Source organism: Triticum aestivum, chromosome 1B (assembly GCF_018294505.1).
Source record: "Triticum aestivum cultivar Chinese Spring chromosome 1B, IWGSC CS RefSeq v2.1, whole genome shotgun sequence".
NCBI lineage: Eukaryota > Viridiplantae > Streptophyta > Magnoliopsida > Poales > Poaceae > Triticum > Triticum aestivum.
The window spans coordinates 210780624-210852712 of NC_057795.1; the positions used below are offsets into that span (position 1 = coordinate 210780624).

At 44.2% G+C, this 72089-nt stretch overlaps 1 protein-coding gene across 1 annotated transcript; it reads right to left on the reverse strand.

Annotated features, from left to right (window-relative positions):
- Window positions 1-50399: 50399 nt before the first annotated feature.
- LOC123116462 (probable ubiquitin-conjugating enzyme E2 24) lies at window positions 50400-58691 on the reverse strand. The gene is made up of 7 exons (XM_044537416.1): window positions 58497-58691; window positions 58304-58409; window positions 54645-55055; window positions 54502-54565; window positions 52580-52719; window positions 52185-52496; window positions 50400-51147 (listed from the first exon to the last, which is right to left on the reverse strand). The coding sequence occupies exons 1-7, from the start codon at window positions 58667-58669 to the stop codon at window positions 50794-50796; spliced, it is 1560 nt and encodes a 519-aa protein (XP_044393351.1). The 5' UTR covers window positions 58670-58691; the 3' UTR covers window positions 50400-50793.
- Between the last annotated feature and the right edge of the window lie 13398 nt (window positions 58692-72089).

Genomic DNA, 72089 nt, shown 5'->3' on the forward strand with positions numbered 1-72089 from the left:
ACATATTTTTGCATAAAAGTGATTTATAAACATCACATGACATCTCCAAATTTTGGTTGGAATTTTAAATAAATTTATAAAAGGGTTGCAGTGCAAATGGGACCTTAAACTCATGAAAAACTATTTTAGAGAAATAAAGCTCAGGGAAAAATAATTATGTAAATAATCCCACTGATGAAAGAATTGCTTTATTTGAGAGGGTAAACAAGTCCAATAATGACTGAGAAGTGTTTACTTGGAGTAAAAACTCCATAATAATAAAGAAAAGAATGGTTCTGAAATCAGGAGAAAATCCAGAAAATAAAAGTTCTAGTTTCCTGGAAAAAATTTAATTAATAAAACAAGGTTAAAAAATTTGGGGTGTCACAATGAATATGCTTTGTGAGTAGTTACATTTGTTCCTGAGGACATGGGTGAAGTCTTGCTATTAGTAGTCAAGTGAATTTGGTATTCATTCGATATTTTGATGAGATGTATGTTGTCTCTCCTCTAGTGGTTTTATGTGAACGTCGACTACATGACACTTCACCATTAGTTGGGCCTAGAGGAAGGCATTGGGAAGTAATAAGTAGATGATGGGTTTCTAGAGTGACAGAAGCTTAAACCCTAGTTTATGCGTTGCTTCGTAAGGGGCTGATTAGGATCCACTAGTTTCATGCTATGGTTAGGTTTACCTTAATACTTCTTTTGTAGTTGTGGATGCCTGCAATAGGGGTTAATCATAAGTTGGATGCTTTTCCAAGGAAGGGCAGTACCTAAACACCGGTCCACCCACATATCAAATTATCAAAGTACCAAACGCGAATCATATGAGCGTGATGAAAACTAGCTTGACGATAATTCCCATGTGTTCTTGGGAGCGCTTTTCTCATTATAAGAAATTGTCCAGACTTGTCCTTTGCTACAAAAAGGATTGGGCCACCTTGCTGCACCTTATTTACTTTCATTGCTTGTTACCCGTTACAAATTATCTTATCACAAAACTATCTGTTACCTACAATTTCAGTGCTTGCAGAGAATACCTTACAGAAAACCGCTTGTCATTTCCTTCTGCTCCTCGTTGGGTTCGACACTCTTACTTATCGAAAGGACTATGATAGATCCCCTATACTTGTGGGTCATCATGCTTCACTTATATCTTTTGAGCTAGATAGTTTTTGCTCTAGTGCTTCACTTATATCTTTTAGAGCACGGCGGTGGCTTAATTGTGTAGAAATTGTTAATCTCTCATGCTTCACTTATATCATTTTGAGAGTCTTTTAGAACAGCATGGTATTTGCTATGGTTATAAAGTTGGGACATTTACATCTGTGCCCCTAACTCGAACCCACTACTCAGATTTGCCCCTAATTTTGAAGCATGCTCAAATTTGCCCCTCCGCCGTTAAGTCACTACTCAGAAATGCCCTTCCATACAGTACCGTAGCACTTTCTGTCCAGTACTGTAGCACTTTCCGTCTGCTATAGTACACATGGGTCTCTAACGGTCAAAGGCCTTTGACTGGACGGAAGGGCATTTCTGAGTAGTGACTTAACGGCAGACGGGCAAATTTGAGCATGCTTTGAAACTGGGGCAAATCTGAGTAGGTGGTTCGAGTTAGGGGCAGAAATGCAAATGGCCCTATAAAGTTGGTCCTAGAATGATGGGCATCCTAGTTGGGTATAGTAAGAACTATCATAGGATGTGAATTGGATTCTATGATCAATTTGATACTTGATAATTGTTTTGAGATATGGAGGTAGTGATATTAAAGTCATGCTAGTTGGGTGCTTATGAATTTAAAGAATGGTTGTGTTGAAGTTGGCAAGTCCCGAAGCATGCACGTATGGTAAAAGTTGTGTAACAAATTTGAAACATGAGGTGTTCTTAGATTGTGCATCCTTATGAGTGGCGGTCGGGGACGAGCGATGGTCTTTTCCTACCAATCTATCCCCCTAGGAGCATGCGCGTAGTGCTTGGTTTTTGATGACTTGTAGATTTTTGCAATAAGTATATGAGTTCTTTATGACTAATGTTGAGTCCATGGATTATACGCACTCTCACCCTTCCATCATTGCTAGCCTCTTCGGTACCGTGCATTGCCCTTTCTCACCTTGAGAGTAGGTGCAAACTTCGTCGGTGCATCCAAACCCCGTGATACGATACGCTCTATCACATATAATCCTCCTTATATCTTCCTCAAAACAGCCACCATACCTACCTATTATGGCATTTCCATAGCCATTCCGAGATATGTTACCATGCAACTTTTCCACCGTTCCGTTCATCATCATGACACACAGTATCATTGTCATATTGCCTTGCATGATCATGTAGTTGACATCGTATTTGTGGCAAAGCCACCATGCATAATTTTTCATACATGTCACTCTTGATTCATTGCCCATCCCGGTACACCATCGGAGGCATTCACATAGAGTCATATCTTGTTCTAGTTTTTTAATTCATGAGTTGTAAATAAATAAAAGTGTGATGATCATCATTATTAGAGCATTATCCCCAAATAAAAAAACTAAAGGCCAAAAATAAAAAAAGGAAGGCCAAAGAAAAAAAAGGCCAAAGAAAAAAAAGGCCAAAAGAATAAAAGAAAAAAAGAAAATAAAAGAAGAAAAAGAAAATAAAAATAAAAAAGGGGGCAATGTTACTATCTTTTTCCACAATTGTGCTTCAAAGTAGCACCATGTTCTTCATATAGAAAGTCTTTTATGTTGTCATTTTCATATACTAGTGGGAATTTTTCATTATAGAACTTGGCTTGTATATTCCTATGACGGGCTTCCTCAAAATGCCCTAGGTTTTCGTGAGCAAGCAAGTTGGATGCACACCCACTAGTTTCTTTTGTTGAGCTTTCATACATTTATAGCTCTAGTGCATCCGTTGCATGGCAATCCCTACTCCTCATGTTGACATCAATTGATGGGCATCTCCATAGCATGTTGATTATCCTCGTCAATGTGAGACTTTCTCCTTTTTTTTTGTCTTCTCCACACAACATCCATCATCATATTCTATTCCACCCATAGTGCTATATCCATGGGTCACGCTCATGTATTGCGTGAAAGTTGAAAAAGTTTGAGATTACTTAAGTATGAAACAATTGATTGGCTTGTCATCGGGGGGGTGCAAGATGGGAGCATTTTTTTGTGATGAAAATGAAGCATAGCCTAACTATATGATTTTGTAGGGATAAACTTTCTTTAGCCATGATATTTTGAGAAGACATGATTACTTTGATTAGTATGCTTGAAGTATTACTATTTCTTATGTCAATATGAACTTTTATTTTGAATCATTTGGATCTGAACATTCATGCCACAATAAAGAAAATTACACTGAGAATTATGCTAGGTAGCATTCCACATCAAAAATTCTGTTTTTATCATTTACCTACTCGAGGACGAGCAGGAATTAAGCTTAGGGATGCTTGATACGTCTCCAACAATTTTTGATTGTTCCATGCTATTATATTACCCGTTTTGGATGTTTATGGGCTTTACTTTACACTTTTATATCATTTTTGGGACTAACCTACTAACCGGAGGCCCAACCCGAATTGCTGTTTTTTTTTTGCCTATTTCAGTGTTTCGAAGAAAAGGAATATCAAACGGAGTCCAAACGGAATGAAACCTTTGGGGGCGTGATTTTTGGAACACATGTGATCCACAGGACTTGGAGTGGAAGTCAAGAAACAAGGGAGGCGGCCACGAGGGTGCCCGGTGCGCCCCCTATGGCTGGGCATGCCCCCCACCCTCGTGGACCCCTCGGGAGTCCACCGACCTACTTCTTCCTCCTATATATACCCATGTACCCCGAAAACATCAGAGGCGACCACGAAAAACTATTTCCATCATCGTAACCTTCTGTATCCATGAGATCCCATCTTGGAGCCTTCGTCGGCGCTCCGCCGGAGGGGGAATCGATCACGGAGGGCCTCTACATCAACTCCAAGGCCTCTCCGATGAGTTGTGAGTAGTTTACCACAGACCTTCGGGTCCATAGTTATTAGCTAGATGCCTTCTTCTCTCTTTTTGGATCTCAATACAATGTTCTCCCCCTCTCTTGTGGAGATCTATTCGATGTAAACTCTTTTTGCAGTGTGTTTGTAGAGATTCGATGAATTGTGGGTTTATGATCAAGTTTATCTATGAATAATATTTGAATCTTCTCTGAATTCTTTTATGTATGATTGAGTTATCTTTTCAAGTCTCTTTGAATTATCAGTTTGGTTTGGCCTACTAGATTGATCTTTCTTGCCATGGGAGAAGTGCTTAGCTTTGGGTTCAATCTTGCGGTGTCCTCTCCCAGTGACAGCAGGGGCAGCAAGGCACGTATTGTATTGTTGCATCGAGGATAAAAAGATGGGGTTTATATCATATTGCATGAGTTTATCCCTCTACATCATGCCATCTTTCTTAATGCGTTATTCTGTTCTTTATGAACTTAATACTCTAGATGCATGCTGGATAGCGGTCGATGTGTGGAGTAATAGTAGTACATGCAGTCGGTCTATTTGTCATGGACGTGATGACTATATACATGATCATGCCTAGATAATCTCATAATTATTCGCTTTTCTATCAATTGCTCGACAGTAATTTGTTCACCCACCGTAATACTTATGCTATCTTGAGAGAAGCCACTAGTGAAACCTATGGCCCCCGGGTCTATCTCTTATCATATAAGCTTTCAATCTACTTTTATTTGCATCTTTTACTTTTCCTATCTATATCATAAAATACCAAAAATATTTATCATATCATATTATCTCTATCAGATCTCACTTTCGCAAGTGGCCTTGAAGGGATTGACAACCCCTTTATTGCGTTGGTTGTGATTTCTTGTTTGTTTGTGTAGGTGCGTGGGACTTTTGAGGAGCCTCCTACTGGAATGATACCTTGGTTCTCAAAAACTGAGGAAAATACTTATGCTACTTTTCTGCATCACCCTTTGCTCTTCAAGGAAAACCAACGCAAGCCCAAGACGTAGCACTGGCTCCCCCCTGCGAGCCTTGCCTTGGCCGCCACCACCTCCCTCCCTCTCTCATATTTATGATCCAATTCTTACTTTTTGATGTGCTACTTCTGTTCATGTGGATGAGTCGCTCATTCAAATCCTCCTATTTGAAGTGTGGTTGTACAAAAAGATGAATCCTATTTTTTCAGTGCACATTAGGTGTTTGTGTTAATGCGCAGGAAGAAAAACCAAGCTGATTGTGTTTTGAATATTTTGATATTAAGATGTTCTGCAACATTTACTCTTATAGTCTTCCTAGAATACCACTGAAGGGTAAGAATGTTGTTTGTTGCTGCCCAGCGTGATCTCTGAAGCTTTTCATTGGGGGGGCGACAAGACGAAGGAGAAGCTTGTTCCTAGGCATTCCCGAATCGGGAGGTCTGATGCCCAAGGTAGTTCTGACCCTCTCGAATTCGATGCATAATCCTCAGTTTGTTCATCCATTTGGATTGGATTCGATTCATGTTGGTCCTGGTGTTCGCATGGCTTGTGTGTTATGCAGGCGCATGGGGAGATGTTGCCAGCGGTGTGGCTGACTGTGTGGAGCTTGGGCTCCTAACTACTTCCATGTACAGCAGTAACCTCTGTGAGGTGCACCATCAACTTCTACTAGGTGGTGGAAGAATCGGTGCTGGAGGCGGATTGGGCGGGAAAGTGAGCAGCGCCGCTGTCAAACGGTAGCATGGGCACTTTGCCGCCTCAGCTCACCATTGAGGACGCAGTAGCAAGGTGAGCCCCCTGCTCTTTGTTTTTATTTTTAGATCTTGTAGTATCATGGCGAGTCTTCAAAAAATTGGTACGCCATTGGCTAAACACTAGTGTTCATCTAGGAAAATAGCAAAGGGAAGATCAACCTAAATTGGATGAACAGAACACATACAAATGCCATTTTTGGTACGTTGTGTATGTTGCTATATACTTGGCCAACAAAATGAAGAGATGTAAGATGGCTAGAAGTTCCAGCACCTTTTTTCTATTTTATTTTAACATTCTTCGTGAATGTGTGGGTTAGTGTACCAACTTGATGAAATCGCTTAACAGGGCGATGAGAAAAATGAATGTAAATATTCATGCTTTGTTTTTTCCTATCAATACTTCTGATTCTTATGAATCAAGAAAACTGGTCGTGTTTTTTGTTTGAAAAGAAATTACATGATCTTCTGCATTCAGCCTATATATTGAAAATGCGCCATAAAATAATTATTTGAATATGGTGTAGAAGAGAATGTTCTGCTGATATTTCTTTCAATAGATTTTTTGTCGATTTGTTGCCATAGCAGATGGGATCATCCATGTGTACCCATTATTTACTACATATACTTCTTTTGCTTTTTGGTTAGATGATGCATGCTCACTATAAATCTTTTTCCTATAGAAGTTGGGTAGTGTTCTTTTGTAGAGCAAGCACATCCAGAGACATCAAACAAAATTTAGGCAAGCTTCATCGGTGTTGGGACTGATATATTTTGCTTCACTGCATCCTGATACTTCCTATATTATGGTTGATTTCTCTTCATGTGAGCATTTTGTAATTATAAGAATGATCTCTTAGATATGTTTGCTAAGAAACCATTGTTCCTGAACATAATATTATGAATTGTATGGACCTGCGTATATATGTTTCTATTTAACTTTAGCGCTGGACATGTATGTTGTCTGTCTTCTCTATAATTCGAAAGTGATGTATTTACAACTTTGCTTAATGATGTCAAAAGGTATGACGATGTATTTCTATCCTTTCTCAAAATTGAGGCACTGAAGTGGATTGAGCAGAGGGACACTGTGACTTCATGAGTATCTTGATCATTTTGCATATCAAGAAAGTTGGAAAAGAGAAATTATAAGTTCTCTTTGTTCTTAGTTTACTATGTTTAATCTACTGATATAGGTATTGGCCTGCCAGATCACATGCATTGCAATCTATATGAAAAAAATGTTGAGAGTGTTTCTTGAAGGACAACGGAACTTGTGCGCAGAAAAATTGGCGCGGCCTTCCAAAGAACCATGATGTAAAAAAAGATCTTCAGAGGCACTGCGAATGGTCCAGTTTTCATTGAAAATGAAACCAAGCCCATGATGTATAATCAGGAAGATAAGGTAATTATTCGTTGCTAGGCAGTACTTACATTCCTTATTTGTTATGATTTCTAAGGATTTTAAAATTGTTGGCACAAATTTTCTATGGTTTTTAGTTGTTTTGTGTTGTTCAGACCTTAGATTAGAAATGGCTACTTCTTCGGAAGCACTAACTTGCTTTTCACATTTACTATGACAAAAAAATTTGCTGATTAAGATATGAGAAAAGAAGATATAACTTGGTAGGCTCTAAGTGCAGAACCTATTAACCATTGAAGGATGGTAAATCTATGAGTGTGTCGGGGCTGCTGGAACAGAAGGAGGACAATAGAAGCAATTGATACGTCTCCAACGTATCTATAATTTTTTATTGTTCCATGCTATTATATTACCCCTTTTTGGATGTTTATGGGCTTTATTTTACACATTTATATCATTTATGGGACTAACCTACTAACTGGAGGCCCAGCCCGTATTGCTATTTTTTTGCATATTTCAGTATTTCGAAGAAAAGGAATATCAAACAGAGTCCAAACGGAATGAAACCTTAGGGGGCGTGATTTTTGGAATGAACATGATCCAGAGAACTTGGAGTGCAAGTCAACAAGCAGCCAAGGCCTCCACGAGATAGGAGGGCGCACCCCCCTGTGTCGTGGGCCCCTCGGGCGACCACCAACGTACTTCTTCCTCCTATATAAGCCTACGTACCCCGAAAACATCCAGGGAGCCAACGAAACACAATTTCCACCACCGTAACCTTCTGTATCCGCGAGATCCCATCTTGGAGCCTTCGTCGGTGCTTCGCCGGAGGGGGAATCGCCACGGAGGGCTTCTACATCAACACCATAGCCCCTCCGATGAGTTGTGAGTAGTTTACCACAAACCTACGGGTCCATAGTTATTAGCTAGATGGCTTCTTCTCTCTTTTTGGATCTCAATACAATGTTCTCCCCCTCTCTTGTGGAGATCTATTCGATGTAAACTCTTTTTGCGGTGTGTTTGTCGAGATCTGATGAATTGTGGGTTTATGATCGAGTTTATCTATGAATAATGTTTGAATCTTCTATGAATTCTTTTATGTATGATTGAGTTATCTTTGCAAGTCTCTTCGAATTATCAGTTTGGTTTGGCCTACTAGATTGATCTTTCTTGCCATGGGAGAAGTGCTTAGCTTTGGGTTCAATCTCGCGGTGTCCTTTCCCAGTGACAGCAGGGGCAGCAAGGCACGTATTGTATTGTTGCCATCGAGGATAAAAGGATGGGGTTTATATCATATTGCTTGAGTTTATCCCTCTACATCATTCATCTTGCTTAAGGCGTTACTCTGTTCTTATGAACTTAATACTCTAGATGCAGGCAGGAGTCGGTCGATGTGTGGAGTAATAGTAGTAGATGCAGGCAGGAGTCGGTCGATGTGTCGAGTAATAGTAGTAGATGCAGGCAGGAGTCTGTAACATCCCAATTTTTATTAAATTCGGATGTTAATAGAATCATTCAAAGCATATCATATTTCTTTGCATTTTTGGAGTTTTAAAAAAATATATTCAAATAATATTTTCCACTCAAGAAAAACAAATGAGAGGGGATAAGATGACTTCCTCAAAATATAAAAGGGTGGGAAATTGTATTTGAATATTATTTGAAGTTTTGGAGTTTATTTGGTATTTTTTTTTATCTGCAAAAAGTGCATTAATTGCATTAGGAAATATTTTCAAAATGTTCTGTGTTTAAGTTGTTCATTAGGCTTTAAATATTGCATAGTTATTTTATAAATTATTGTGGTGTTTTTATTAATTCTTTTGAATTAATTATGACCACTTTAGTGTTCTGTTTAAAAAAAAACACACGCACACACTCACCGCAGCCTGGACCGAAACTGGGTTCGGCCCAGGAGCGCCCCAACCGGCCCAGCTGGCCATTTGGCCCAAGGCCAGCGCCCCAGAGCCCGCGCGCCAGAAACCCCCCCATCAGTCGACCGCTCCGCGCCGCCCTCGCTCGCCTCCTCTCACTGCCGCTGCCAGGCGGGCCCCGCTCGTCAGCTCGTCCCCAACCTCCCGCTTGCCCCGCTCGGATGAGCCCGCCGCCGCGCTCCCGCAACCGCCGGGCGAAGCCCTCGCGGATAACGCTTATCCGTCGACCCCGAGCCCTCTGCCCTCGCCTATATAACGGCCAGGACCCCCTCTGTCGATCTCACCATCTCGTTTCGCCTCACAATACCCGTAGCCGACGCCCTCCTGCTTTGGATCTCGCCGGAGCCGGAGCTTCCTTGCCGGAGTAAAACGCCGCCAGTAAACCGCCCCGACCTTGTTCTTCTTCACCAAAATATTGCCCGGGTCTATGAGCATCCGTTTGACATTTTTCTTTGCCCTTAGGGACCACCGGAGACGACGCCCCGACGTGCCGCGTCCTCACCGGAGTTCCGAACGCCGCCGCCTCCCTACGCTCGTCGCCGACCACCCCGCCGCCCGCCAACCCCACCAGCGGATCGCGGACGCCGTGCCGGACCTCCCCGTCTTCTTCCCCGACGCCGAGGACCGCCGTAGCCGCCGCCCCCTCCGTCACCGACGCCGCGCCGCCATCTTCATCGTCGCCGGCCATCACCACCACCCACTGTGAGCCACCATCCCACCCTCGCCCGTTCGATCTAGCATGCACGGCCCAGATTATATTAGGTTCGTTTTTTTTTATTTTGCGAAGAGGTACGCGGTTAACCGCGGTTCCCTTAGACCGGCCGGTTTTATTTAAACCGAGCGTCGGTTTTTTCTTTAGTTAGCCGCCGCCACTGTTTTTCTTAGTTAGCGGCCGTTCGCCGTATAGCCTCCGCAGCGGACGCTGCTCGGCCAGCCACGAGCCACCACGTGGCCAGGGACTTGTTTGCGAGGGTTTTCTTCTCTGTTTAGTCCCTGTAATTAGCAGATTAGTCCCTAAACTTCGCGTAGCCACAACTTTTTAACCGTAGATCCAAACTCGATGAAACCAGCGGCAAATTCTTCGTATTGTTTAGATCTATCCAGTGGTATCCTTTTTGCAAACTTTTGACAGATTCAAATTTGAATTTATTCAGATTTGAATTCGAACTTCAAATGGCCATATCTCCCAAACCGTAACTCCGATTAAGTTGATTCTTTTTGCACTTTGTCACCGTAGCCAAACCCTATCACCTGGACCTTTGTCACAATAATTTTTCACACACTAGAATCTGCCCATTAATATTTTTACTAGTATGCATAGTACTCACTATAGTTCACATCACTCTTTGAACCATAGGCCTATGTTGTTTTGCATCTAGAAATATTTTTCATGCTAGTTAAGTGTGATGTTTGTTCTTTTGGTTTTTCCGAGACTTTTGCTTTGCATGTTCTTCTTGGTTCTCTTGAATGTTTGTTTATGTTTGTTTATCTCCTTTGCGATAGATTGCCCGGAGTGCGAAGCAGAATATTTTCAGTCTTTAGAGTTCAACCAGCAGTACCAAGGCAAGTTGCATCTTGATCATGTTTCGTTACCTATGTTTTTATTATGCACTTAGTTCTTTGCGGTAGGACTGCATGGTAGGAATTGTTGCCGCATGACTATGCTTTTCACCCAGTAGTTCATTGAGGTAGGTCTGAACCATATGACATTGTCGCCATCGTTTTACATTATGTTGCTTCGCTAAATAGACGTGGATTGGGGAGTGAACATTGTAAAGTATGAGTAACAATGTAGTAAGTAGGACCTAAGATAATTAATGAACTACCTGGGCGGAAACTTGATGGAATGGTGGCGAAGTACAGTGGGGCACGCATGGGAAATCCATGGTGGTGCACCACTAGTGGACCGTCCGCTCAGGCTCAAAGAGATCAATCGTATTCTCATGTCTAGAAGCTTACGTGTGCAGCCACAAGCCAATATGGGCTCTGGCTTAGTTGAGTAGTTAGTGTGACCCCTTCCGGGATGGGCTAGCAGATGTAGAAGGATGTAGGTGTACCGGCCTATCCGTGGGTTAAGGGGGAGCATTTTCGAAAGACTATGTCTCGATCTTCCGATCATGGAGGTGGTCGAATCTTGTGGGGAAAAGTGCGCAACCTCTGCAGAGTGTCAACCTAATCGATTAGCCGTGTCCCCGGTTACGGACATCTTGAGCTTCTAGTAGTGAAAATGCTGGGAGATCTCCTCACCTTTAATTAAACAGTTGGGATTTAAATGAAACTTGGGAACGGATGGAGTTGGGTTTGCCAACTCATCCTATGCAAATGTGTAGTAGTAGAATAACATCTTTTATAATAGGGAAAAACTAGCTTTATGCAAAAATTAGACTTAGAGCTTTCCACCAGCCAAATTGCATGTACAAGTAGGTTCATTCACTTATGATGTGACTTGCCAGTACATTCAATGTACTGACCTATATGGCTGCAACTTATCACGTTGCAGATATATCCGACGAGGATTAAGGTGCTATAGGTCGATGTTCTACACTCAACCTTGCTCGTGGAGTTGGACTCATTTACTACTTTGCTTCCGCAGTATTTGTTTATTGGCTCTATGCCCTATTTGGTAATAAATGTATTGCTCCTGGACTATCGATGTAATAAAGAGATGTGTGTTATTTCTGTTATTTCATCGAGTACTGTGTGTGCTAGCAAGTCGATCCAGGGACTAGCACGGTAAGCACAGAGACTTCGACTCTTACCGAGTCGGGTCGCTACAAGATGGTATCAGAGCACACGTTGACTGTAGGACGCGACCCTAGAAAATGGAAAAGCCATAGGATAAAACTTTATTTTTCACTTTCCCTATATATCCTTTGGTCTCATACCTTCTTTACTTCTGTACTAATTTCTTCCCTCTTTCAAAATTTAGATGTCGTCCGCCATTGTCGAGTTTGAGCAGCCCGATGAGACCATGCCTTTTGGACGGCAGCTGGTGAAGATCGTGAAGCACCTGAAGATTGGGCTTCCCACATTCACTGGAACCTTCACCGCCACCCTGCCCGAGGAGACATGTTGGAGGATCGATGCCCATATCCCTGGACGCATCCTCGGAAACCGCACCAAGCCCATTGATTTCCATGTGGATACTGCAACATGGGGCTTGGGCAGGGGCATCGCTGCTCACATTGCTCTCGGACGCATTCGGGAGGAGTATGACGAAGACCTCAAGAGGACCTCCTTCGTGATGTACGGACGCCGTGACGCAAAAGGAGATGTGGTGCGTACCCTGGAGGATGAGACGATAGCATCCCATATCCAGGACATGGAGGATCACATTCGTATGATGGAGCTGGAGCTGTCTGACAACATGATCGTCATCAAGAACCTCATGACTCGCAAGGCCGATCTCGAGGAGGAACTCCAAGACGCTCGCATCGAGCATGAGGGAGAGCTGGACGCACTACAGGAGAAGATCGACGATCTGAAGCTTGAGCTTGAGGAGGCCGAGGAGAAGCTGGATGAGGGAGAAAACATTCAGGAGGATCACTCGTATGGTGCCTATGTCAGCCAGGACAAGGACCAGGGTGATGAGCTTAGAGATGATGACACCGACAGTGATGCAAGGACACCTGATGTCAACATGGTTGACTGGTCTTCATCCGACGAGATTTAGATTTTATACCACCAAGAGAGTTAGAAATTTGATTTCGTTATCCGATTAGTTTTATTTCATTTGTCAGACCTTGTCAAATCTTGTGACATGGCTTACCTTAGGTTTGATTGTTCATGTGAACCCCTTTGAGTGAAATTGAATTGGAGTGATTTGAAGTTTTATTGCTATCATGTGCATATGGGTAGTATGATTTTACTCCCTAGGCCTTATTCTCTTCTGACTTCTCATCCACTCTAAACCCATCAGATGCCTTCAAGACGTGACCCCGAATTCAACTTTCCGCCGGAGCTCACGCAATTGATCCAGCAGCAGAATGCTCTTATGCAGATGCTCATTCGGAACCAGAACCAGAACAACAACAACCCACCGTCGCCACCCTCAGTTGATAGTCTTACCCGTTTTCTGAGGCTGAAACCACCCGTGTTCTCCAGCAGCACGGAGCCAATCGTCGCAGATGACTGGCTCCGCAAGATAGGAAGGGAGCTAGCCACGGCAGGATGCAATGATGCTGAGAAGGTGAAGTTTGCCGCCCATCAGCTGGATGGCCCGGCCGCTGCTTGGTGGGAGAACTACACCACCACATACCCCTTGGAGAATGTGACTTGGACTCAGTTCCAGCAGGCATTCTGCACTGCTCATGTCTCAGCTGGAGCCATGAGTCTGAAGAAGAAGGAGTTCCGCAGCTTGCACCAGGGAGGACGCACGGTATCCCAGTATGCTGAGGAGTTCAGTAAGTTGGCCCGTTATGCACCAGGGGACGTGGCCACTGATGCAGCCAAGCAGGAGAAGTTTCTGGAGGGACTAAACGATGAGTTGGGAGTTCAGTTGACTGTGGTGACCTTTGCGAACTATCAGGAGTTGGTTGATAAGGCTACCATTCTCGAGGGCAAGCACCAGCTGATGGAGAATCGTAAGAGAAAGTACGGTCATGGGAAGTATAACTCCGGAGTTCAACAAAAACCCCGCTATAGCCAGTACTCAGGAAGTTCTGGATCAGGAACTAGCAAGTTTGGAGGGAATCATCATAACCATGGAGGCCACATTCAGCATGGAGGAAATGGACACAACCACCATGGTCACAAGCATGGAAATGGCAATGGAGGGAATGGCAACCAGCAGCATTTCAACTCTTCTACACCAATGAAGAAAGATCTGAGTCACATCACTTGCTTCAAATGCAAGAAGACAGGGCACTACTCCAATGAGTGTCCTGAGGCGCAGAATGGAAATGGAAATGGCAATGGGAATTCTGGAGGCAAGAAGCCTAATCCTTTCACTAAGGGGCATGTGAATCATGTCAATGTGGAAGAGGTCTATGAATAGCCTGACGCAGTGATTGGTAAGTTCTTGGTTAATTTATTTCCAGCACTCATTCTTTTTGACACTGGTGCATCGCATTCATTCATATCGAGGGGATTCGTGGATAGACATAAGTTGCCTACCGTAGCTCTTAAGGCACCCATTCTAGTGAGTTCCCCAGGAGCCGAGTCTATGGCTAGTCAGGGATGTTTCCAGTTGCCTTTGAACATAGGGGGACATGTTTTCCCTACGGATATGATCATACTAGAGTCACAAGGGTTGGATGTAATCCTAGGGATGGATTGGATGTCCAAGTATGAGGGGACCATCGATTGTGCTAGTAGATCGATTTTTCTCACCACCCCAGAGAAGAAGAGGATCAAGTATGTATCCAGGCCTAAGCCTAAGAGGACTCAGGTGAACTCTCTTACGGGAGTTGTCCAGGAAGAAGTACCAGTGGTGAAGGATTATCCCGATGTATTTCCGGAGGAGTTACCAGGTATGCCGCCAGATCGGGAGATTGAGTTTTTGATTGAGTTGCTGCCAGGTACAGGACCTATCTCCAAGAGGCCGTATCGGATGCCCGCTAATGATTTGGAGGAAGTCAAGAAACAGATTAAGGAGTTGCTAGAGAAAGGGTATATTCGCCCGAGTTCATCACCTTGGGGAGCCCCGGTACTCTTAGTAGAGAAGAAGGATGGAACCTTAAGGATGTGTGTGGATTACCGCTCTTTGAACGAGGTGACCATCAAGAACAAGTATCCCCTACCGATGATCAATGACTTGTTTGACCAGCTAGAAGGAGCTAGTGTTTTCTCCAAGATCGATCTTCGATCGGGTTATCACCAATTGAAGATCCGTGAGAAGGATATACCCAAGAGAGCTTTTACTACAAGGTATGGGCTTTATGAGTATACAGTCATGTCCTTTGGTTTGACTAATGCCCCTGCCTATTTTATGAGCATGATGAACAAGGTGTTCATGGAGTTCTTGGATAAGTTCGTTGTGGTATTCATTGATGACATATTGGTTTTCTCCAAGAATGAGGAGGAACACGCTGAACATCTGCGCTTGGTTCTGGAGAAGCTCAGAGAACATCAACTTTATGCCAAGTTCAGCAAGTGTGAGTTTTGGCTCAAGGAAGTCGGATTCCTTGGACATGTTGTGTCAGGTGAAGGGATTGCAGTGGACCCTACCAAGGTAGAGTCAGTCACAGAATGGAATGCACCCACCACAGTTGGCGAGATTCGCAGTTTCCTTGGACTTGCAGGATATTACCGGAGGTTTATTGAAAATTTCTCTAAGATTGCAAGGCCCATGACAACGTTGTTGAAGAAGGACACCAAGTTCGTTTGGACTGAAGAGTGTGAAGCCAGTTTTCAAGAGTTGAAGAAGCGTTTGGTTACAGCCCCAGTGCTAATCCTACCTGACATACACAAGGACTTTCAGGTGTATTGTGATGCTTCACGTCAGGGACTTGGAGGTGTTCTTATGCAGGAGGGAAAAGTTGTAGCTTATGCTTCACGACAGCTTCGACCTCATGAGTTGAACTATGCCACGCATGACTTGGAGTTAGTAGCCGTTGTGCATGCACTCAAGACATGGAGACACTATCTTATTGGGAATCGTTGTGATGTTTACACGGATCACAAGAGTTTGAAGTACATTTTCACGCAGAAGGAGTTGAATCTCAGGCAAAGGAGATGGTTGGAACTTATAAAGGATTATGACATGAGTCTGCATTATCATCCAGGAAAAGCCAATGTTGTGGCGGATGCTTTGAGCCGTAAGAGTTACGTTAACACCCTTACAGCAGGAGATTTACCTCAGGAGTTATGTGATGAGCTTAGAGACCTTCAGTTAGAAATAGTTCCAAGAGGTTATGTTGCCGCACTCGAGGTACAGTCCACCTTGTTGGGAAGAATCAGAGAAGCCCAGAAGTTGGACCAAGGTATTGCTGAGATAAAGGAAATGATGAGAAAAGGGAAAGCAAAAGGATTCCGTGAGGATGAAAATGGAACCATATGGTTTGAGCAACGGATTTGTGTACCCAATGATCCAGAGATCAGGAAGTTGATTCTTCAGGAGTCTCATGACTCACCATATTCGATACACCCAGGCAACACCAAGATGTATTTGGACTTGAAGGAAAGTTTTTGGTGGGCCGGTATGAAGAGAGAGATTGCCGAGTATGTGGCAATATGTGATGTATGTCAGAGAGTAAAGGCAGAGCATCAGAAACCAGCAGGTTTACTTCAGCCGTTGCCAATACCTGATTGGAAATGGGATAAACTTGGTATGGACTTTATCACGGGGTTACCCAGGACCCGTTCAGGTTATGATTCCATTTGGGTGATAGTGGATCGTTTGACCAAGGTTGCTCACTTCATTCCAGTGAAGACCACCTATACAAGTGCTAAGCTGGCAAAGATATATATGACCAGGATTGTATGTCTGCATGGAGTTCCGAGGAGCATCGTATCAGATAGAGGAACACAGTTTACCTCAAAGTTTTGGAATCAGTTGCATGAAACTTTGGGTACCAGGCTAGAGTTTAGTACAACCTTCCATCCACAGACTGATGGGCAGACAGAGAGAGTCAATCAGATTCTGGAGGACATGCTGAGAGCTTGTGCGCTAGACTATGGGTCTAGTTGGGATGATAACTTACCCTACGCAGAGTTCTCGTACAACAACAGCTACCAAGCCAGTTTGCAGATGGCCCCTTTCGAGGCATTGTATGGCAGGAAATGCAGGACACCTTTGATGTGGAATGGAGTTGGAGATCGCAAATTATTTGGACCTGATTTGATCAGGGATTCAGAGGAGAAGGTCAAGTTGATTCGTGACAGACTTAAGATAGCCCAGTCAAGGCAGAAAAGCTATGCTGATGCTAAACGCAAGGAAGTGATCTATGAAGTGGGAGATAGAGCATATCTTCGAGTGTCTCCACTTCGAGGTATTAAGAGATTTGGAGTCAAAGGAAAGTTAGCACCACGATTTGTGGGACCCTATAGAGTTCTGGAACGCAGAGGAGAGGTTGCATACCAGTTGGAATTACCAGAGGCTTTGACAGGAGTTCATGATGTGTTCCATGTTTCCCAGCTGAAGAAGTGTCATGCAGAGATGGCGGATATTCCCTTGAGGGATACAGTGCCACTCGAGGCAATTCAGTTAGAGAGCGATCTGACTTATGAGGAGAAGCCTATTAAGATTCTTGAGACTGCAGAGAGGATCACTCGAACCAAGATCATCAGGTTCTGCAAAGTTCAGTGGAGTCACCACACCGAGGAGGAAGCTACCTGGGAAAGAGAAGAAGATCTCAGGCAGGACCATCCACACCTTTTTGCTGGCCAACCCGAATCTCGAGGACGAGATTCATCTTAAGGGGGGTAGGTTTGTAACATCCCAATTTTTATTAAATTCGGATGTTAATAGAATCATTCAAAGCATATCATATTTCTTTGCATTTTTGGAGTTTTAAAAAAATATATTCAAATAATATTTTCCACTCAAGAAAAACAAATGAGAGGGGATAAGATGACTTCCTCAAAATATAAAAGCGTGGGAAATTGTATTTGAATATTATTTGAAGTTTTGGAGTTTATTTGGTATTTTTTTTATCTGCAAAAAGTGCATTAATTGCATTAGGAAATATTTTCAAAATGTTCTGTGTTTAAGTTAATGTTCATTAGGCTTTAAATATTGCATAGTTATTTTATAAATTATTGTGGTGTTTTTATTAATTCTTTTGAATTAATTATGACCACTTTAGTGTTCTGTTTAAAAAAAAAACACACGCACACACTCACCGCAGCCTGGACCGAAACTGGGTTCGGCCCAGGAGCGCCCCAACCGGCCCAGCTGGCCATTTGGCCCAAGGCCAGCGCCCCAGAGCCCGCGCGCCAGAAACCCCCCCATCAGTCGACCGCTCCGCGCCGCCCTCGCTCGCCTCCTCTCACTGCCGCTGCCAGGCGGGCCCCGCTCGTCAGCTCGTCCCCAACCTCCCGCTTGCCCCGCTCGGATGAGCCCGCCGCCGCGCTCCCGCAACCGCCGGGCGAAGCCCTCGCGGATAACGCTTATCCGTCGACCCCGAGCCCTCTGCCCTCGCCTATATAACGGCCAGGACCCCCTCTGTCGATCTCGCCATCTCGTTTCGCCTCACAATACCCGTAGCCGACGCCCTCCTGCTTTGGATCTCGCTGGAGCCGGAGCTTCCTTGCCGGAGTAAAACGCCGCCAGTAAACCGCCCCGACCTTGTTCTTCTTCACCAAAATATTGCCCGGGTCGATGAGCATCCGTTTGACATTTTTCTTTGCCCTTAGGGACCACCGGAGACGACGCCCCGACGTGCCGCGTCCTCACCGGAGTTCCGAACGCCGCCGCCTCCCTACGCTCGTCGCCGACCACCCCGCCGCCCGCCAACCCCACCAGCGGATCGCGGACGCCGTGCCGGACCTCCCCGTCTTCTTCCCCGACGCCGAGGACCGCCGTAGCCGCCGCCCCCTCCGTCACCGACGCCGCGCCGCCATCTTCATCGTCGCCGGCCATCACCACCACCCACTGTGAGCCACCACCCCACCCTCGCCCGTTCGATCTAGCATGCACGGCCCAGATTATATTAGGTTCGTTTTTTTTATTTTGCGAAGAGGTACGCGGTTAACCGCGGTTCCCTTAGACCGGCCGGTTTTATTTAAACCGAGCGTCGGTTTTTTCTTTAGTTAGCCGCCGCCACTGTTTTTCTTAGTTAGCGGCCGTTCGCCGTATAGCCTCCGCAGCGGACGCTGCTCGGCCAGCCACGAGCCACCACGTGGCCAGGGACTTGTTTGCGAGGGTTTTCTTCTCTGTTTAGTCCCTGTAATTAGCAGATTAGTCCCTAAACTTCGCGTAGCCACAACTTTTTAACCGTAGATCCAAACTCGATGAAACCAGCGGCAAATTCTTCGTATTGTTTAGATCTATCCAGTGGTATCCTTTTTGCAAACTTTTGACAGATTCAAATTTGAATTTATTCAGATTTGAATTCGAACTTCAAATGGCCATATCTCCCAAACCGTAACTCCGATTAAGTTGATTCTTTTTGCACTTTGTCACCGTAGCCAAACCCTATCACCTGGACCTTTGTCACAATAATTTTTCACACACTAGAATCTGCCCATTAATATTTTTACTAGTATGCATAGTACTCACTATAGTTCACATCACTCTTTGAACCATAGGCCTATGTTGTTTTGCATCTAGAAATATTTTTCATGCTAGTTAAGTGTGATGTTTGTTCATTTGGTTTTTCCGAGACTTTTGCTTTGCATGTTCTTCTTGGTTCTCTTGAATGTTTGTTTATGTTTGTTTATCTCCTTTGCGATAGATTGCCCGGAGTGCGAAGCAGAATATTTTCAGTCTTTAGAGTTCAACCAGCAGTACCAAGGCAAGTTGCATCTTGATCATGTTTCATTACCTATGTTTTTATTATGCACTTAGTTCTTTGCGGTAGGGCTGCATGGTAGGAATTGATGCCGCATGACTATGCTTTTCACCCAGTAGTTCATTGAGGTAGGTCTGAACCATATGACATTGTCGCCATCGTTTTACATTATGTTGCTTCGCTAAGTAGACGTGGATTGGGGAGTGAACATTGTAAAGTATGAGTAACAATGTAGTAAGTAGGACCTAAGATAATTAATGAACTACCTGGGCGGAAACTTGATGGAATGGTGGCGAAGTACAGTGGGGCACGCATGGGAAATCCATGGTGGTGCACCACTAGTGGACCGTCCGCTCAGGCTCAAAGAGATCAATCGTATTCTCATGTCTAGAAGCTTACGTGTGCAGCCACAAGCCAATATGGGCTCTGGCTTAGTTGAGCAGTAAGTGTGACCCCTTCCGGGATGGGCTAGCAGATGTAGAAGGATGTAGGTGTACCGGCCTATCCGTGGGTTAAGGGGGAGCATTTTCGAAAGACTATGTCTCGATCTTCCGATCATGGAGGTGGTCGAGTCTTGTGGGGAAAAGTGCGCAACCTCTGCAGAGTGTCAACCTAATCGATTAGCCGTGTCCCCGGTTACGGACATCTTGAGCTTCTAGTAGTGAAAATGCTGGGAGATCTCCTCACCTTTAATTAAACAGTTGGGATTTAAATGAAACTTGGGAACGGATGGAGTTGGGTTTGCCAACTCATCCTATGCAAATGTGTAGTAGTAGAATAACATCTTTTATAATAGGGAAAAACTAGCTTTATGCAAAAATTAGACTTAGAGCTTTCCACCAGCCAAATTGCATGTACAAGTAGGTTCATTCACTTATGATGTGACTTGCCAGTACATTCAATGTACTGACCTATATGGCTGCAACTTATCACGTTGCAGATATATCCGACGAGGATTAAGGTGCTATAGGTCGATGTTCTACACTCAACCTTGCTCGTGGAGTTGGACTCATTTACTACTTTGCTTCCGCAGTATTTGTTTATTGGCTCTATGCCCTATTTGGTAATAAATGTATTGCTCCTGGACTATCGATGTAATAAAGAGATGTGTGTTATTTCTGTTATTTCATCGAGTACTGTGTGTGCTAGCAAGTCGATCCAGGGACTAGCACGGTAAGCACAGAGACTTCGACTCTTACCGAGTCGGGTCGCTACAGAGTCGGTCTACTTGTCACGGACGTGATGCCTATATACATGATCATGCCTAGATAATCTCGTAATTATTCGCTTTTCTATCAATTGCTCGACAGTAATTTGTTCACCCATTGTAATACTTATGCTATCTTGAGAGAAGCCTCTAGTGAAACCTATGGCCCCCGGGTCTATCTCTTATCATATTTGCTTCCAATCTACTTTTATTTGCATCTTTACTTTTTGCATCTATATTATAAAATACCAAAAATATATTTATCTTATCATACTATCTCTATCAGATCTCACTTTCGCAAGTGGTCGCGAATGGATTGACAACCCCTTTATTGCGTTGGTTGCGAGTTCTTTGTTTGTTTGTGTACGTGCGTGGGACTTTTGAGGAGCCTCCTACTGGATTGATACCTTGGTTCTCAAAAACTGAGGGAAATACTTACACTACTATTCCTGCATCACCCTTTCCTCTTCAAGGAAAACCAACGCAAGCCCAAGACGTAGCAAGAAGGATTTCTGGCGCCATTGCCGGGGAGGTCTTCGCTCAAGTCAAGACATACCAAGTACCCATCACAAACTCATCTCCCTCGCATTTACATTATTTGCCATTTGCCTCTCGTTTTCCTCTCCCCCACTTCACCTTTGTCGTTTTATTCGCCCTCTCTCTTTCCCAATCTCTCTCTCTCTCTTTTCGCTTGCCTTTTTCTGTTTGCTTGTGTGTTGGATTACTTGTTGCCATGGCGCAAGATAATACCAAATTGTATGATTTCGCGAATACCAATAATAATGATTTCCTTAGTACTCCGATTGCTCCTCTTAATGATGTTGAGTCTTGTGAAATCAATGCTGCTTTGCTGAATCTTGTTATGAAAGATCAATTCGCCGGCCTTCCTAGTGAAGATGTCACTACTCATCTAAACAAATTTGTTGATTTGTGTGATATGCAAAAGAAGAAAGATATGGATAATGATATTGTTAAATTGAAGTTATTTCCGTTTTCACTTGGAGATCATGCTAAAGTTTGGTTCTCGTCTTTGCCTAAAAATAGTATTGATTCTTGGAACAAGTGCAAAGATGCTTTTATCTCTAAGTATTTTCCTCCCGCTAAGATCATCACTCTTAGGAACAATATTATGAATTTTAAACAATTTGATCATGAGCATGTTGCCCAATCTTGGGAAAGAATGAAATTGATGATTCGCAATTGCCCTACTCATGGTTTGAATTTATGGGTGATCATACAAAAAATTTATGCCGGTTTGAACTTTGCTTCTAGAAATCTCTTAGATTCGGCCGCAGGAGGCACGTTTATGGAAATCACGTTAGGAGATGCTACAAAACTTCTTGATAATATTATGGCTAATTATTCTCAATGGCACACCGAAAGATCTTCTAGTAAAAAAGTGCATGCTATAGAAGAAATCATTGTTTTGAGTGGAAAGATGGATGAACTTATGAAATTGTTTGCTACTAAAAATACTCCTCTTGATCCCAATGATATGCCTTTGTCTACTTTGATTGAGAATAATAATGAATCTATGGATGTGAATTTTGTTGGTAGGAATAGTTTTGGAAACAATACTTATAGAGGAAACTTTAATGCTAGACCGTTCCCTAGTAATTCCTCTAATAATTATGGAAATTCCTACAATAATTTGTATGGTAATTTTAATAAGATGCCCTCTGATTTTGAGAATAGTGTGAAAGAATTTATGATTTCTCAAAAGAATTTTAATGCTTTGCTTGAAGAAAAAATTCTCAAAGTTGATAGACTTTCGCTTGATGTTGATTCTCTTCAACTTAGATCTTATCCTCCTAAGCATGATATCAATGAATCTCTCAAATCCATGAGAATTTCCATTGATGAGTGCAAGGAAAGAACCACTAGATTGCGTGCGAAGAAAGATTGCTTTGTAAAGGCGTGTTCTTCTAGTTTCGATGAAAATAATGATGAAGATCTTAAAGTTATTGATGTGTCTCCTATTAGATCTATGTTTTGCAATATGAATCTTGATAATTATGGGACTGATGATGAGTCAACTTTACCTAGAAGGCGGCGTCCGAAGAATTCGAATTTTTTAGATCTTGATGCTAAATTTGGTAAAAGTGGGATTGGAGAGGTCATGACTTTAAATAGTATTGAACCCACTATCTCGGATTTCAAGGAATTTGATTATGATAATTGTTCTTTAGAAGGTTGTATTTCCTTGTTGCAATCCGGTCTTAATTCTCCTCATGCTTATAGTCAAAATAAAGTTTTTACCAAACACATTGTTGATGCCTTGATGCAATCTTATGATGAAAAACTTAATTTGGAAGTTTCTATTCCTAGAAAACTTAATGATGAGTGGGAACCTACTATAAAGATTAGAATTAAAGATCATGAGTGTTTTGCTTTGTGTGATTTTGGTGCTAGTGTTTCCACGATTCCGAAAACTTTATGTGATATTCTAGGTTTCCATGATCTTGATGATTTCTCTTTAAATTTGCACCTTGCGGATTCCACCATTAAAAAGCCAATGGGAAGGATCAATGATGTTCTCATTTTTGCAAATAAAAATTTGGTACCCGTAGATTTTATCATTCTTGATATAGATTGCAATCTTTCTTGCCCTATTATTCTTGGTAGACCTTTCCTTAGAACGATTGGCGCGATTATTGATATGAAGGAAGGGAATATTAGATTCCAATTTCCATTAAAGAAAGGCATGGAGCACTTTCCAAGAAGAAAGTCAAATAACCTTATGAATCTATCATGCGGGCTACTTATGAATTTAGTGCCAAAGATGGCACTTGTTAGATCTATCTTCGCTTTTATGCCTAGCTAGGGGCGTTAAACGATAGCGCTAGTTGGGAGGCAACCCAATCTTCTTTGTGTTTTTTTGTTTTTGTTCCTGTTTAGTAATAAATCTTGCATCTACCTACTGTTTATATGTGTTTTTATCTTTTAATTAGTGTTTGTGCCAAGTAGAACCTATAGGATAACCTATGATGATAGTTGATTTGATTCTGCTGAAAAACATAGATGGCACTTGTTAGATCTATCTTATGAATTTAGTGCCAAAGATGGCACTTGTTAGATCTATCTTCGCTTTTATGCCTAGCTAGGGGCGTTAAACGATAGCGCTAGTTGGGAGGCAACCCAATCTTCTTTGTGTTTTTTTGTTTTTGTTCCTGTTTAGTAATAAGTCTTGCATCTACCTTCTGTTTATATGTGTTTTTATCTTTTAATTAGTGTTTGTGCCAAGTAGAACCTATAGGATAACCTATGATGATAGTTGATTTGATTCTGCTGAAAAACATAAACTTTGCGCACACAAATTTAGTTTTGTTAAATCACAGAAATGTGCTTTTTGCGTTGAAACTTTTTTCTACTGATCAATAGACAAATTGTCCAGGACTTCCTATTTTGGTAGGATTTTTAGAGTTCTATAAGTTTGCGTTAGTTACAGATTGCTACAGACTGTTCTGTTTTTGACAGATTCTGTTTTTCGTGTGTTGTTTGCTTATTTCGATGCATCTATGGCTAGTAAAATAGTTTATAAACCATAGAGAAGTTGGATTACAGTAGGTTTAACACCAAAAAAAATAAAGAATGATTTCATTACAGTACCTTATGTGGTGGTTTTGTTTTCTTTCACTAACGGAGCTTATAAGATTTCCGGTTGTGTTTTGTGTTGTGAAGTTTTCAAGTTTTGGGTAAAGATTTTATGGACTATAGAATAACGAGTGGCAAGAGCCTAAGCTTGGGGATTCCCATGGCACCCCAAGATATTCAAGGATATCCAAAAGCCTAAGCTTGGGGATGCCCCATGAAGGCATCCCCTCTTTCGTCTTCGTTCATTGGTAACTTTACTTGGAGCTATATTTTTATTCGCCACATGATATGTGTTTTGCTTGGAGCGTCGTGTATTATATTAGTCTTTGCTTTTTATTTACCACAATCATCCTTTCTGTACACACCTTTTGGGAGAAGCCTGCTTGATTGAATTTGCTAGAATACTCTATGTGCTTCACTTATATCTTTTGAGCTTGATAGTTTTTGCTCTAGTGCTTCACTTATATCTTTTAGAGCACGGAGGTGGCTTATTTTTGTAGAAATTGCTAGTCTCTCATGCTTCACTTATATTATTTTGAGAGTCTTTTAGAACAGCATGGTATTTTCTATGGTTATAAAATTGGTCCTAGAATGGTAGGCATCCAAGTTGGGTATAATAAAAACTATCATAGGAAGTGAATTGGATGCTATGATCAATTTGATACTTGATAATTGTTTTGAGATATGGAGGTAGTGATATTGAAGTCATGCTAGTTGGGTGATTATGAATTTAAAGAATGCTTGTGTTGAAGTTAGCAGTCTCGTAGCATGCATGTATGGTTAAAGTTGTGTAACAAATTTGAAACATGAAGTGTACCTGGCTTGTGCATCCTTATGAGTGGCGGTCGGGGACGAGCGATGGTCTTTTCCTACCAATCTATCCCCCTAGGAGCATGCGTGTAGTGCTTGATTTTTGATGACTTCTAAATTTTTTCAATAATTATATGAGTTCTTTTGACTAATGTTGAGTCCATGGATTATACGCACTTTTACCTTTCCACCATTGTTAGCCTCTTCGGTACCGTGCAGTGCCCTTTCTCACCTTGAGAGTTGGTGCAAACTTCGCCGGTGCATCCAAACCCCGTGATACGATACGCTCTATCACACATAAACCTCCTTATATCTTCCTCAAAACAGCCACCATACCTACCTATTATGGCATTTCCATAGCCATTCCGAGATATATTACCATGCAACTTTCCACCGTTCCATTTATCATCATCATGACATACTTTACTTTTGTCATATTGTCATTGCATGATCATGTAGTTGACATCGTATTTGTGGCAAAGCCACTATGCATTATTTTTCATACATGTCACTCTTGATTCATTGCACCATCCCGATACACCGCCGGAGGCATTCATATAGAGTCATATTTTGTTCTAGTTTCGAGTTGTAGTTCATATGTTGTAATCAATGAAAGTGTGATGATCATCATTATTAGAGCACTGCCCAAAAAAAGGGAAAAAAATAAAGGCCAAAAAAAGAAAGGCCAAGAAAAAAAAGGAATAAAATAAAATAAATAAAAGGGGCGATGTTACTATCTCTTTTTCCACACTTGTGCTTCAAAGTAGCACCTTGTTCTTCATGTAGTGAGTCTCATATTTTGTGCTTCAAAGTAGCACCATGTTTTTCATATAGGGAGTCTCATAAGTTGTCTTTTTCATACTAGTGGGAATTTTTCATTATAGAACTTGGCTTGTATATTCCTACAATGGGCTTCCTCAAATGCCCTAGGTCTTCGTGAGCAAGCAAGTTGGATGCACACCCACTAGTTTTCTTTTGTTGAGCATTCATTTATAGCTCTAGTGCATCCGTTGCATGGCAATCCCTACTCCTCATGTTGACATCAATTGATGGGAATCTCCATAGCCCGTTGATTATCCTCGTCAATGTGAGACTTTCTCCTTTTTTGTCTTCTCCACACAATCCCCATCATCATATTCTATTCCACCCATAGTGCTATATCCATGGCTCACGCTCATGTATTGCGTGAAGGTTGAAAAAGTTTGAGATTATTTAAGTATGAAACAATTTCCTGGCTTGTCATCGGGGTATAGAAGTTGGGAACATCTTTGTGTGACGAAAATGAAGCATAGTCTAACTATATGATTTTGTAGGGATGAACTTTCTTTTGCCATGTTATTTTGAGAAGACATGATTACTTTGATTAGTATGCTTGAAGTGTTACTATTTCTTTTATCAATATCAACTTTTATTTTGAATCATTTGGATCTGAACATTCATGCCACAATAAAGAAAATTACATTGAGAATTATGCTAGGTAGCATTCCACATCAAAAATTCTCTTTTTATCATTTACCTACTCGAGGACGAGCACGAATTAAGCTTGGGGATGCTTGATACGTCTCCAACGTATCTATTATTTTTGATTGTTCCATGCTATTATATTACCCCTTTTTGGATGTTTATGGGCTTTATTTTACACATTTATATTATTTATGGGACTAACCTACTAACCGGAGGCCCAGCCTGTATTGCTGTTTTTTTTTGCCTATTTCAGTATTTCGAAGAAAAGGAATATCAAACGGAGTCCAAACGGAATGAAACCTTCGGGAGCGTGATTTTTGGAACGAACGTGATCTAGAGAACTTGGAGTGCAAGTCAAGAAGCAGCCAAGGCCTCCACGAGATAGGAGGGCGCGCCCCCCTATAGGGCGCGCCCCCCTGTGTCGTGGGCCCCTCGGGCGACCACCGACGTACTTCTTCCTCCTATATAAGCCTATGTACCCCGAAAACATCCAGGGAGCCAACGAAACACAATTTCCACCGTCGTAACCTTCTGTATCCATGAGATCCCATCTTGGAGCCTTCGTCGGTGCTTCCCGGAGGGGGAATCACCAAGGAGGGCTTCTACATCAACACCATAGCCCCTCCGATGAGTTGTGAGTAGTTTACCACAGACCTACGGGTCCATAGTTATTAGCTAGATGGCTTCTTCTCTCTTTTTTGGATCTCAATACAATGTTCTCCCCCTCTCTTATGGAGATCTATTCGATGTAAACTCTTTTTGCGGTGTGTTTGTCGAGATCTGATGAATTGTGGGTTTATGATCGAGTTTATCTATGAATAATGTTTGAATCTTATCTGAATTCTTTTATGTATGATTGAGTTATCTTTGCAAGTCTCTTCGAATTATCAGTTTGGTTTGGCCTACTAGATTGATCTTTCTTGCCATGGGAGAAGTGCTTAGCTTTGGGTTCAATCTCGCGGTGTCCTTTCCCAGTGATAGCAGGGGCAGCAAGGCACGTATTGTATTGTTGCCATCGAGGATAAAAAGATGGGGTTTATATCATATTGCTTGAGTTTATCCCTCTACACCATTCATCTTGCTTAAGGCGTTACTCTGTTCTTATGAACTTAATACTTTAGATGCAGGCAGGAGTCGGTCGATGTGTGGAGTAATAGTAGTAGATGCAGGCAGGAGTCGGTCTACTTGTCACGGACGTGATGCCTATATACATGATCATGCCTAGATAATCTCATAATTTTTCGCTTTTCTATCAATTGCTCGACAGTAATTTGTTCACCCATCATAATACTTATGCTATCTTGAGAGAAGCCTCTAGTGAAACCTATGGCCCCCGGGTCTATCTCTTATCATATTTGCTTCCAATCTACTTTTATTTGCATCTTTACTTTTTGCATCTATATTATAAAATACGAAAAATATATTTATCTTATCATACTATCTCTATCATATCTCACTTTCGCAAGTGGCCGTGAAGGGATTGACAAACCCTTTATTGCGTTGGTTGCGAGTTCTTTGTTTGTTTGTGTAGGTGTGTGGGACTTTTCAGGAGCCTCCTACTGGATTGATACATTGGTTCTCAAAAACTAAGGGAAATACTTACGCTACTATTGCTGCATCACCCTTTCCTCTTCAAGGAAAACCAACGCAAGCTCAAGACGTAGCAGCAATCAAAAGGAGAATTGTTAGATATAGTTTTATTTTGGATATGATTTGTTTTATTGAAGACATGGTTGTTGAGGCTACTAGCCAACCATCCAAATTTAACAAAGATACATGTATCTATTTTAGGCGAGCACATTGCATTGACTTGCCTTTGGAACAACACTACTCTACATATAAAGCATGTAAGCGCCTGGCTTAGACCGGTTGTGCAGGTAGGTATATACAGTAAAATTGTTAAGACACTATACTCCCTGTGATATAATTACTTGAATGAGAACCATGCTAGTTATCTAATTTAGTGAAAGTCAGTACGTACCACTATAATGCTAAGTTGTTCCATGCCTGCGGCATGTGCTATTCTTTAGAAAAATATGATCGTATGGTGACTGTCGCTTGACGCCGTCAAAGTTGCCTCTCTTCCTTCCCTCTGTCTTTGGTATGAGTCCACTTCTCTTTTCTTCCTTGTTTGGTCATCTCTTTTTTACTGGTTTTATCTCCCTCAAGAGGTAGATTAATGAACAATGCTCGAAGCCCTGCTTTGAAAGAGACGGGTAATTATCATGCTCTTCGTGATTTGAACTAAGTTTTTAAGGCTTCAAATTCTCATGTTCTTAATATTTCTTTCTTTTCATTCATTTCAATGGTGTGATTATTTATCTCAGCGTGGAGAGTATCTTAGCTTCGATTCTATATCGAACGCCACTGATCATATTGATGAGGTTGAGTTGTTTTACCCTCCTGAGCAATAGAATTCAATAAAAAACAACAATTTTCCACAACACAAAATTCTGCTTAAGGTTGGCATTCCTGTTATGCTCCTTAGGAATGTCAACCAATCATTTGGTTTGTGCAATGGAACGCGGTTGATCATTACACGTCTTGGTGAAAGAGTGCTAGAGGGAGAAATTATTGACGGCTTTAACAAAGGGCAGCGTGTTTGCATCCCACGGATTGTTCTAAATTATTCCAGGTGCAAGTGGCCATTTACACTTCGTTGTTGCCAAGTTCCTATTCGATTATGCTATGCTATGACTATTAGTAAAAGTCAAGGCCAGATGCTGTCAAAGATTTTTTTTTTATCTGCCAGAACCTGTCTTTTCGCATGGTTAGTTGTATGTTTCCGTGTCAAGAGTGATTTCACGTGCCGGTCTTAAGTTCCTAATTGAGTCCGGACATGGTTCCCCTGCAGGAGAGACTAGAAATGCAGTGTACAAGGAAATCATATATTGTTTGTAGAAACATAAAGTTGCAGTATCAGAATCTCTGTTTGTGCAAAATGTATCAATTGTTCCATGCAATAAGGTTATTAATTCTGTGACACTTTTGCTATTCATGCACCTTAATATTTATATAAGTACAATGAATCAACAAATATACTACATAAATATAATTAGAAATCAACTTAGTAACCAATTAACATGTATGAATTTCTGCACGATCACATGCAAAAATTCCACATGACATACTGGCAAGGCGCGGCGTGCCGCCGCACGGGTATAAGCTAGTATCTACATAGAGGAAAAGAAACATACGCTTGTCTTCTGCCTCCCTCCTTAATCCCCAAAATCCTCCACCATTTCCAATTTCGTGAGTACTTATGTCTGCACCCTGATACCCTCTCTCATATCCAATGGTTCAGCTGCTGAGGGAGCCCTGGATTAGGGGGTGTCCGGATGGCCGGACTATAGCCTTTGGCCGGACTCCTGGACTATGAAGATACAAGATTAAAGACTTCGTCCCATGTCCGGATGGGACTTTCCTTGGCGTGGAAGGCAAGCTTGGTGATACGGATATGTAGATCTCCTACCATTGTAACCGACTCTATGTAACCCTAACCCTCTTTGGTGCCTATATAAACCGGAGGGTTTTAGTCCGTAGGATGAACAACAATCATACCATAGGCTAGCTTCTAGGGTTTAGCCTCTCTGATCTCGTGGTAGATCTACTCTTGTACTACCCATATCATCAATATCAATCAAGCAGGAGTAGGGTTTTACCTCCATCGAGAGGGCCCGAACCTGGGCAAAAACATCGTGTCCCCTGTCTCCTGTTACCATCCGCCTAGACGCACAGTTCGGGACCCCCTACCCGAGATCTGCCGGTTTTAACACCGACATTGGTGCTTTCATTGAGAGTTCCTCTATGTCGTCATCTTTAGGCCCGATGGCTCCTCTGATCATCAACAACGATGCGGTCCAGGGTGAGACTTTTTTCCCGGAAAAATCTTCGTATTCGGCGGCTTTGCACTGCGGGCCAATTCGCTTGGCCATCTGGAGCAGATTGAAAGCTACGCCCCTGGCCATCAGGTCAGATTTGGAAGTTTGAACTACACGGTTGACGTCCGCGGAGACTTGATCTTCGACGGGTTCGAGCCACAGCCAAGCGCGCCGCAATGTCACGATGGGCATGATCTAGCTCTGCTGCCGAACAGTGCCCTGGAGGCCGCACTAGTGTCCTCTCCGACCCTTAGCTCGGAGCCGACTGCGCCGATCGAGGACGGGTGGCTAGACACCACCTCGGGGGCTGCGATCTCTATGGCGATTGAGCCAAACACCATCCCTGTCCTTTGCAAGGCTCGTAACTCCAAGGTGCCAGACTCCTCTCCGGACTCCGAACCTACCGCGCCCCTGTCAATCGAATCCGATTGGGCGCCGGTCATGGAATTCACCGCCACGGACATCTTTCAACACTCGCCCTTTAGCGACATCCTGAATTTACTGAAGTCTCTCTCTTTATCAGGAGAGCCCTGGCCGGACTATGGTCAGCAAAGTTGGGATGCGGACGACGAAGAAATTCAAAGCCCACCCACCACCCACTTTGTAGCCACTATCGAAAGTTTAAACGACGTGCTCAATTTCGACTCCGAAGTCATCGACGGTATGGACGACGATGTAGGAGATAAGCATGAACGAGCACCTATAAGGCACTGGACACCCACCTCATCTCACGATGTATACATGGTGGATACACCTAAAGGAAGCGACAACGAGGAACAACGGGACGCCACGAGGGATCATTCCCTCGAAAAGCAGGCAAAACGGCGACGTAAGCGCCGTTCAAAATCCCGCCTCGACAAAGACAGCAGCCATACATACCCAGCCATAGAGCAGGGCGAACCGGTGGATGACGAACATGCTATCGAGCAACCGTCCGAACAGGACGATATGGATAAACAATTCGTCCCCGGCGATGATAACAGTCCGGACGATCTCACGCCGGACAAGTTGCTGGAGCAGGAGAACCTCCACAAAAGGCTCGTCGCCACTGCGCTTAGCCTGAAAAAGCAGAAGAGGAATCTCAAAACAGCGGAAGATGCGCTCAGAATCAGATGGAGCAAAGTACTCAACACCGCAGACAAATATGGCGATAGTCGCCGAACAAAGAGCTACCCAAAGCAAAAACTACTGCCCGAATTTGATGAGGAGGCCGTAGAGCCCCCGCAATCAAAGAACAAAGAGACCACCCGGTCGGATAGACGACCCCATGGCAAACATAGAGCGGCAAACGGCGCCGCACACAAGCCGGCATGCGATCCGCACACGGATTTGCATCAAAAAGATGGCCTAATTAGATCTATCTACAGGCCAAGAAAGCAAGCTCTAGTAAGCAATGCAACACGTCAAGTATCCGAATTACGGTACACCTAAATATAGGGGTGCCGCACATCCCCTATGTTTCACCGACGAGGTTCTGGATTATGAATTTCCAGTGGGATTCAAGCACGTAAACATAGAGGCATACGACGGAACAACAAACCCTGGAGTCTGGATTGAGGATTACATCCTCCACATACACATGGCTAGAGGAGATGACCTCCACGCCATAAAATACTTACCCCTCAAGCTCAAAGGGCCAGCCCAGCATTGGCTCAAAAGCCTCCCCGAAAACACCATTGGAAGTTGGGAGGAGCTCGAGGATGCTTTTCGGGCAAATTTTCAAGGGACCTATGTCCGACCTCCGGATGCAGACGATTTAAGTCACATAACTCAACAACCCGGAGAGTTAGCCCGAAAATTCTGGAACAGATTCCTTACTAAAAAGAACCAAATAGTCAACTGTCCGGACGCCGAAGCCTTAGCAGCTTTCAAACACAACGTCCAAGATGAATGGCTCGCCAGACACCTCGGCTAAGAAAAACCAAGAACAATGGCCACATTAACAAGCCTCATGACCTGCTTTTGTGCAGGAGAGGACAGCTGGCTGGCAAGATGCAGTACCAGTGACCCAGGTACATCTGAAGTCAGGGATGGAAACGGGAAATCGCGACGCAGCAAAGACCAGCGTTGGACCAAGGGAAACAGCCCGAAGAGCACGGCAGTCAATGCCGGATTCAAAAGCTCACGGCAGGATCATAAAAAACTGCCCCTTAAGGATAACCAGGACGAGCTATCTAACTTAAACAAAATCTTGGACAAGATATGCCAAATCCACAGTACTCCCGGGAAGCCTGCAAACCATACCCACAGAGATTGTTGGGTCTTCAAGCAGTCCAGCAAACTCAACGCTGAACACAAGGGGCTCGACACACCAAGCGAGGACGATGACGAACCCCACAAGCAGAGAACCGGAAAACAAAAGAATTTCCCACAAGAAGTCAAAACAGTAAACTCACTTTACGTGACAAAAGGGAAAAACAGAATGGCGCCCATAGATATGTGCGCCATACGGCCTATCCCAGAGGAGTCCCGCCACTGGTTGTTAAAACCAATCACCTTCGACCATCAGGATTACTCTAGAAGTATCCGGAATGCGGGATGGACTGCCTTGATATTATATTCGATAATCGACGGACTCCAATTTACACAAGTCCTAATGGACGGTGGCAGTGATCTAAACTTGCTATATCAGGACACAATTCGCAAGATGGGGATAGACCCAACCAAAATTCGCCATAGCAACACTTCCTTTCAAGGGGTAATGCCAGGCCCATATGCCCATTGTACGGGCTCTCTACTGCTAGAAGTTGTGTTCGGCTCACCCGACAACTTCCGCCGCGAAAAGCTAACCTTCCACCTCGCCCCATTTACAAGTGGCTACCAAGCACTACTGGGACGCGAAGCTTTCGCCCGCTTTAACGCAATACCGCATTATGCATCCCTTACAATTAAAATGCCCGGTCCGCGAGGCATCATCTCCTTAAAGGGAAATATCTAGTGTTCCTCGAGCGCAGAAGATTGTGTGACTGCCTTGACAGCCACACACCAAACCGGCTTCACTAATCAAAGCACCTAAACAGGTCATCCAGACCCCGGACACGGTTAGACGAGTCCGGCGTAAACATACAAGGGCTTACTAGCCGCATACCCCCGCACTAGGGGCTCCGCGCATGTACAACAAGAGACATTAAAGCTCAATTTTATTTATTTTTTTGAATTTTACTTTGTTTATTTAGTATAACGTACATTTTCGCATGATCGTTTTCAACTAAGTTCCTCTCTTTTACAGATGAACAACGTGCTACACCCGTCCAGGATACGGCACAACGGAGACACAGGCGCAGACGTGCAGTAGGGACCCGTTGCAAGGATTCTTTTCAGATTAAGACCCTGCGTAAACCTTTTTTACTGTCTCTTGTTGATACACATCCCCCGGTTTCTTGCTATGACCGAGGAGGAGGCTGGCGTTTTGGCATGGGCCACGTCAGAATTTTGCGTGTACCTGGACACCAGGGGCTTATTACCAAGGGCGTTATTCGGCCCGTTTTCATAAAGACCGAATACCTTAGGGAGTGTTCAGCGTCTCGAGTTAGGCCTTATATGCATTAGCTCCGAATCATGTCTTTGGTCAAATGTTGGGTTTGCCCGGCTCCTGTGTTTTGCTGCCTTACGTTCCGCTCTATCGGCTAACGCAGCACCAGGAGAACTACTGCGATTGTGCCCCGGTTCATCCAGGCGAGTACCTTAGTAGAGAAAGCCGAAAACTGACTGTCATGATATAGCGTGAGACTGGTCAACCACTCGATGACCCGCCAAAATCTATAGGATTCCTCCGCATTGACGAAGGGCCGTTTATCGGTCAGGCACATACGCGCCCCAAATTCGGGTGAGCGCGGTGCCCCTAGGGGCTATATAGTAGCCCCACTGACAAACTCCTATGGCTAAGTGAAAGTGATAAAGCATTATAATCCGGTTGCCTAGTTTGCTGCGCTACCACCTCCTTTATAGGACCAAGACGTTGGATCAAGTGTGAAAATGCGCCTTTTGCAAACATCCCTACATTATATGCGTGGGGGCTGAAGCCGAAGACTGCCATCTTTCAGGTTATATACACATATACATTAACGGCCGCACAGGAGGTATTTTAATTCTCGAAAGCACAAGTATAAAAAGCTTCTATATTACATCGAAACATTGTTTCACAATAATACATGTTATTCGAACATAATATCCTTCGAGCACTGCGTCTCTATTAAACGAGCGCCCTACAGAACTTCCTGAAAATATTGCTCGACAGGTACTCGGCTTCTGTCCGAATCTAGGGATGCAACATCGGTGGCCTTCATCTCTGCCCAATATGTCTTGACACGGGCAAGAGCCATCCGCGCACCCTCTATGCATGCCGACCTCCTCATTGCATTGATATGCGGCACCGCACCAAGGAACTGTTGCACCAAGCCAAAATAACTCTTCGGCTCGGGCCTTTTCGGCCACAAAAGACTCACGACATCCTTCATGGCAAGTCCAGATAACCTATTCAGCTCCGCCCATTCGTCCAAGCGATCGATTAATGGAAGAGGGCGCTCTGGATTATGGAACTGCGACCAAAAAACCTTTTCCATTTCGTGATCCTTTTGATCTCGGAAGTGTTCGGCCGCGTCCGCGGCACTTGCCGCCAAGTCTAGATAAGCATCCTCCGAACTCCACAGCCGGTCCAACTGAGCATATTTAGGATCCGTGAACTTCCTCCGCAGCAGGAAGGGCTTTCCAGCCGCGATATCTCCGGCCTGATGTAGCTCCTCCTTCATAGCTCTCATCGCAGAGCGAGCATCCTTGGCCTCGGTAGTGGCCCTCTTCAGGTCCTCTTGCACCGCTCGATCTTCCTTTTCAAGAAGCTTGCAGCGGTCGGCAGCATTCTTCAACTTCACGGCCATCTCGGCCATTTCCTTCTTGCTTCGGCAATGAGCAGCCTGCTCAGCTTTTAGCTCTTCGACCGCCTTCAAGGCAGCCGCATCACTTTTTCTGGCCTGCTCCTTGGCTCGGGCGAGCTCCGTCCGAAGGTTCTCCATGGCAGTGGCACCATCTGCATCAAGCATACATGTTGTAAGGCACGTGCATCAAGCTCCCTTACCAGGTGTCTGTGGAGAAATCACATACCTTGTGACTCGTCGAGCCGCTTATTGACAAGCGCGATGTTGGCATCCGCCACGTCAAGTTGTCGCTTTAGTTCGGCAAATTCGTCAGTCCGGCTAGCCACCGGACACTTCGCCACCTACATAGGAAGGGCGACATATTATACCTGGGATTATGATCCTCGGCGCGCTGTCATTTTTTACAATACACCGTGTCTCAGGGGCTACTATCTACACAGGGCGCATTTTATATGTGGAACTGTCAGAAGGTACATCATTTCGTGTACCTCAAAACCTGTCAGTAAACTTCTGATGGCTTCATGCAATCCGCTCTCAGCGGATGAAATCCTTTCAATCACCATACCCATTAACACACGGTGATTTCTGAGATAGAGGCTCGCCCGAGCAGATCCTCCAGCTCCTCCGACCATACATCAGGTGGTGTCGGACTCGTCCGATGGCCTTTTTTGAAGGCCGGATGCGGAGGGCTTTGAGGGGAAATAGGACCACCTTCCGGCCCCGCCGGACTCGGAGAAACCCTCTGCGACGACACCTCGGGGTCGCCCGCCTCGCAAGACGGTACGGCGGGGGGAGGCGTTTCGCTCTCTATCATCTCCGGACGAAGATCCCCCGAAGATGAGCTCTGCTGAGAAGGGCTGAGATCCGAACTACAAGGTAGAACTTTGGTTATCTTCATCAGAAATAGGGCAGGGATATCCTTTATTTTAAAAACTCCCCTTTTTACTTACGGCTCGGTGGAGGGCTGATCCCCTTGGGGGCATAATGCGGCCGAGGCATATCTTGGTGCAGGACCCTCTGACGAAGATTTCTTCCCCCGCTTTGAGACCATGGTCTCTGGGTCTTCAGAGGCGGTCCTCGTCTTCCCTTGGATGGAGGGATTCTCGATCCCTCCTTTCCTGGCAGCCTCCTTCGCGGAGGCGGTAGCTTCCTTGTTCCCCCCTTCACCTTCTTCCGAAGGCGCAACCTCCATCTTTCTGGTTAACACGGGATCCGGCATGGTCTCAGGGAGGGGGGCCGGACACCTGATTAACTTTGCTTTCGCTATCCACTCCTGTTCAAGGGACAGCTCTTTTAAAGAGCAAGTTTGTGATAAATATGGTATAGTGTGTCCGGGTACAGGGCTACTTACTTGAGTATCCGGACGATTGTAGCTCAGACATGTGTCCTCAGTCAAGTCCGGACACATCTCTTGTGATCCGAAGAAAAGCTTGTACATCTCCACGGGCGTCGCGCCCATAAAATGTTGGAGAGCTCGTGGTCCCTCCGGGTTAAATTCCCACAGGCGGAGGGGGCGACGTTTGCAGGGCAGGGTGCGATGAATCAGCATGACCTGCGCTACTACGACCAGAGTGATCTCTCTCTCTCTCTCTCTCTCTCTCTAGGAGATCTTGAATGCGGCCCTGCAACAAGGGCACGTCCTTGGACGGCCCCCAGTCGAGTCCTTTATTGACCCATGACGCCAGCCGCGGTGGAGGCCCCGAGCGAAAGGCAGGTGGCGCCACCCATTTGGTACCCCTGGGAGCTATGATATAAAACCACTCTTGTTACCATAGGCTGAGCTCCTCTTGAAAAGAGCCCTCGGGTCACGGAGCATCAGCATTCTTGCTTATAACAGCCCCTCCGCACTCTGCCTGCTGCCCCTTGATCATCTTCAGCTCCACCTTGAAGGTCTTGAGCCACAATCCGAAGTGAGGGGTAATGCGGAGGAAGGCTTCGCATACGACAATGAACGATGAGATGTGGAGGATGGACTCCCGATCCAAGTCATGAAATTCCAACCCATAGTAAAACATGAGCCCCCTCATGAAGGGGTCCATCGGGAAGCCTAGCCCCCGAAGGAAGTGAGACGTGAACACCACGCTTTCACCAGGCTTGGGAGTGGGAATAACCTGCCCTTGGGCAGGCAACCTATGCGAAATTTCATTGGTTAGATACCTGGCATCTCTTAGCTTTAGCATGTCTTCTTCTGTAATGGAGGAAGGCATCCACCGGCCTAGCAGGTCGGAGCCGGACATCATCGAAGGTCCAAAGCGCCTGAATCTGGAGCTTTGGGTGTTGGAACTCGAGGCAAGGTGCGGATTCAATCGAGATTGAAAGTAAGGAGTGGAGCCTTAGTCTCTTTATAAAGAGGTTGAATACCAAGAGCCTTCCCCATGACCGTTCGGGACTCGCCTTCGATAGAGGAGATGTGCCAACGGGCGTGGTTGGGTTATCCACGCCCATATTGACGAGAATCCCGGAATAAGGGGACACGATCTCTGCTTTGACAAGACGTGCCAAGGAAACTGCCTCGCTAAACACGCTGAGGTGGAACAGTAAAAATGATTCGAATAAAGGCTTGGCCGTGGAGTGATGTCACGCCACAGGATACGTCAGCAGATTGAATTTGTGTAAATATTATTCTCTCTACGGTGGTATGTGGAACTTATTTTGCAGAGCCGGACACTATCCTTGTGTTCAAAATCTTCTATGAAGTATTCGGAGGAGGAACCCGCCTTGCAATGCCGAAGACAATATGCGCGGCGGACTCGTCGTCATTGAAGCCTGGTTCAGGGGCTACTAAGGGAGTTCTGTATTAGGGGGTGTTCGGATGGCCGGACTATAGCCTTTGGCCGGACTCCTGGACTATGAAGATACAAGATTGAAGACTTCGTCCCGTGTCCGGATGGGACTTTCCTTGGTGTGGAAGGCAATCTTGGCGATACGGATATGTAGATCTTCTACCATTGTAACCGACTCTGTGTAACCCTAACCCTCTTCGGTGCCTATATAAACCGGAGGGTTTTAGTCCGTAGGACGAACAACAATCATACCATAGGCTAGCTTCTAGGGTTTAGCCTCTCTGATCTCATGGTAGATCTACTCTTGTACTACCCATATCATCAATATCAATCAAGCAGGAGTAGGGTTTTACCTCCATCGAGAGGTCCCGAACCTAGGTAAAAACATCGTGTCCCATGTCTCCTATTACCATCCGCCTAGACGCACAGTTCGGGACCCCCTACCCGGGATCCGCCGGTTTTGACACCGACAGCTGCCTTCTTCCTTCCTCAATCTCTCCAGAACCCTCTCCAAAAAAATATGATGCTCTATGGATGCCGTGCTCGATACCGATGAAGCAGGTCATCCGTATCCGAACCCTTGCGCCTGAAGGTCCCTCTCCACACCAGAATCCATTCAGGGAAGAAGGAACTCGTTTCGTCAACCACACGCGAACAATTGTGCATGTCCGTCTACATGGTCATCGAGTTTGATGTTTCATCAAGCCCGGTGAGCCTCTATCTAATTCCTTCCATATAGATACTCTATAATATATAACCTACCTCCTAGACAACTAATTCCAGCCTATGGTAGTTGTTGGCCGCACACACGACATAGGTGAGCCGCTGCAGTCACTTGGGATCGGCACCACTAACACGAGGACCTGCCCAATGACTCCATCTGTGTTATCTTCTTTGTCTCGCACGTAGGAGCACACCAACATCTTCTTCCACACCGTTCATCGACCACACGTCATTTTTTGCACAACTTCTTCGACTCCCTTCATCGGGTTCATCTCATCGTTCCTCAAACCCGGTGAGCCACTCTTCAATTCCTTTTGTACACATGTCTAACATCGTACGGTGCATCTCCTAGACATCACTATGCAACGCATCTATGTCGTTGCTTGCGCCGATGCGTGAATGGAGGCCATCCGATGGCATGGGCACGTTTCCTTCATGTTTGTTTACCGGATGATCTCGGGCCCAATAGGTGAAATGATTTCTATGGACAAGATGACCCTGTGGTGAAGTTAGATTGTTAGTTTGGTCAAGCGTTTTTTACTATAGATTTTATCTTAGTCGTCTTGTATAGAATCCAAGTGTGTTTTGTGTTTGGTGAAACTTTACTATTCATAGTTAATTTTCATATGTTCATGATATGCCTAGGAGTCACCCCTAATTATTTCATAATCGTGGGAGTTACATATGATTTATTAGATTTGTTTTACTCTTGTTTTAATTGTTAAAATAGTTATATGTATTGCTTCGGCTCGATAGTTTGTGTTACTAAGTATAGTTGTATTTTATGCTTGTGTATTGATTTCTATGAATGATTGTCATGTTTAGTATTTTGTTTACTATATATAGATTTTGCTTGTATGAGTTACAAAATATAATTTTGTAGTCATGTGTTATGTGTGCATACAAATTTTGGTTAATGTTCACCATGCATATAATTCCATAAAATTGTTCTAGGGTTTCCTTTGTTTGTCGCATCATGAATTACATCATATCTTGAGTTTTGTTTAGCATGGAGATATCTTAGATATGGTTTACATATTCATGTTCATCCATGTTGCATGTTTATTTTTTTGGTTTGAAATCATGTCATGCCTATGATAGTTCTTTACGTATTTGGCATGTGTGTTTTTGCATAGTTTCTTTATGCTAGGCTCTAGATGTTAAATTAAGTGCTATGTTAGTTTAGAACAATTCCATTATAGTTCCCTATGGCATAACACATTTTGTAGTTGTTCCTATGGTTTCTTACATGTCACCATTCTAGATTACATGGTTGGTTGCTTTATGTCATGATTTAGGTCATACTGCTGTATAGAATTTGTGCTTGTGTTGTAGAACTTAGTTTATTGCTTCTTCATAATTATTCATTTACTTACCTAGGTAGTAGCTATGTATGATTAATTGGTTGTTATATTTTGTTAGCACTTTCTCAAAGTCGTGCATGTTCTATTGTATGCTTTACATGTGTTATGTGATCGCTAGTTCGTACTTTTTGATCGCACATATGGATAGCCTTTGTTAGAGATACATGTTACCAACATATGATCTCTTATGACTTAAGCTTGATGCTTGATTAATACCCCGCATGATGATGCGAGTGCATAACTAGATTGTATAGCATGTGTATACCGGTTCATGTATTAGATCATGCCTAGGGGTGTATCTTACGTCTTTGCAACTATAGATTGTAACAAATAGAAGTGCAAGTCATTTTCACTCATGCTAGTATATAGTACATTGCTTGATGTCATGATCTAGTATGACTTGCCTACATGCTTAGTATGCTGCCTCGGTGTGCTTACAATCGTAACTAGTATTTAGGGATTGCGTGCGATTGTTATGCTTGATAGTCACGTTAGTTGGTATCAACTAAATTATGTCATAGTTATGAGTAGTATTGTATCGGTAGCATAGTCTCATATCTCTTGTGATGATTATGCATGTCTACTTGTCATAACTACTCTATCTAGCTATTGCATTTGTGGTATGCCTAAGTCCAGACATCAATTCATGCTAGTGATCTTTGTGTTATTATATTACATGTGTTATAGTTGTTCGTGTGTTGCTTATATATGCTTGACTTTTCTCTTTTAGTATTATGAGTGTTTTAGACGTGTTGGAATGGTTCATCTCATGCATATAATAGTTTACCTTTCATGTTAGTGGAGTTGGTCTTTCTCATATGCTTAGTGTCCATAGGTTGCTTTGTTATTTCAAGCATGCGGGGTATTATTATCGCTAGTGGTTACTGGATATTTGTTGTTTCTTATTATAAAGGGCATGTGCTAGTTTAGCAGCTTATCATGATCGCTTGTATGTCTGATGCTTGTGTTATTTGTTGAGACCTCTAGTGATTCCATATTACATGCCTTGTATGAAATGTGTGTCGTTATTTAGTTGTTTAATTAACTTTCACCATAGTATTGTACTGGCTCTTCTTATATAAATGGTTGCTAATAGTTTTTATGACTGATGTTTGATTGTGCTTGATGTTAACCATTGTAAATATTTAGAAGCATCTAATAATTTATTTTTTTGGTTAATGGTTACTTTTAGTTATGCCATGTTCTTGCTTGTGGTAGGATGAGTTTACATTAACTTGTATTATCGTGTTGTGCTAGGACAGTTGTCATTCATTTACTCCCAGTGTTGTTAATTTCTTTGTATTAGTTGACACAAGTTCTGGTTGAAATATTTGATCTAATTTTGTATTGTTTTAGGGCTAGACCTATATTAAACTCACACCATATGTGTTGTATGATGTTTGATTGCTTGACTAGTATGGCTTATATTGTTGTTTTGGTTATCTTTGGGAATGCTTCCTTTTGAATAGCATATAGCCGATGTGAATGTTGGCTACTATTGACCATTATAAATATTTAGATTATATCTAAATATTTATTTGTGGTTAACTTTTACATTAATCATGCCTTGTTGTGCTTGTGTAGTTAAGATGCATAAGATGGTTCCATTTCTTGTGTGTTAGTAGCTTTCCATATAGTTAGCTGAGATGTGTAGTGGGCAGTACTACTGGTTAGTATCATTGTTTGAATTAGAACGTTATCTTGATCATCAAGCTTTCCTTAGCTGTGTCAACCTAAACCATGTCACCTCATTGAATCCTTTCTCTTACCTCCATATCACGTATTCGCGTTATTTCCTTTTGGAATCTCCATCTGATCAATATCTTTCTATCCATTCACTCTTATTGTTGGTTTGGATGTTATTTGGAATTTATTGCTTTGGTATTTATTTATTTTTCATTTGCTATCATTGCGACGAGTAGGGAGTGACGATGTTGGACAACGACGTACTCAGGTTACCGAAGAACGACTCAACAATGAAGGCATGCCTCCTTCTTTGATATCCTATGTTTACAAAATTGCATTTGTTTTAGGTTACTATATGCATGCTATTTTAATTCTCATAGCTAGCGTGTTGATTGACACATTACCTTGATCCGCTTGTCGCCTATTAATTTGACCCCTGAGTAGAATTATAGTATTCCGGTAGAGTAGAAATGCTTAGCCATGTGTATCACCCTATAGGTGCTTTGTTGAATGACCTCTGAATCATTGACAGTTGATACTTATCGCTGAGTTATGCCAGTTGGCCTTGTTGATCTCCTCTATCCTCTTGTACTCTTGGTGAAACTTACCATCTTAATACTGGCGTGGGTGACAGCTGAATCAAGGATTGAAGGAGCGATTGTCTACCCTTCATGAGCTGAAGGGGGCAATCTGTCGTCCGTGCCGCATGAGGCCTAATAAGTCTTGGATTTGAAGATTGTGTAATAGTACAGCCACATGCTATATGGGCACTTGCTTTGTCAAGTAAGCTAGTTAGCCTTAGGTGTTTATGTCGTCATACCGCAGATGGGATATCTGCCATGCGGGGAGTATCCTCGGCACAGATGGGGGGCGGTTTGAGGACGTACTCTCATTTCTGTGCGCCAGACCCGGTGGGCATGTCACATCTTTGGGGAATCTAGTCCAAAGACCTCGTCACAATCTCCTTGCCGGTATACCAAATGGTGTACTACGCTAGCGACGGCTAGTGACAACAAGTCGGGATTGTGTCGTGTGGGTGAAGTGTACAACCTCTGCAGAGTGTAAAACTATTCAAATAGCCGTGCCCACGGTCATGGACGACATATGAATCTTTCTTGACATACATGTCATGTCTTGCTTTTTCCCTCTTTGCCCCTATTCTTGGAACTTATGAAGAGTGTGAGTTGTACGAGGATCCTCACTTTGATGAAAGTTATTCTGGAGATAAAATATGTTTTCATCAAAACCTGCTTTTATCCAACTGTTATTTTTTCAAACAAAATTAGCTTTTATGCAAATGATCCATACAGCCTTTCGTTGAAGCCACATGTAGCTATTAGGTCCTCTCCGAGGGAGGCATGTTGATTACTTTAATAGTGCAAATTAAGGTTTTCATCTACGTGACCAGCAGAGCAGAGGATAGCAAATTGGGGAGATGGTGGGGTGGAAAAAGATCCACATGCAGCGACATGGCTGATGGGGCAATAGAACAAGGGTACGGTTCAAAAAGAAGTAGCATACCTGAGGGTCGGCGGGAAGTGGCTTTGCTCGTGGTCGTCGTCCTCCGCACACACTACGACTGCGAGCTTGGGGATGAAGACCATCCGGCGCGAGCACCTAGGTCTGAGAGGACGGCCTTGTCGTCAATGCGTGACCTCGCTCACCGACGACGAGTGCGTCAAGGCTGCACGTCCTTTTCTTCCTCAGCGGATCTGTGACCACTGGTGAGGAGGGAAAGAGAGGGGCGCCGCATCTTTTTTAGATCTGGAGAGAGGTGATAGTGTGAGAAGCAAGTGGGCAACCCTTAGCAAGCAATCGCTGAAGCTCTAGCTTATATAACTTTTTTATACTAGTACTAGAGGTGGAGTGGTGGTAGAGTAGTTTATATTTTCTCTACATACAGTACTAGTTAGTCATGCTTCAAAACTGAACGGCGCGCCTCGATGGATATTGCTCAAAAATCAATTTTTGTACACGGATGAGTACTGTGATTAAACCTGGGAAAATGTCGGGCCGGGCCGGGTTTCGGGCCGGGCTTGTAAAAGCCCAACCTTCATTTCTCAAGCCCGAGCCCAGCCCGAAGCCCGAAATACTCCCTGATTTCAAGCCCGAGCCCGGCCCGAAATCAAGCCCGAAGCCCGAAAGCCCGGCCCGAACATTGTTTTTTAGTACGTGTACGTGCAAGCCCGGCCCGAAGCCCAAAAGCCCAGCCCAAAAAATAGAAAAAGAGAAGCCCGAGCCCGGCCCGAACTACCTTTCGGGCTGCAAAACAAAGCCCGAGCCCGGCCCGAGTGTCAAGCCCGGCCCGGCCCGGCCCAGGTTTTTCGGGCCGGGCTCGGGCCGGGTCGTCGAGCCGGGCTGCCCATGCCCGGGTTTAACTGTGATGCAATTCAATACGAGCGTCTTGTGTTTGCTGCCACCACTTGTGGCACTGGTTTTGCATGGAATCCTTATGGTTTTGGTACATTTGTCTTCCACCATAATTAGAATTGTTTCATCCACATGCATGCGAGTTAGTATCCTCGTACTAATTAACCTTCTTGTGTTTCCAAGGTCCTGTGAACATTCCACCAACTATACTTGAAAAAGTTATAACCAAGGGGGAGATGACGATGGTGATGATCAGGAGGATGAGGACGAGCAGCACCTACATACTCAGTGGCGCCTGGCAACTTATTCTGATGGATCACCTCTTCTCGTCTGTATACAGGGCACTGCTGATGTTACTAAGGAAGCAGGTGTTGTCTCCCATGGTAGCACTCTCTGGACCTATTCCAACATTTGTTGCAGGGTATTCGAGATGGATACTAGTGTGCTAGAGCCAGGACCTTCTCCCTGATTCAATATTGATAGTCTCGGAGAAAACTCGCTCTTCCTTGGACTAAACTATCCAATGATGGTGAAAGGCGATCCAGCTGTTGTTGGCACAACGTTACTACCATTTATGAGAAGCAACAGTATCTATACATCGGACATTTCTATGGTTCCCTACCCTGGCTATCACAATATGCATCCTGATATAGGCCGCTTCAGTCTGGATGATGAGTCCTGCGTTGGTTTCGATATTGACAATAGCTGGCCCTTCCCAGAGGCTTACTTATGGTTCAAAGCAAGCGTTTCCAACGCCGAGGATTGGTTGAGCTGAAGTTCATTTCACTTCTTGTTATTTGTTGTGTGATAAAAACTTTAGTATTTACTAGAATGTTTTGTTGGGAATAATCTATAATCCAACATGTATCCTCGTTGTCGTTATGTGTTGATGACTTATTATATGTAATGAATGGTACATTTGCATATGCATGTGATAAACTCAATTTATGAATGGTTTTCGAGTCACTTCTTGGAGTGTGAGTACCGTAGTAGTATAGCCAACATCCGGTTATATGAAGTTGCCACATCACATAGAGCCAACCTAATAGTGGAGTATGCTAGTACAATAGTTAGTCCTAGTACTAGTATACCATCAACTAGAGCTAGGTGTCGCACGGAGGCCGAGAAGTATGGTGATAGCGTGAGGTGGGCTTGTACGCATGATGTAGGCACAGGGCTTGTCGTGTTTCCTACTCCTCCAGTCTAAATCTGGAGAAGATTTGGTCGAGTTCTTCCTCCTTTTGCCGACACGTGGGACATCCAGCATCCAGGTCATGTCATGCAAGAAAATGGAGTGCTAGTTGAAGCCACATGATGTGCATTTTTGGTTAAACTGTAAATAGAATCTTACTCTTGAGTAACTCCAAAAGCGGCCACTGAAGATCTTTAGTGGATTTGTTTTTCATCACCAGCACATCGAGGTGAAAGATGTGCAGGTTCAGTGGGTCGTCTTGCATTTTCACTGACATGTGGGACCGCATGTGAGCAAACAGACGATGGGAACACTCCGCGTGTCTGCTAGCTGACTGAGAAGAGAGAGAGGAGGGTTGAGCACGGACTCCAGGAAATTTCGCGACAATGTGAGTAGTACTAGTGGTGTACCGTACTCCTGGAGAGATAATATGTTCGCTCCACATAATCAGCACCTCGATATAGTGGGGTGGCATGGGCCATACCTAGCATTCGCGTCTAGCAGTACGGCACACGTGTAACACCCTGGATTTTGCCCTTTTCTTTTTCCTTTGATTTTTTGGATTTCTTAATTTGATTTTCTTTTCTGTGGCTATGTGGTTCCAAAACTTGGGAAGATCATGTCTTCCTAGGTTTTATAGTGGCTTTTCATCCTCATTATCATCCCTAGATCATGTCATTTTCATCCTAACACAAATCCCAATATTCTTTTATTGGGAATATTCCTTTTCTATTAAAGGAATTATCCTATTTGCCTTAGGTTGTGAAGCAACCTATATTTCTTTCACTCCCAAAATTCCAAAATAATTCTCATAAATTGTTTGGGTTCTATCTTGCTCAAATATGGCAAAACTTTTCATTGCCATGTTCAAAAATCATCCTCCAATAATTTTTTTCCTATTCTACCCTAAATGGCACTTTGCAAAGCAAGTGCTATTTACCTTTGCCCAATTGACCCCAAACTTTTTGGACATCTTTTCCTATCCATATCATTGCCCTGTGCCAAAATTCAACTTCATTTGCTTAGTAAATATTCCTGATCAATTTTTCAAAGTTCCTATCTGAGGGAAGACATTGTGAAGGAAGTACTAGCTAGGCATATCCAAATGATTTGAAATTTTGCAAGGTCCTTGATATGATCAAATAATCACTCTCCACCAAATTTGAGCTCATGTAACCTTTCTATGTGAGCACAGCTCCAAATCTTGGTTTCTGGTCAGATTTTCAATTTCTGAAGCAACTATATTTTATATTGCTTCATTTAAGCTGAATTTTTTTAGGACATTCTCCTATCCATATCAACTCTCTCCACCAAGTTGTGGCCCATTTCATCTAGCCAATTGCCCTGTGCAATTTTTCTAAGTTTCTGTCCGTAATGAAGCTTTGTGAAGCAAGTGATGGTTTGGTTCATCTAAATGGCCTGAAACTTTTTGAGCAACTTCATATCTTCAAATCATTGGGTCATGCCCAATTTCATCTCAACTTGCCTCTTCATATGAGTGCAACTTTCTAATCTCCATTTCTGACCAGTGGGTCACTTTCTACAGCAACCCCCATCTAGACTCCTCCATTTGGGCGGATACTTGGTCATCACAGTGTTCTTTGCCTGTGACCAAGCCATGCCAAAGCTCAGCCCCTGGCTTCTCCTGGATTTGTCCCCCTGTATCACAAACACCTTGCTGCCACAATGTTTTGGATCAACCTGCAAATCACTTATTTGCCCCTGGACCAAATTCTTTCTGCATTTGGACTAAGGGTATCAGGGTCCATCTACTGGACATGATGTGGCCGATCACTTGGCACCGCGTATGCCAGTTCACGCGGTGACCACGGGTCGCGACCAGCTAAACTCATGCTCTAGCTCGTTCTCGGCCCTGTTCCCATCGTCTCCCTCCTCGTCTCGACCTCAAACCTTGTCTAGTAGCTTCCTCGTGCTTGACTGCATCAACCTAAGTCGCTGCCCTCCCTGCATCGCCGCCATCGCGTCGCCGTCGAGCTCCCCATGACGCGTCCGTCCTCTGCTCTTCATTAGCCTTGGCCATTATGATGTTCAGAACTATGAATCAGAGTGGTCAATCATTTCTTCAACTGCATCTTGACTGTCTAGAAGAAATAAGCCATCCTGTCCAATTCCTACTTCCTTTACCCAGTACATGTAGTCATCTGACCCATAGCCTTCAATCTCAGTAAGTGCAATCAAATTGAGAAAAGTGATGTATGAAAGAGAGAAGCTTCTTTCCATGTTATCTCAGCCCTGGAAATGCAGCCTCACCTCCCAAATGTCATCATCCAGCCTGTATTACAGAATGTATTACTTCACAACTTTTTGTAACTTGTACAAAATTCAGAAACCTAACTGCAAGAAAATTCTGTACTGCCACAACTATGTTGCATCCATAATTGCATCCCTATTTAGCCTACTGACTAGAAAATTGAGTACTAAATTTGTGACTACATCCATATTTAACATAATTCAATACAAATTCAAGTACATTTTTAAATTCAGTGCTAGGCTAAACCACCCATGCACACTCAGTACAAAATCCATGTACTAATCTGAATCACTAATGCATACAACTAAATACATATACTAATCTGAATCACTACTGCTTAAACTAGGGTTTGCTCAAACCTAACTAAAGATTTCATGGACTGTCTACTAACCTAGCAGTACTAAATTAAACTAGGGTTTGGTCAACAAGTAGATGAAGAGAGAAAACTTACTCAACCCCTCCAAATGTCGAGGCCTAGCGGTTGGAGTTGGCGGATACGCGACGACGGCGCCAGCAAGAGCCTTGGCTGCTCCGTACTCAAGGGACAGCTCCTGATTCTCCCGTGCATAGGGCGTAGGTTGTGCAGCAGCTGTAGGTTGTCCCCTCACCGACTGTGGCGCTGCCGGAGGTGTAGGCTGCGGCGGCGGCGGCTCTGTAGCGAAGCTGCCACTGCCAAGCCAGTTATCCACCTCGAAATAGTCTCCACCATCGCCCCCCGTGCTAGGTCGCCCCATAGAGTCGCCGTCGTCGACCAGTTTCGCCACTGCCGACGCCATCGCCTAGGTCAAGGAAGGAGAGGGGAGGTGAAGTGAGGGTGAGCGGGGGAGGGAGACAGAGGAGACGGCTTGGGTTGACTTGGCCCGGTCGGAATGGCTGCAGCCTAACGGTCGTCACCATGCGCGCCGTCATCCAGGAGCCGACCAAACCCTGACGAGTGGGCCCTACCTGTCATAACCTCGCTTAATTTTTAACCGTTTGGCGACTAGGGTTTTGGAACAGCTAACCAATTTTATGATAGTTTTCTGAAAGACTAATAAAAAGGCCTGTGCGTTGCAACGGAAGAATAATTTACAAAAAATCGTCTATAGTCTGAGAATTGTAGCTACGGCCCAAACAAAGATGGTCAACCTATAAAAATGCAATTTAAAATTCTACAGGTGTTCTATTTCAACACGGCTTGCACGTAGATTTAATCCGTACAAAGAAACGGGCAAGCGATCATGCATTTATTCATGTCATGTTCGGAATGGGGTGTTGTTATGGGCGAGTAAAGAAAAACGACAAAAACAAACGATGACACATTAGCACACTATGGAGACATGTGTGCATCAATGGCAGTTTTAGTTTAAGAATCGCCAACTTAGGGTAACTCTTGAACACTTTTTTTCACATGCATATTCCTTAAATACATGAAGTGTTGTTAAAAAGATACAAGATTTTTTAATCATAAAAAGAGTTTTTTTTTGTCTGGAAAAGAACATTTTTGTATGGTCTCATGTGGACGCAGGTACTTACGCCCCTATTTCATCACTATTTTTTGCCATACATGTCATAGGTATTGGCCCATGTTTCATCACTATTTATATCTTATCAAAGGTGTCTATTATTTTAATTTTTGTCATGCATGCCTCCTTTTTACTTTTTCTCATGCATATCCTCTCTCTTTTCTTCTTATATATAGGATAATAACGCAACATATCATCTTTATCGGATCTCCTCTGCCTTTTCTCTTTTATTTCTTTTATAGCGGACATCCCATCTTTATTGGGTCCTTCTTTTATTTCTTGTCATGCATGTCCTTATCTATTGAGTGTCTATCAAATTTATCTTTAATTTCATGTTCAATCCTGATTTTTCTTGAGGTGTTAATCCCAATCTGAATCAGTACCGGTATGAAAAAAAGACGGATAATGCATTGTTGATTAACATTGCAATCTAGATAGTATTTTTAAATTGTTAGCAGGTAAAATAATATCATATTCAGATTCTACACTTTTTTTAAATTGTTAACAGGTAAAATAACATCATATTCAGATGCTACATGTTTCTAATCAAATTCCATATATAACATGTCAAATTTGGAGCCACAGTTTAGAAGATATGAGTATTTTTAAAAACATTTGATATGTACTGTGGGTTTAGTGTCAAAAACGTTAGGGGATTTTCTATAAAATAGCAAAACAGACTAAAAATACCTTTTTTTAGTAGGTATAGATAGATAGATTAAGAAAAGTGGTGGATTTTTGTAGCCATAGCCTGCAATGTGATAGTTTCTTGTCATATACTCCTGACTATTTGTAATCACAGGCATTTCAACAAACACCGCTTCAGGCTTGCGGGATCCAGATGTAATTTAATCTGCACACTAAGAAACAAAAAGGACAAGTAATAGCTTGAACTGATATTATCGTTAGTAGACTTTTCTATTCTCATTGTTGACGAAATCATTAACTGGTGACTAATCAGTTGGATAGCATTTAGGGGGATTAATAGGCTAATTGGCAAATTATTGTTAAAGTAGTCATTAACTGGTAGGTACATGGTTGGCTAGCGAGTAGGAGATTAATAGGCTAATCGGCAAGTTAATCAATTAATCAAATGATTAATTGGTTTATCGGCTACTCAGTGACCCTATGAATAGAGATTGCTCAAAAAAGTTAACTGGTTAATTGGACGAATTCTTAAACAGGTCTATTCCTATCTTTGAAATGCAGATCCAGTATCTTCGAAAAATGTTATAGCTTTTTTCACGCGCTGCAGCATTACTTAGATTAGTAGCACTAATCAACTTGCCACTTGCCAACTGCTATTGGCTAAAAGGAACCAATGCTCCATCCTTCAGAATGTATTGACATGCCCTCTTGATTCCTACATTGGCATCTAGGATAAAACATTGGGAGGACCTCATGAACTAAATCGCTACATAATGCACATGTAGCCTCACGTACTAGTAACTCATAAGCAAACGATATTCCAAAGCTAAGGGGGTGGACACTTCAGTTAGCATCTAAAACCACCACTTTTTTCCACTTCCGAGTCCACAGGACCAGTACGGCAAAGGGCGCAAAAAAAGAGATATCTACATAGCATTCCTATAGTTAGGCAAGAAATGAAACCATCATTTTATGGATTTCACTCCCATTATGGAACCACCACAGATATCTGGTGCTGCAGCCGGATCCTTCAAGCAGCAGCAGGCTGGCTCTTCTTCAACTTCTCGGCACAGAACTTCTTGGTGTCAGCACCCTTCACATTGAACTCCATCAGGAGCTCTTCAAACAGAACCTCCATGTTGGTCTTGAAGGATGCAGGGCGAACTACACCTGCGCCTGCACGCAAATCTACCTGATTATTCTTCGGCTTCACTGCACTGCTGGAGCTGGATCCTTCTGCATTTGCGCTTTCCAGTTCCTTGTCCTCATCATCCTCGTCAGGAACTACGGACCCAACTTTGTTACCCTCCATGTAATATTTGCATGCAGCCAGAATGGCACGGCCGCGCTCTCGGAAGTGGCCGGCAACGAGATCTTCAAAGTGCTGAAACAAGCAAAGCAACAGCCAACGATAAAGGTTAATTTGATTTTCTGGTGTGTGAGCTGTGCACCGCACCCTACTGAAGATAATAACAACTTCCATACTACAACCAAATTAAGTGCCCAATTTGTGGTTGTTGTGCTGTGGTACACTGCGCAAACTAGATATGGAATCTAGCAACCTTTACTGACTCTAGCAAGATTTTACTGCTATGGCTGTCTTAGACACCAAAAAGAACTGCCATATCAAAAAGAGGGAGAAAACAAAATATTTTCAACCCTGAATTCTTGCATTGGTCCACTTAGCAACCCTAAAATTGACATCCTTCATACTTTGCGTGGTTTCAGGATAACACAAAAACAGAGTCCAAGCTAATGCCCAAGTGGAGGGTCTTCTACCCGTCTAGGCCACAAGAGTAATCCCGTGTCACTCCATGGTTCAAATGTTCAAGGTCCACACAAATAGATGATGTTCTCTTCTAGAAAGAAGTCCACCATTCAACTCTGAACTCTGGCACAAGTTCACTTTTTAACAGTAAACTCAAAAACAGTCTGGCTCACAAACTATTCAAATAGTAAAACAAATCACCCTAGAGTAGTTTCACAAGTAGTTAAGTAGCTTTTGGTGACATGCATGCCACATGTGCACCACATCACTGCCATGTCACCAAATTCTGTTTACTTATCTGTTTCTACCAATTTTTCTCTTCCATTTCTAGCATTTCTTGTGAAAGATATATTTATACAAATGGTGGAGCTTATTTTAGATTGTTTGGCTCTGGCTGTGACATGGTGGACATGTGGTATCCACATTAACAAACGGACCATTTGTGAGACCACCCGAGGGCAAAAATCGGATGGTTAATAGTTTGATGTTGCAGTTCAGTAGATTTTTTTCTGTTGTCTATCTCCCCTTCTAACAAAATAGCATCACATACATCCACATTCAGCAAGTTACATTTTGGACTAATCTTCGGAACAGTGAGTACTTGTGCACCGATGTCGGGAACTGCGAGAGCTTGATAATTAGCAGTATGTTACCTGTGGAGCCCTACGAAGCGAGTACAACATTGTCCTACATGAGTATTGAAATGTTGTGTCATTATACTCCAAGGCAGTCCTCTGCCCACTAGCATTATTGGCATATGTTTCATATCCTGGCTCATTGAAGTATGGTTTCTCATTCAATACGAGAGCTTGAATGGAGATTAGCACTTGTAACATGGTTGAGTGAGCTGAGTTCCACTTCTCACAACCATGACCTTCCCAGGTGCCTAGGAGGCTAAGGCAGACTTTTCCACAAGCATACAAATTTGGATTAAGCCTAAGTCCTCCAGAATGATAGTATACAGTCTGCAAAAGCACCAGAACGGTTATTTCAATCAACATATGGAAATACATTACATACGAAGTTACCAAAATGTCAATATACTTACTGGAGGACTTGCAGGATAACTAGCAGGAAATTGAGCATCAAAGAAGAAAAGGCCATCATGGTAGGGTGTTCCCTGAGGACCGATCATCACAGCCCTGAGAAGGTCCATTCGATTCTCTGAGACACGGACGTATATGGACGCTGCACAGAAATAAGAAGAACAATAATTCATGTAAATAGTACAACCATGCACATTTCTAAGCTTTAGCAATTTTAACCCAGGAGAGTCAGCAGTGAGCTGCAGGCTTTGTAAAAATTTGTAGGTGAAAGTGAATAATACAACAACAACAACAAACAACAACAACAACAACAACAAAGCCTTTAGTCCCAAACAAGTTGGGGTAGGCTAGAGGTGAAACCCATAAGATCTCGCAACCAACTCATGGCTCTGGCACATGGATAGCAAGCTTCAACGCACCCCTGTCCATAGCTAGCTCTTTGTCGATACTCCAATCCTTCAGGTCTCTCTTAACGGACTCCTCCCATGTCAAATTCGGTCAACCCCGCCCTCTCTTGACATTCTCCGCACGCTTTAGCCGTCCGCTATGCACTGGTGCTTCTGGGGGCCTGCGCTGAATATGCCCAAACCATCTCAGACGATGTTGGACAAGCTTCTCCTCAATTGGTGCTACCCCAACTCTATCTCGTATATCATCATTCCGGACTCGATCCTTCCTCGTGTGGCCACACATCCATCTCAACATACGCATCTCCGCCACACCTAACTGTTGAACATGTCGCCTTTTAGTCGGCTAACACTCCGCGCCATACAACATTGCGGGCCGAACCGCCGTCCTGTAGAACTTGCCTTTTAGCTTTTGTGGCACTCTCTTGTCACAGAGAATGCCAGAAGCTTGGCGCCACTTCATCCATCCGGCTTTGATTCGATGGTTCACATCTTCATCAATACCCCCATCCTCCTACAACATTGACCCCAAATACCGAAAGGTGTCCTTCCGAGGTACCACCTGGCCATCAAGGCTAACCTCCTCCTCTTCACACCTAGTAGTACTGAAACCGCACATCATGTACTCGGTTTTAGTTCTACTAAGCCTAAACCCTTTCAATTCCAAGGTTTGTCTCCATAACTCTAACTTCCTATTTACCCCCGTCCGACTATCGTCAACTAGCACCACATCATCCACAAAGAGCATACACCATGGGATATCTCCTTGTATATCCCTTGTGACCTCATCCATCACCAATGCAAAAAGATAAGGGCTCAAAGCTGACCCCTGATGCAGTCCTATCTTAATCGGGAAGTCATCGGTGTCGACATCACTTGTTCGAACACTTGTCACAACATTATCGTACATGTCCTTGATGAGGGTAATGTACTTTGCTGGAACTTTGTGTTTCTCCAAGGCCCACCACATGACATTCCGCGGTATCTTATCATAGGCCTTCTCCAAGTCAATGAACACCATATGCAAGTCCTTCTTTTGCTCCCTATATCTCTCCGTAAGTTGTCGTACCAAGAAAATGGCTTCCATGGTCGACCTCCCAGGCATGAAACCAAACTGATTTTTGGTCACGCTTGTCATTCTTCTTAAGCGGTGCTCAATGACTCTCTCCCATAGCTTCATTGTATGGCTCATCAGCTTAATTCCATGGTAATTAGTACAACTTTGAACATCCCCCTTGTTCTTGAAGATTGGTACTAATATACTCCGTCTCCATTCTTCGAATAATAAGATGAAAAAATTTAAAACACATTAAAAAACATTAACGATAGAGCTTTCTTTGACAAGAGAACATATGCCCTCAGAAGAACTAAATTTGCACAAAATTCGAAGCAAAACTGAGTAATGTAGAAGTGGGTGGGTCAAATCAGATCCTCAATGTGCTTCAAAATTTATGTCTATCACTTGCGGGGAGCGTTTTAAGCACATATTTATACTTTCTTTCATGGAAATAGCTGACCTGGTAAATCGTTCTCCAGAAGTTTCCAGTCATGCTGAATTCTTTTTGTCCACTCTTTCCCTGTCTGGAGTGAAGTTAAAGAACAAAATAAGTATCGAGTCGAAAAGAAGGTACAAAATAAAGCAATATGCATATGATTTTACCTTTCCAACAGGTTTATTAGCATAATGATGATCAGAGAAATCCTCGACAGTGTCAAACTGTTTGAAGAACTTGTATTTCTTACCAATTTCATCCTCTATTTCTGACATTGACTTAAAAATGCCAGGGCCGTCATCAGTTGCAGCTTTCTGCAACCATGGTACAGAAGCCTCCACACCAGGAGGCAGATCTAAATCGTCAAATTTATCAGCCAGCTGCTGATTGAAATCACTTTCATCAAATTCATAGTCAGATCCTTCATTGTCATCATCGTAGCAGCCTTCATCTTCATCATCTACATAATAATCTTCTTCCTCAATTTCACCAGAGTCAAAATTCTGTAGCTCGGCTTCAGATGTTTTGAAAGAGTTATTTTCTGTACAGGATCCAACTTTATCACCGGATGATGATCCCTGTAAAATATGCCAATGTAGTTATAAGCAAACAGAAAACTTATCCACAATAAATACAAACATGAGTCCACCAGTAGTTGTAAATTTAAGTCACATATCATGATCCTTTGCTCTTCGCTGCCAGCATTAGACATTCGCTTGTGGTATTATTAGTGTGATGGTACATAAATCAGGTATGAATAAGTTATCTTTCCATCCTAAGTCACCAAACAACCTTAGTCCAGGTGGCTAGAATAGTCCGTCGCTTCACCGAGGAGCCTTGAGGTACTAGGTCCAATCCCAGCCCCACACAAATATATTTTCCCAGCACAGTGACACTAAAGCAAGAATTACAAGTCAAGCCGAGGTTGACACTCATAGACCAATCGTGACTAATCTAGACTACTGCTGGACTAGTCGACATGGTACTGTAGCACTCACCTTACAGTACCCAGCTACTAATACATGCTCCCTCCGTTCCTAAATATAAGTCTTTTTAGAGATTCCAATATGGACTACATACGGAGCAAAATGGGTGAATCTACACTCCAAAATACACATGGTACTGTAGCACTCAACTTACAGTACCCAGCTACTAATACATGCTCCCTCCGTTCCTAAATATAAGTCTTTTTAGAGAATCCAATATGGACTACATACGGAGCAAGATGGGTGAATCTACACTCTAAAATACATCTATATACATCAGTATGTAATCCATATTGGAATCTCTAAAAAGACTTATATTTAGGAACGGAGGGAGTAGTATATACTCCCTCCGTGCGAAATTACTTGTCGCAGAAATAGATAAAATGGATGTATCTAGAACTAAAATATGTCTAGATACATCCATTAAGTAATTCCGGACAAAGAGAGTACTATATAGTACAGTACAGTATACAATAAAAATTGAATGCATGGGAAGTGGGTGAAGAGCCTGGGGCTGTGCCAACTATAATATCCAATGGCCAGAGTCTTAGCTTCTCCACCAACCAAGAAGGCAGGGGAGAAATCAAACCCAAGAAGAAGGGATGGAGAGAAGGGAGAGAATAGTTGGTACAACAGCAGAAGAGGGGCGGATCCACGAGGAGCACAGCAGAAGAGGGGCGGATCCAAGGGAGCACAGCAGGTGAGGAGCACAACAGCAGAGGGGCAGATCCAGGGGAGGAGCAGAAGGAGCAGAACAAGCTCCAAAATTGAGTCGATCGACTCAAACATGCCAACTAGTCCAAGACTAGTCGCTCCAGCCCTTGACTCACAGAGCTAGTCTACACGAAGAACCTAATCGACAACCCGACTGAGACTACTAGACTAGTCGTTCAACTCATAATCCTTGCACTGCAGGCCAGCTGGACCAGTCATATGTTTGTTGGAAAATCACAGTTCAACTGATTCTGGCCGGGTCAGTTGCAGAACTGCCTTCTCACTGAACCAGAGCAGAGCAGGCTCCATTTTTTTTTCCGGTTGAACCACCAGTTCCTCTCGGTTTTTTAAACTAGCCCATGTCTATTGTGGACTGACAACCGTATAAAATTGACTTAGCAATAATATGCTCCCTCCGTCCCAAAATTCTTGTCTTGGATTTGTCTAGATATGGATGTATCAAGTCACGTTTTAATATTAGATACATTCGTATCTAGACAAATCTAAGACAAGAATTTTGGGACGGAGGGAGCATGACCTAAAGTTAAATTGACAATTTTTAAGTTACTGTTTTGTCCACAAAACAGGTAATGCCCCTGTAAGAGAGGGTATAAAAAGTCACTTCAACCAATAAATAAACAAGTACAAAAGCTCAAGATCATCACAACTATTTAATTTCTCTCTGTGACGCACAAACAGCTAGCAGAATACATGCAATGCCCAGATCCACATCAAACTAAGAAATGTCGAGCAGATCTGTAGTATTAACTTAACAGGCAAAGGGCTTCTTTGATTCAAAGGATTCTCAAAGGAATTTTGGAGGATTCTGATCCTTAGAATTTTTCCTCCATGGGTTGTTTGATTCATACGATTGGAAACCATAGGATTTATTTTAGATTATTTGCACTAGATTTCATAGGAAATTTTCCATCCACTCCAACCTCCTTGAAATAATCTTACGTTTTTCCTGTGCACAATCAAACACCCTTACAATGGCATGCCACTCTATTCCTACGTTTTCTCTATTCCCACATTTTGCAAATCCTGTGAATCAGAGAGGCCTGAAGTTTGAACATGGAAAAATATATTCAGAAATAATTAATACATAAATCTAGAAAGTGCTATTGAAAACATGATATTCCAAAACCTTCTCATTTCCACAATGGTACTCGAATATCCCAAGGGAAATTGTCCTCATGTTCAACATGAGACCTTGTGGCCTGCCACAGGTGTCTTGCATTGCTAGATCACTGTCCCAAAAAAAATCATAGCTCTATAGCTCACACTCCTGCATGCTCTACTAACAATTCACATGTAAAACTACTCGGAACACCTACCAGCTTACCGCTAGTTTATGCATAACAAATTTAAGAGACACCTATCAAACTGATACAGTCATGGATATGTTGTAGCCAACTTTGCCCAGGTGAAGAACCAACAATTCTACACGCAGACCCCTCCATAATCAAACAACTGTTTGAAGCTTAAGTACATCAGCAATATGTCGACACCCTAGAGACACCAGCGATTCAATATGCTAGAATGTATTCCTTGCAGCTTCCGTGTATATTAATGTACTCGTCCTTCTATCCACAAGAAGATCAAAACTTCGGCAAACAACATATACAAGCACGGACTGCAATTCTACAAACAAAACGAAACTATAAAGGAACACCAGACATTTCTTTCTAGTCTCTAAAGGCACACAGAAAAATAAACAAAATCAGGTCAATAAACACATTACTGTAAACCCGTACAATGTTTGAGTCAAGTGCCCAGTAAACCCCAATTCTACCACAATCAATCTGCAGAAACCTAAAGACAAAATTGTCCCCGCGAACCCTACTACCCTTATGGTATTAAGATAATTTCCACCTCGAAATCAAAATCACGCCTCAAATCCACAAATCTAAACCCCACGAAAAAACGGATTATTTAATTATTAAAATAAAAACAACAAGACCCAAGTAGGCCAAAACCCTCGTGTCACGCTCCGCATCGACGCCTTACAACAAGGCAACGGCCGCAACATCGGATCGCACGGAAGCCGCTCGGGTAGCAAACCAGAAGAAGGAAGGTTACGGCCGGAATTTGCGCACACGGCAAGGTCGCGCGACGAGTAGTACCTGGCAGCGCTGGCGTTTCTGTTGCTGCACGGCGTCCCAGGCGGCGGCGTCGGCGGCGCGGCAGGACGACGACGAAGACGACGCGCCCCCTTGCATGTGCGGGTACCTGCGACAGATCAAGGAGCCCATCAAAAAATCGCCCGGAAACACAATCGACGGCTGATTCTTCGAAGATGGCGGAGGGGCGGCGCACTCGGAGGCGTCCATGGCGAAGTGCAATGGGTGGCGCGGCAAGCGGCGAGCGGCGGGGCGACCAGAAGCGGGGAGGCGCCGAGTGGGGGAGGGGCCAGCCGAGGAGATGTGCGCGGGCGAGGGCGAGGGCGTTGTGCGCGTAGCGAGGCACAGGGGGCGAACGCAGAGGAACATTAGTCGTGTGCCGCCACCGACCGTGGATGACGCGAGCTCCTTGCGGGACCACCCGGCAGCGAGATCACACGACGCTGGCCCACGTGTGACGCGGGCCTCTTCTTTTTTATTTTTGTTTTCGTGCGGCGACGACGACTGCCGGGCCTGGGAGGCGGGCTACGTCCACAGAGAAAGCGACCCACGCGCGGGCTAGTCAAGGCCGGGGTCCGGGTTCGGGCCCGATGTCAGTGAAGAGTGGTATGGGGATGGGTCTACGACTGCTAACTCCGCGTGCGCTTTCTGGGCATTCGCGGATGCTCTGCGCGGTGAGCATCTGTGGGGATTGTGTGTGGCGCTTGTTTTTGGTCCTCCCTCGAAGCCATAGCGCCTCTCAGCAACTGGATGCATGATGAGGGAGCAACTAGCGTAGAATCATGATCACTAGATAGGGGCGCGCCTTGTCTGCCAAACGGCAGGCAAAAAGGAATTTTTTTTGAAGAGCCAGCAAAACACTGGGGTTTCATTGATTAAGCAGGGAGCAGATGACAAAGTGATAAAGGCGGTGATCCATGGATCAAGGAGGTAAACAGAAGAACAGGAAAAGGCTTGGTGCCTGAAGCACCCTGATGAACAACTACTATCTCATGGAGGGTCCTCGAAGGGGCTCAGAATCTGTTTGAAACCGCCTTGTTGCCAGAGCGAAAGTTCTCTCATGATACTAGCGATCACAGCTTGCACCGTAGCCTCTTGTTTTTCGAAGACGCGGCTGTTCCGTTCTTGCCAAATTTTCCAGAGCACCAGCATGATCAGAGACTTGGCTCCTTTCGCGTGTGCAGGCCCTGTTGCAGAGATCATGGCTTCGACCTTTTCCAGGGAGCTTCAGTCGTTTGGCCGGCATGCTTCGATGAGGCCCTGACAGTGCTACCAATAAGACAAACTAGACCATACTGCCTTTGAGAACGGGCAGCTCCAGAAGAGATGCGCCGAGGTTTCCAGGTTTCTGAGGCAGAGCTGGCAAAAGTAGGAGTTCGGCCAGCCTCTACGTTGGAGCCGGTCGTTCACCACAAGCGGTTGAGGTGTAGGAGCCATGCAAACATTTTAAGCTAGCCCAGACGCTCCAAATCAACTGAAAAAACAGCTGACACGTTGCTGAAAATTGATACAAGGAAGAACTCTTAGATCACATCGATCGTGTCAAAAAGAAAATTAGGTGTTTCTGTGCTATTGATGGATGGATAACTTCTTTGCGCAAAACTAAATTGACAGTTGATAAGGAAAGAACAATACATTAGTAAGAAGTTTTATATTTTATAAGAGGACATAACAAATTGTTTACTGTCATATTGCAAGTTCTAAACAAAAGTAATGAGAAAGCTTGCCTGTCAAAACAGTGAGCAAATCAGCGTGAATTTCTTTTTGAATGCCAATAAAGTTAAAATAGTGTACGGTACACATAAATATATATAGTACTACATAAGTTGCTGAGATTTCACTAACAAAAGTTCAAATATCCATGAAATACAAATATGACTAGCAGATCAGTTGAGTATCATGTACCACTACAAGAAACCTGTTAATGCATGACGGATTTCCGCTGACAGTTTTGAAAACCGTCATGAAAGGCCCAGTACAGATCCGCAAGCCCGCAAAAAGCCCGCCTAAAGCCCTAAACTTTCCCCATATAAAACCTAACCCTAACACTTCCCCGTCCCCAAACTCTTCCTTCATCCGCCGCCGCCACATGTTGCCTCTCCCTGTCCTCGTCCTCTGCCGCCACGCCTCTCGTCTCCTCGTCCCTGTCCTCCGACTTCACCTCCCCACCTCCAATCGATGATGGTGGCCCGTGATCCATGGCGACGGTGGTTGCAACGGCCCCATGGAAGCGGCGGCCAACCCTAGCCACTGCGGCGCACCTCTGCTGCTCACAACCAATGACCAGGGCCATGGATCTGACCAGGGGCCTCCCTCCTCCGTCTCCTAGGCCGCGCAGCTGCCTCACCATCCAGAGATTTGGAGCATGTCACATCCCTAATTATAGTCTGACCTATGCCAGCTTCCATGTGTGCATCATGTTTAAATTCAAATGAAATTTGAATTGAGGAATTTTCAAAGCCTCAGAATACCCCTAAAAATAACCAACATTTAAATCTCATCAAATGACTCCAAGAAAATGTTCCTCTTAGTCTCTGAAAATATTGGCAAAATGTGAAAGTCAAACCAATATTTTTGGTATCTCAAAAACATTTATTTTGGGCCTTTGAATTAATTCAATAACTATTTGCATTGGATATATATTTCTTATATAATTAATATATGTCCAATAATTCTGGAACATTTTATGTGGTTTGGTATATTTTAGTTCTAGCCACATAATTAATTTCAGCATTTTATCAAGTGGTTTAGTATTTTTACTAAATCAAATCAAAACAGAACAAAATAGAAAACTGAAACAAAAAAAAAGAAAGAGAGAGAAAGAAAACCTCACCTGACTTACCGCAGCCCACCTGGCCGGCCCAGTCGGCCAGCCCAGCCACCTGGCCCAGCCCACCTCTTCCTGTCGTCTTCCTCCCCTCGCCCCGAAGCAGCTCGGTGGCGAGCGCTGGCGACACCGTGGCCTCCTCCCTGCCTGCCTCACGCTCTCGAGGCCCTTCCGACGCCACGGAGACGGCCACGCAACCCCCCAGGCCCTCTCACTCTCTCCTCGAGCTCCTCTCCTCCTCTGGCTCTCTCACACGCAACCACCGAGCGCTGTCGCTGCCGCCGACGAACACCACCTCGGCCATCGCCTCTCCCTCGCCTCTCTGTGCTGTCCCGAGGCTCCGCCTCGACGCCACGGAGCCCCAAGACGAAGCACGCGCTCGCGGGACGCCCGAAGCGACGCCATCATCCTCATCCATGCCGTCGGCCGCCGGAGATCCCCCTCGCCGCCCCGCTTGCTCCGACCCCTCCCCGAGCCCACCGAGTCCTCCATTGAGATCACTGTGAGCTCCACGACCATTCCCCCTCCTCCCCGCGCTCGTTCCCGCACTCTAGCCGCCCTTTTCACCGGGGTCGTGAGCTCCTCGCCGCCGGCGATGACGCAGACGAGGCCAGAGCCACCATAGCTCACTCCCGAGCACGGCAACGTGCTCCACACCTCACCAGGAGCCTAAAAAACACACCAGCTCCCCTTCCCGTGCACTACAACGCCAAACCCGCAGGTGCCCGAACTCCGACCGCCGCGGAAATGCTCGCCGCTGTCAACTCCGGCCATCCCAGCTGCTGCCGCCACCACCACTAGATGCGCGAGAGCTCCAGCAAGCTGTAGCAGCAAACCACGCTCAAAATGGAGCCCCATAGCGAAATCCCGACTCCCTCCGCCATGGTTTTGGTCGCCGCCGGCAGAACTCTGGCGAAGCTGACGTGGCGCTGTCATTAGCCACTAATGACGCCCTAACTAACCCACCTAGCTCACTGACACCTGGGCCCCACGCCCTAAATAATCTAGGTTTTATTTCTGTTTAGATTAGTTTATAATCACGCGGGACCCACCAGTCAGAGTTGACTGGGCTGACGTGTCTGTTGACCCGGACCCACCTGCCATTGACACTGAACAGCACTGGGTCACTGACCAGTGGACCCCACTGGTCAGGTTTGACCTGGAGGCGCCCAGTTGACCTGCTGACATCAGGGTGATGTCATGCTGACGCAACATGTATTTTTTGGATTTATTTTAATTCAGGAAATTCCAGAAAATGTCCTAAACTTCTAAAAATCATATAAAATCAATCGTAGCTCCAAATCAAATAATTTATATATGAAAAATGATCAGAAAAATCCAATCTATCCATCTGTACCATTTTTATGCATGTTTGAACAACTTAAATCTGCTGTATACAACAATTTGAATAAATGGCATTTGAAATGCTCATGTGGAGTTTGAATTTGAACCTAGGGTTCAAACCAACTTCATTTAACTTGCTGCTAGTTGCATTAGCTCAAATCATAGCATATTGCCATGTCATGATCATGCATCATATTGTGCATTGCATTGATTGTATTTCTTCTCTGTTGCCGGTATTTGCCCCCTCTCGATAGACGTGTTCCGACGATGAGTTCGATGACACCGATGAAGAGCTATATTATCTTCAGAAGTGCCAGGCAAGCAAAACCCCCTTGTTCATTCTGATACAATCCTACTCTCTCGCTCCTGCTCCCTTTTACTGCATTAGGACAACAACGATTCAACTGTTACTTGCTGCGGTAGCTGAACCCCTTTATCCTCTGCATGACCTGTCATTGCCACAGTAAATAGATGAAACCCACTAGCATGAGTAGGAGTTGTTTGAGCCCTGTTGTGCCTACTCATTCATGCTTGTTTGTCATGCCTGCTACTGCTTAGAGTTGAGTCAGGTCTGATTCATCGGGGATGAATCAGAGGTGTATGAACATGTCCTACTATGTGTGAGCTAAGTGTGTGAATACGATTTGGTAAAGGTAGCGGTGAGAGGCCATGTAGGAGCACATGGTGGGTTGTCTCATTGCAGCCGTCCTCAGGAACTGAGTTCTGTGTTTGTGATCCATGAAACATATACTACCACGCATTGGGCCCGAAACCAATGGACCCTCTCGGCTTCTTAATCACCCTTGTCCTCTGTCCAGGAGTTGCAAGTAGTTTCTGGTGTTTGTAGTATGCTGGAGGCCGTGCGCAGCGCTGACCGGAGGGGTGGGCTGTGATGCGGTAGGCACGTGGCCGGGTATACCGGGCGCCCGTTTGGTGTCACGGAACCCTGTACACATCGTTTGGGGCTGTGAGCGAAACCCCGGCCGGATCTCCTCACGGATGGAACCCGAATAGGCGATAAACCTGGACTAGAGACTTGAGTGTTTAGGTAGGCCGTGGCCGACACCCACGTTGGGCTTCCGCTTGAAGGTTGCCGAGTACATGTCGTGTAAACGGCGGTAAGTGGTGAGAGCGTGTGTGAAGAAGTACACCCCTGCAGGGTTAACATCATCTATTCGAATAGCCGTGTCCGCGAAAAAGGACTTCTGGGTTGCCTGTACAGTTCATAGACAAGTGAAAGTGGATACTCTAAAATACGCAAGATAAGCGTGAGTGCTATGGATGGCGTTCTCGTAGGGAGACGGGAGCGGATCCATAGTGGTGTATTGATATGGTGAATATGTGGACTCGTGTGCGCCACCTCAAAAGAGTTACTTGCAGTCGTAGTTCAGGATAGCCACCAAGTCAAAGCTGGCTTGCTGCAGTTAAACTCCACCACCCCCTTTGTTGATAATGATGCATATGTAGTTAGTTCTGATGTAAGTCTTGCTGGGTACATTTGTACTCACGTTTGCCTATTTGATGTTTTTGTAGAGAGACTTCAGTCTCACTAGTAGTTCCGCGTGGACTTCAACGTTTAGCTTGTTACCTCAGCTACGATCTTGTGCCCTCGGCAGGACCTGGTAGTTAGTCAGGCTTCTCGGCCTTTTTCTTTTGTAGATGTCTGTACCCAGACATGTTAAGCTTCCGCATGTGCTTTGACTTGTATGCTCCGAATGTTGGGTCACGAGACCTATGTTTGTAATATCTCGCTCCTCGGAGCCTATTGAATGAAATACTTGAGTCGTAGAGTTATGTGGTGATGCCATGTTGTATTTACACATATCGAGCATATTGTGTGTATGTTATTGAAATGCTTGGTATGTGTGGGATCTGACTATCTAGTTGTTTATCCTTGGTAGCCTCTCTTACCGGGAAATGTCTCCTAGTGCTTCCACTGAGCCATGGTAGCTTGCTACTGCTCCGGAACACTTAGGCTGGCCGCCATGTGTCCTTCTTCATTCCTATGTCTGTCCCTTCGGGGAAATGTCACGCGATGAATACCGGAGTCCTGTTAGCCCGCTACAGCCCAGTTCACCAGAGTCCTGCTAGCCCAGTGCTACAGCCTGGATTCACTCACTGATGACCGACACATTCGATGTTGGGTCATGGATGCCTGTCCCTGTAAGTTTGTGCCGCTTTGGGTTTATGACTAGCCATGTCAGCCCGGGCTCCTTATCATATGGATGCTAGCGACACTGTCATATACATGTGCCAAAAGGCGCAAACGGTCCCGGGCAAAGGTAAGGCGACACCCATGGGAATACCGTGCGTGAGGCCGCAAAGTGATATGAGGTGTTACATGCTAAATCGATGTGGCATTGAGTCGGGGTCCTGACAGCATTTGTATCAGAGCCAGGCTGCCTGTAGGATTACCAAGCCAAACTGGTCGAAGTTGAGTCTAGAAATTCTTTAGTTATATAAGGGAATTGATTGTGGGATGGAACGTAAGGCTCTTTTACTCCTTATACCTTGTGCCCTTCTGATCTAAGTCATCTTATCTTTCCTACGGGGTTAAGGAACTAGGCTATCTCTTCTTTCTATCAGGATTACGTGTTACTAATCCGTAGACTTATAGAATTGTTGGACTTAAGCCCCCGTTCAGCTTTTACTACTTCTGTATGTTCATAGCTGGTCTCAGAACCTTGATATTGTGATGATCGAGTGGTTATGCCACCATTTTGAAGGATGTCTTAAATCTTTTGAGCATTTACAGCCGTTATGCTGTCCGAGTCATCCCAGGTTTCTAAATAATCTGATGCAATTGCAAAATCCTTTCCCTATGTTTTCGATGACCTTTTTGGCCAGGTTAACCACACTAAACGGTGAGTTGAGGTACTCTATTTCCTCGACGTATATGTTGGAGCTATTATTATGACCCTAGGTGTATTAGGGGATCATCTAGTAATCTAGCCATGTTTTGTGTCCCATTGTGATGATTCTGGCCTTTATTCTCGAAAGCATCCCGTGATGCTACTTAGTAGTAGGTATTCTACTCCTTGGGTTTGAACCCGAGTTTCACCCTACTTACTTCCTGTTGATAGTGTTTGCTAGTTCCTTTAGGTTATTAGTAACCTTTGCATTAGTCCTCGAGGTCCGTGGTATTTCCATCTTCCAAATACTATGAACCACATATGGCAGAAGTTTGTTGGATCAAAAGATCACAACAGGAGTGTTCTCGATGAGTTCTCCATTCTATATTGCGACTCTGCCAGCTCAACCTTTCTGCATGGGTTATCCAGAAGAAATATGTTGAACTCGTTCGACATGCTAGTCCATGCATCCACAACTCAGAAAAACATATGTTCCTTTGAGTTGTCCCTCTTTAGTTGTCTTCTGACCTTCGTCTATCAATTGATAGTCAAGAGTATGCGTGCGTTCGTTTATCGAAGGCTATTACTCTTGTGGTCCGTCAAGCCATTCTATTCTAGAATGACTAGGAGAAACAAACTCCAGAACCTGATCCATATCCAGGGTTGGGTCAAAGAAGTTGTGCTCCGCAGATCAAATTGCTAATCCAGCTTTTGTTCTGCTCTATCTTGGAGTATTATTATCTTTATATTAAGAATATCATGGGAATTGCACACCATCCTATGAACTCTTGATACAGTGATACTTCTTATCATCATTATTCATTCCTCGGTTTCGTGTTATTGTAACCGGAACGCCGACAAGTGAATCATGATGTGTGAAATCAATACTCCTAGCAACTCCGTTGCTTGGTAGTTAACTGGACAATAACCTCATCCTTAGCAAGTTCATTATTGAATCATCACCCTAAGGTTGATCATGCTACCTAGTCCACTTTCCTGGTGCACTCCTCGATTGATGAGCTAGGATTTTGCTAAGTCCTCGCTCATTTGATCATATCGTCTTGCCCTGAAAAACAAGATTGTTCTCGAGTTTAATAGCATATCGGTGGTTTGTGATTTTCCGAACATCCTCACAGAAGTATCACCAGGGCGTCACCTGACTGTTATGTTGAGCCCATGATCAAGTTGGTTTCTTGTAAACCACCCCTTCTCCAAGAGTTTGTGTTGGGTACCCCTGAGCTGTTTGGTCAAGCTAAACAACAACTTGGAGAGTTGGAAGATGGAAGTTTGTCCGATTTAGTTCATCTTAAGGGATATCTTGTATGTGTGTTGAAGAAAGATGATATCTTCATCGATTGGTCCCTGTGATCAGTTGTTGGACCTATTACCTTATCAAAACTTTGATTTGGGTATGGGCTATTCTCAAATAAAATCAGAACCAATGATGTTCATAATGTTGTCTTACTCGTGGTTCCTCCTCGAGCATACTCCATTATATCTTTTGGTCTGACCAATGCTATCACCATGTTCACATAATTGTGGAATTCCATTTATATGGAAACCTGGATGAATTGTTGTTGAGCCCATCGACAACATCCTTGTCCTCTCCATAATTTTGTTGAACATTAAGCTAGTGTTGGAAACTTTTGAAAGCATTTGTTCATGTTAGCTCATGAAGCATATGTTCGGATGTAAGAAGTGACTTCCTCCAATTCATGTGCATTTGATGCAAGTTGCCACCGTGGATTCGAGAAAGTCAATGTTGCTTCCTTTGGAATCATCCCAAATCGGTCATGCATACGTGCGAAGTATTCTGTGGTTTGGAGACTTGCAACCTCCGTTCTATATGTGTTCCTAGCACACCAAGCCACTGATTGATTTGTTCAAGGTTAATAAGTTCTAAGTGCTAATCCTGAAGGGCCCAGACGGACATGCACTAGATTTTGATATCTTTAACGATGGCTTTCCACCGGAACTCGATAGTGTTTTATTATAAGACTACTACGTGGTCATGCTTGTCTGCGACAGCATGTTCACATGTATGTAGCAGAACCAGCTCATGTTTTGGAGCTTGCTATCGTAGTTAATTTCTCGAGAATCTCGCAACGTCATCTCATCGATTTGTGTTGCAAACTTTCATTTTTCTTCCTAGACTCGATGAGTTTGGAATATCCTGACACCAACCAGATCTGAATCTTAGGAAGATATGATGGTTGGAACATTTCCCAAAGAACTATAATACTGGTCCCTCGATAACAGGTAAGTGGATGTCGTGGCCAACACACCTAGCCGGAAGGCCTATTATTATAGTATCTTGGTTGAGGAAGTTGGTCACCTCCCCATAAGGACTTCGTAGGATTTACTCCTTAGTTGTTCCTTATGGATTTTCTTTTGTGCTCCCGAAGTCCAACCTTTTACTTGATGTTCTAGATACCAAACCATGCAAATGGGTTACGCTAGCACATCAAGGAGAGCATTAGAAGCGGAGTGTCAAATGTCTCTCGGTCGATCATCCAGATTTTGTTTCCTTAGCCTCGCTAAGGTGAAATCTGAGAAGGTGTTATCTTCCTTTGCATCTGCCTCATCCATCATTATTCATCATGGTAGTATGTTGTGTTGCCAGGATCCTTGACATGGAGATTGGTAAACCCTGATGAATATGGAAATGCTCAAGTTCTTGAGAGCACGTATAAGCTCTAGGTGTTATCAGCGACACTAACTGGGATTGCCCCAGATTTCCGCGGTTATGCTATAACCATTCCAATAGTGGAATAACTCTCTACTGTTGAGCCTCTCCCCAGTTACTAGAATCATTCCCATCATTTGCATTTTGTTCCCAGCTTCCACCGCCATCGTGCCATCCTACTCTGGATTAACCTTCTCAGTAATTACTGATCAGGATCATTTTCAAAAGTGGTCCTACCATGGGTCTCATCCATTTCTGTTGATAAACAAAATCATCTATGACATTGTCTTCAACAAGGTAATCCACATCATCCATTCTGGTCCGAGTATACCATTCTACCCAACCCCTCTAAACGATCGCTCGAGAATTGCCTTAGGCTGGTATAAAGAGTTTCAATGATCTCTGAATCAAAGGTAATTCTTTTTGCCACTTAAGGGAATATTTCTGCGAGTCACGTGCCTCAAGATGTCTCGTTATGGTATCATGACAACTCAACTCTTCGCTACATTGACAACCCATCACCACCCTCTTAAGGCGGGATTGTTGCCTACCTAGTGAACCTTCGCCATTTGTTCCACTCCATCCCTCTAGATGTATGCTTTGTGTCTCAGCTCGAGAGGTGTTTCAATGTCTCACTCCGTGAGTTGATCCTGAGTTGTTCGATATTCGAGAAGATCGATCCTTCTAGAGTTTCTTTTCCCTCTCGTTGTCATGTTGGTTGAAGTTTCTAGAGCAAGACGACGAGACAAAGATGATGAAGGCATCGACGTTCCTATGAAGTGCAAGTTGGTTCATGAAGTTTGTGTTAGCTGTGTCCCCCCCCTTTTCATCTTACCCTATGCTTGAATCTCGGGACGAGATTCTTGTTTAGTGGGGGTGAGTTGTCACATCCCTAATTCTAGTCTGACCTATGCCAGCTTCCATGTGTGCATCATGTTTAAATTCAAATGAAATTTGAATTGAGGAATTTTCAAAGCCTCAGAATACCCCTAAAAATAACCAACATTTAAATCTCATCAAATGACTCCAAGAAAATGTTCCTCTTAGTCTCTGAAAATATTGGCAAAATGTAAAAGTCAAACCAATATTTTTGGTATCTCAGAAACATTTATTTTGGGCCTTTGAATTAATTCAATAACTATTTGCATTGGATATATATTTCTTATATAATTAATATATGTCCAATAATTCTGGAACATTTTATGTGGTTTGGTATATTTTAGTTCTAGCCACATAATTAATTTTAGCATTTTATCAAGTGGTTTAGTATTTTTACTAAATCAAATCAAAACAGAACAAAATAGAAAACTGAAACAAAAAAAGAAAGAGAGAGAAAGAAAACCTCACCTGACTTACCGCAGCCCACCTGGCCGGCCTAGTCGGCCAGCCCAGCCACCTGGCCCAGCCCACCTCTTCTTGTCGTCTTCCTCCCCTCGCCCCGAAGCAGCTCGGTGGCGAGTGCTGGCGACACCGTGGCCTCCTCCCTGCCTGCCTCACGCCCTCGAGGCCCTTCCGACGCCACGGAGATGGCCACGCAACCCCCCAGGCCCTCTCACTCTCTCCTCGAGCTCCTCTCCTCCTCTGGCTCTCTCGCACGCAACCACCGAGCGCTGTCGCTGCCGCCGACGAACACCACCGCGACCATCGCCTCTCCCTCGCCTCTCTATGCTGTCCCGAGGCTCCGCCTCGATGCCACGGAGCCCCAAGACGAAGCACGCGCTCGCGGGACGCCGGAAGCGACGCCATCATCCTCATCCATGCCGTCGGCCGCCGGAGATCCCTCATCGCCGCCCCGCTTGCTCTGACCCCTCCCCGAGCCCGCCGAGTCCTCCATTGAGATCACTGTGAGCTCCGCCACCATTCCCCCTCCTCCCCGCGCTCGTTCCCGCACTCTAGCCGCCCTTTTCACCGGGGCCGTGAGCTCCTCGCCGCCGGCGATGACGCAGACGAGGCCAGAGCCACCATAGCTCACTCCCGAGCATGGCAACGTGCTCCACACCTCACCAGGAGCCTAACAAACACACCAGCTCCCCTTCCCGTGCACTACAACGCCAAACCCGCAGGTGCCCGAACTCCGGCCGCCGCGGAAATGCTCGCCGCCGTCAACTCCGGCCATCCCAGCTGCTGCCGCCACCACCACTAGATGCGCGAGAGCTCCAGCAAGCCGTAGCAGCAAACCACGCTCAAAATGGAGCCCCATAGTGAAATCCCGACTCCCTCCGCCACGGTTTTGGTCGCCGCCAGCAGAACTCCGGCGAAACTGACGTGGCGTTGTCATTAGCCACTAATGACGCCCTAACTAACCCACCTAGCTCACTGACACCTGGGCCCCACGCCCTAAATAATCTAGGTTTTATTTCTGTTTAGATTAGTTTATAATCACGCGGGACCCACCAGTCAGAGTTGACTGGGCTGACGTGTCTGTTGACCCGGACCCACCTGCCATTGACACTGAACAGCACTGGGTCACTGACCAGTGGACCCCACTGGTCAGGTTTGACCTGGAGGCGCCCAGTTGACATACTGACATCAGGGTGATGTCATGCTGATGCAACATGTATTTTCTGGATTTATTTTAATTCAGGAAATTCCAGAAAATGTCCTAAACTTCTAAAAATCATATAAAATCAACCGTAGCTCCAAATCAAATAATTTATATATGAAAAATGATTAGAAAAATCCAATCTATCCATCTGTACCATTTTCATGCATGTTTGAACAACTTAAATCTGCTGTATACAACAATTTGAATAAATGGCATTTGAAATGCTCATGTGGAGTTTGAATTTGAACCTAGGGTTCAAACCAACTTCATTTAACTTGCTGCTAGTTGCATTAGCTCAAATCACAGCATATTGCCATGTCATGATCATGCATCATATTATGCATTGCATTGATTGTATTTCTTCTCTGTTGCCGGTATTTGCCCCCTCTCGATAGACGTGTTCCGACGATGAGTTCGATGACACCGATGAAGAGCTATATTATCTTCAGAAGTGCCAGGCAAGCAAAACCCCCTTATTCATTTCGATACAATCCTACTCTCTCGCTCCTGCTCTCTTTTACTGCATTAGGACAACAACGATTCAACTGTTACTTGCTGCGGTAGCTGAACCCCTTTATCCTCTGCATGACCTGTCAGTGCCACAGTAAATAGATGAAACCCACTAGCATGAGTAGGAGTTGTTTGAGCCCTGTTGTGCCTACTCATTCATGCTTGTTTGTCATGCCTGCTACTGCTTAGAGTTGAGTCAGGTCTGATTCATTGGGGATGAATCAGAGGTGTATGAACATGTCCTACTGTGTGTGAGCTAAGTGTGTGAATACGATTTGGTAAAGGTAGCGGTGAGAGGCCATGTAGGAGCACATGGTGGGTTGTCTCATTGTAGCCGTCCTCAGGAACTGAGTTCTGTGTTTGTGATCCATGAAACAGATACTACCACGCATTGGGCCCGAAACCAATGGACCCTCTCGGCTTCTTAATCACCCTTGTCCTCTGTCCAGGAGTTGCAAGTAGTTTCTGGTGTTTGTAGTATGCTGGAGGCCGTGCGCAGCGCTGACCGGAGGGGTGGGCTGTGATGCGGTAGGCACGTGGCCGGGTATACCGGGCGCCCGTTTGGTGTCACGGAACCCTGTACACATCGTTTGGGGCTGTGAGCGAAACCCCGGCCGGATCTCCTCACGGATGGAACCCGAATAGGCGATAAACCTGGACTAGAGACTTGAGTGTTTAGGTAGGCCGTGGCCGACACCCACGTTGGGCTTCCGCTTGAAGGTTGCCGAGTACATGTCGTGTAAACGGCGGTAAGTGGTGAGAGCATGTGTGAAGAAGTACACCCCTGCAGGGTTAACATCATCTATTCGAATAGCCGTGTCCGCGAAAAAGGACTTCTGGGTTGCCTGTACAGTTCATAGACAAGTGAAAGTGGATACTCTAAAATACGCAAGATAAGCGTGAGTGCTATGGATGGCGTTCTCGTAGGGAGATGGGAGCGGATCCATAGTGGTGTATTGATATGGTGAATATGTGGACTCGTGTGCGCCACCTCAAAAGAGTTACTTGCAGTCGTAGTTCAGGAT

What these genes read in the sequence shown, in the direction of transcription:
- LOC123116462 (XM_044537416.1), bottom strand. Translation starts at nt 58,669, where the DNA reads ATGTTCCTCTGCGTTCGCCCCCTGTGCCTCGCTACGCGCACAACGCCC. An exon ending in AGAAACGCCAGCGCTGCCAG is followed by an intron (nt 55,056 to 58,303) that starts GTACTACTCGTC and finishes CATATTTTACAG; the next exon opens with GGATCATCATCCGGTGATAA. An exon ending in GTTATCCTGCAAGTCCTCCA is followed by an intron (nt 52,497 to 52,579) that starts GTAAGTATATTG and finishes GTGCTTTTGCAG; the next exon opens with ACTGTATACTATCATTCTGG.